The sequence below is a fragment of the Cebus imitator genome, unplaced genomic scaffold (genome assembly GCF_001604975.1).
Source record: "Cebus imitator isolate Cc_AM_T3 unplaced genomic scaffold, Cebus_imitator-1.0 Scaffold525, whole genome shotgun sequence".
NCBI lineage: Eukaryota > Metazoa > Chordata > Mammalia > Primates > Cebidae > Cebus > Cebus imitator.
The window spans coordinates 358508-409238 of record NW_016107840.1 but is presented as its reverse complement, the minus strand read 5'-3'; the positions used below and the strand labels follow the sequence as shown (position 1 = coordinate 409238).

Here is a 50731-nt window from a genome sequence, read left to right as displayed (position 1 = left end):
CTCACTCATAGGCAGGTGTTGAACAATGAGAACTCATGGACACAGGGAGGGGAGCACTACACACAGGGGTCAGTTGGGGGGAAATGGGGGAGGGACGGTGGGGGTTGGGGAGATGGGGAGAGATAGCAAGGGGAGAGATGCCAGATGTAGGTGATGGGGAGGAAGGCAGCAAATCACACTGCCGTGTGTGTACCTATGCAACAATCTTACATGTTCTTCACATGTACCCCAAAACCTAAAATGCAATAAAATAAATAAATGGGAAAAAAAAACTCTTGAGACTCTTGCTCAGCTGGACACAGTGCATATCTTCTATGGTTGGAAACTAGAGCAGTTATCTAATTTGGAGAATGTGACAATTTTTATACTCAAGTGTTTATAAACTAAAATCCATACCCACTAAAAACAAATTACCTGCCTTGGCTAAGAGAAGCTGAGTCACTTGACCAAGGTCATGCAGCTGGTAAATAGCTGAAACTGACCAGCCCACCCACCCTGCTTTTAACAATCACATGACATGATACTATGGGTGCCTATAGCTCAGGAAGAATGGCCCACTGACATTGGAAGCCACAAAGTGAACCTCAGGGGCTAAGGGCTGCAGAGCGGGTAGCCTGTGGGAAGTGCTGGCTGCCCATCTAGAAGAGCAGCGTCCAGGAGCAGGGCCTTCAGCTTCTGCACTGCGAAGCTTCTGCTGCTGCCTCACCTTCCTTCCCAGCCAGGGACCTGGAAGGCACATGTGGGCACTGTGTTGTCATACCTGTGTTAAAAACAAAAATTAATCTGGAGGCCATCAGGCCGAGGCAGCTCCAGTGCCCTTGACTCCTACGTTGGCAATCCACAAGCTGACTCAGCATATACAATCATATTCTAGGCCTATCAGAAATTGCCGACTAATCCCTAAGTAGCGACTTTCTACTAGTTAAGCTTAACCAATCAGAAACCGCCAACTACTCTCTAACTAGGGACTTTCCACCGGAATGATCCAAATGAAATTACTGCTTCGCTGTAACCCATCATGTATTTTCTTTGTCTTGCTCTCACCTTCGCCTTGTAAAAGCCTTCCTCTCATGCCTCCCTTTGTGTCCCTAACTGCTTTCTACCTGGCACTGCCCAATTCATGAGTTCCTCAAAAAAACTCTTTAATATTTTAGTATGTGCCTCAGTTTATCTTGGAACACCTGCCTGAGGAATGGTCTTTTCTTGACTTCTCTGTCCAGTTTTTCTCTGTTGGTTATACAGAACTGCAAGACCAAAAAGATAAAGTAGGAAAATCATTGTGTAAGCCATCAAAATATGTGTCCTAGATCTTTATTTTTAAAAAGTAGTCTCTGAAGCCAACCCAGAGCTCCACAGGCCTCTGGGGTGACTCTCAGGTCTCATTTGTGGGGCTCAAGTCTTCCTTCTGCCACAGGTTTCCTTGTCGCATACAAGTAAGTCAGTTTGCGGATGACGAAGGATGCAAAGGAACACTCACTGAGCACTGTCATGCCTTGGAGTTTAAAAATGACAATCCTACCCTAGAGATAGTGGGGCTGAGCCCGGGCACCTCACAGAGCCAGCAAGAGAAAGCACCACAGCCCAAGGTGCCAGTGTTTAACGCTGCTGTGCTTTCAGTACAATCACCTGGGGACTTTTACCACCTGCAACGCTCAGGCCCCTCCCCAGAGACTCTGGTTTATGGCACAGGGGCAGCCTGCTTTATCATTATTTTGTTAATGTTTCTCAGTTGATATTAATTTGTAGCCGGGACTAAGAGCCACTTTTAGACAGGCAGTTTTCAACTCAACATTGCCTGCACATAGTGTACACATTGAAATTACCTGGGGAGCCTTAGAAAAGGTACTAAGCCTGGGTCTCACCCCACTCATTCTGATGAAATTGGTCTGAGGTGTGACCTGAGCATCAGGACTTTCAAAAGCTCCCAGGTGATTCCTATGGACAGTGAAATGTGAGGCCCAATGTCTTAGGTGACACTTAGGTCAAGAATAAATCTGAGATTCTCACTAAAGTATTTTTGTTGTTGTTGTTGTTTTTTGCAACAGAGTCTCTCTCTGTCGCCCAGGCTGGGGTGCAATGGAGCAATCTCAGCTCACTACAACCTCTGCCTCCTGGGTTCAACCAATTCTCCTGCTTCAGCCTACCGAGTAGCTGGGACTACAGGCATGCATCACCACACCAGGCAAATTTTTGTATTTTTAGTAGAGACAGGGTTTCACCATGTTGGCCAGGCTGGTCTCGAACTCCTAACCTCAAGAGGTACACCCGCCTTGGCCTCACAAAGTGTTGGGATTACAGGGGTGAGCCATCACGCAAGTTGAAAGGTCCCACCACCTGGGTGCTGCTAACCCTAAGGAGTTCCGTGTATATCATCCTCCAAGGTCAAGATCTCTGGCCATGGAGACAGCCCCACATGCAGAGAAACCCTGCAGCTGGCACCACAGAACTCAGGCCACCCAGGTCCTGCATGAAGCTGTAGGCTCCTTCCCTGCAGTCCTGCCTTCCTGGATCCCTGTCTGAGCTAGGAGCCAGGCAGGCTTCCCTGGAGACCCTGCCAAAGGCTTTTTAGTTCCTCCTGGTCAATTTTCTGGGTCATGTTACCTTTTCAGGGCATTAGCAGCCTGGCTTCTGAGGATATTGAGCTCCCAGTCCTCCAGGGGTGGCGCAGAGTGGCTGGGAGGCACCAGCGGTCTGAAAAGAACTCCTTAGGCCAAGCACAATGCAGAGGCTCCCACCTGCACTTTCCATGATGGGCCCACCAGGATCAAAGCAAGAGAAGCAGGGATGGCTGTTCTGGAGCAAAGGGTCTCATCAGAGTCGCCGAGAGCGCTTGTGAAACCCAGGTGGCTGCGCCCCACCCCAGAGTTTGTGATTCTGTGGGTCTGGGTGGGGCCATAATTTGTCTGTCTAACAGGTTCCTGGCTGGGCTGATGCCACTGGTCCTGGGAGCCTCCTTGGAGAACCGCAGGTCTGGGCTGCTGCTTTCTACTTTCCCAGAACATAGCTTTTCTCTGACATAAGCATTCTTTGCAAGGCTAACTAAAGCACTCTGACTTCTTGTGCCAAAGTTCCCCACCCCAATCTTCATCAGAGGCAGAGTGTGTAGAGGAAGGACGGAGAGTGGGAAGGGCAGAATAATGTCCAGGTCCTAATCCCTGGCACCTGTGAGTGTTGTGTCGCTGGAGAAAGGGAATTCGGGCTGCAGACAGAATTAAGGCTGCTAACCAGCTGACCTAAAGATGTGGCGACTGACTAGCCTAGGTCATCCAGGTGGGCCCATTGTAATTACAATGGCACTCCCTTCCCAGCTGGAAGAAAGAGATGAGCAAAGAAGTAGAGACTCACAGGTAAGAGGATGGGGCCACATTTGCTGGCTTTGAAGACAGAGAAAGGAGGCTGCAAATGAAGGAATGTGGGTCCCTTTAGAAGCTGGGAACAGCCCTACCATGACAGCTAGCAAGAAGACAGGGACCTCAGTCCTATAGCCACAAGGAACTGACTCTACCTGCAGCCTGAATCAGCAAGGAAACAGGAAAAGAAAAAAGGCAAAGGAAAAGTGAGAGCCTGGCTTTTAAAGTTGGGAACATACAGACAAGACCTGACTCGGTAGAGTCAGAGCTGGGAGCATCAGCCCACATGGACGGTCATGGGTGCATGCCCTCCACCCCAAAATCAGAATTACTCACTAGCAGCTCAGAAAAGCAGCCTAGCCTCCCCCAAAATTTCCAGCAGCAGCAGGCTCACCATGCTCCAGGTCATCCAGTTCATAAGTTCCTTGCTCACACTGATGGAACTGCTGAAAACTTCTCAGCAGAGGAAGCTTTGTGTCTTCTGCTGCAAGGTACATAATTACTAACATGGGCCCATGTTTCCAGCAAGATTCAGACAAGTGCTTCAGTGGCTGTGGGAGGCACAGGCTGGCATGGTCCTGGGCCAATTCGTCTTTTTTTTTTTTTTTTTGAGATGGAGTTTCACTCTGTTACCCCAGGCTGGAGTGCAATGGTGCCATCTCGGCTCACCGCAACCTCCTCCTCCTCGGTTCAAGCAATTCTCCTGCCTCAGCCTCCCGAGTAGCTGGGACTACAGGCACGCACCACCATGCCCTAATTTTTGTATTTTTAGTAGAGACAGGATTTCACCATGTTGACCAGGATGGTCTCGATCTCTCAACCTCGTGATCTACCCGCCTCGGCCTCCCAAAGTACTGGGATTATAGACGTGAGTCACCGCGCCCGGCCCCAATTAGTCTTCTTGGGTACTGAGGCCTCCCATTTGTGAGTTGGTGTGCTTCCCAAAAACACGTCCTCTGAGAAGCCTCCCTGGGTCAGCTCAGCCTGCATATTTCTCCCTTGTGGCACTCAATTCACACAGCCTTTATTGCTGTGAACTGTACAGGGCCTCATTTTCTTCTACACTACCTGTAATGAGACATCCATGTATAAGCACTCTGAATATGTCTGTTGGCACATAGATGATTCCAGTATATTTTTAGGTTAAATAAATCATTATTTAGCAAAATGCATGTTAACTTTTTATGGTAAGAAAATGTTTTGCTGTATATGCATAGAAATATATCTAGAAGGATGTATTTTAGTATATTAAAATCTGGATGGGGAGGTAGTATTTTCTTAGTGTTTGTAACTGTTTTCTTTAAACGCCTTTTTACTTTTTAAAAGTATTGTATCACTGAGTTTAAGAAGTCAAGAAATAGTAAGTCTTAAAGAGACAAAGAAAAACAACAGTAACCCAAAGCAGTCCTGTTTCACCCATTCCACCTCCAGTTGTCCCCAAAGACAAACATTGTCATTAATACTTCCAGGAAATTATTCTCATCTTCAATTTCATATTTTTGGTACTATATTCATATTGCAATTTTTAATCAATTAGCTGTAGGCCTTAATCTGAATTCCCCATCAATACCCCTCTTCCCATCTTCCTAACACATAATCACATTGAAGACTCCTTTTCTTCAGTTTTGGGAAATTTTTTTGCATTACATCTTTGAAGTTTTCCTCCCTCTGTTCTGCTTGTGGAACTCTTGTAGGTCAGCAGACTGGCCTTGAGACTGAATCTTATCATTTTTTTATGCTTTCTCTTCTTTTTCCCTTTGTCTTTTTGTCCTACCTGATTTTAGCTTCTAACCATTCTGTTGTTATCTTGTTTTATTTTATTTGGGATTTTTTAATTTTTTGCCTGTCTTTAATTTTGAGATTTTTGTGGTCTGGTTACTTTCATGGTATTCTGTCCTTGTTTTACAGATGTAACATTGTCTCATATCACTCAGTATATTAACTGTTGGGAATATTATTTTTTAAAGTTTCCTGTATGTGCCCTACATTGGCTGCACTGCCTCTCTGACTCCCCTTTTTCTGTTTGTCCTGGTTTCTGTGCTTCATGTTGGATCCTTTCCTCAAATACCAGCTGACTTTGGGCTGTCCTCATACATAGGACAAGGCCCTGAAAAACTGATTGAAAGTATTACATGTGAGTGTTGAAGATTTCAAAGACTTGTTGGCTTCACCAGACTTTTTGGTCCCCAAAATGTTAGTGTCCCTGTATTAGTCCATTTTCACACTGCTGATAAAGACATATCCAAGACTGGGCAAGTTACAAAACAAAGAGGTTTACTGGACTTGTGGTTCCACATGGCTGAGGAGGCCTCAGAGTCATGGCAAAAGGCAAGGAGGGGCAAGTCACATTTTACGTGGATGGCGGCAGGCAATGAGAGAGAGCTTGTGCAGGGAAACTCCCCTTTTTAAAACCATCAGATCTCATGAGACTCATTCACTATCATGAGAACAGCACAGAAAATAATTGCCCCCATGATTCAATTACCTCCCACTGGGTTCCTCCCATGATACATGGGAACTGTGGGAGTTACAATTCAAGATGAGATTTGGGTGGGGACACAGCCAAACCATATCAATCCCTGTCTTTTCTGGGGTTATTGACACTCTCCAGAAAGAGTCCTCTAGCTGCCTGGGATAGAGGTGACCTGAGCTGTTCTAGGGGCAGGGACTGAGGAGCCACTGGTTGACACAAGTCTGGCTTCAATCCCTGCCTCCATCCTCTGTGTCACCCAGCCTGCCAAGGCCTGGCCCGTTACCACTCAGTTCATCTGGAGAATAAATCTCTGGTCTTCACTGGATGGGAAAGCAGGAGAAGGGCAGGGAGGAGAGGAAGGATGGGGGGGTCTCCAGATTGGGTGGGGTGGGAGAAGGAGATTGGGGTCCAACTGCTCTAGAGGTAGACTTTCAGCTATTCCCTCATTTTCAGTTCCAAGCCCAATCTCTGCTCCTTGATTCCTGGAGTCTCTGGGTGCAAAGCCCTTCAGGTGGGCTCAGGTGAAGCATTTATTGCTCACAGGAGCAGCCTACTGCAGGCAGAACTCTCCTGCGTTCCACAAGACCCGTTACCCCCAACCCTTCACCAGAATTCCTGTCTGCTTTTATCTGTGTCCTCAGAATGAATGTTTTTTAAATGCTCAAGTTCTCTTTTGGTGGGGAAGAGCCAAATGCCCATCACTAAGCAGCTATATGTATCTGGAAGTCCCTATGCTTTCAAAAATAAGCCTATTTTCTGTTTTGTGTTTCAGTTATGCCAGAAAGTGTGTATTTTTGCAATGTGGATTGGCAATTGTTTGAAGGCTGGCGAATGAACAAAGCAAAATGAATAAGACACAATTTTAACACTTAGGGAAGTTACAAATGACTTTGGCTGACATCACAAAATTTACTGACTAAATTCTCATTTTTCCTGATAGAACCTTAGCCAGCTTTTGAGAATCAATTTAAACTGAAAAAATCAAACATTCAAAGACATTATCATAAAAAGCACTGACACAGATGGGAGGTTGTAGCTGCCCCACTCCAAAGTCTACTCCAGCCTGACATCCCTGGGCGGCCAGGCTCCCCTTGAAGAGCACAGCCTCTTGGAGGATCCTCTGTGCTTTCTCCTGGGCCAGGCCCTTGCCCCTGGAGGCTCTGATTAATGAGGAAACCCCTTCCTCACAGCAACAGCGGAGGGGGACCCTGTCCACAGCCGCTCGGTGCCTTTGCCTGAAATATCACTTCCTCTGCATGTTGGAATCCATTCCTGGAGGCACTGGGGACTTAACCTCTTGAATGCTGGGTACTTAGTCTCCTGGGTCTCTGGAAGGATTGATGTCAGACACCAATTTACAGAAATCTGCCTTCATCTAGATGCCCCAGGAAGGTTCAGACTCTCCCATGGCCGGACACTGTAAATCTGCCTCGTGACAGCTCATCCCAGGAGACAGAGCTCCCCGGCAGGGCCGTCTGATGGACATGCTTGCTCAGCAAAGAGGCAATCCCTGGCCTGACCCCGGCTGGCACAGCAATCCCTCACTCAGTCAGTGCCCTCTTTCAAGGAGGCTTAGTTGAAATGGAGTTCATGGTGATAAAGACCTCAGCTTCAGTGACTCACGAGGATCTGAAGGGTTCAACTACCTCTTTGGGAAGAGAAAAACCAGTGCTCAAACAGTGTAGCTGCACAAGCTCACACTGACCTTTTGCTCCGGTCAGAATCCACCCCCAGGTAATCTGGCTGGAAAAACCACTGCACCATCTCCTCTACCAGAAGCAGGGTAGCAAATGACAGCTGCTAGGGCCCCCATATGAGCCGCAGGGGGAGCAGAGCCAGCTGTTCCGCAGCCGCATTGTGGAGCAGGTATCTCACCCCACCTCACACCGACCAATGCCCAGTGGACCTGGCAGTTCTAACGCCCTGGAAGCTAAAGACTGACTTGCCGGGCAATAGTCAGGATAATCATGCGCAAGAGCAGGGCCTTTCTGCCTTGCTGGGAACACAAACCCTGCGCGTATTCTAGATACTGCCCACAGTACAAGGCAGGAAATGGGATTGCATGTAACTCAGAGAAGGAGGGAGAGGTGATGGACAAATGTGAGTCAGCCTGAAAATGTATCCATTGCACCCTGTTCCACGGTTGGGTGTGTGGCTTTACCTATTTCCTGGATGTTGGCCAAATTGATCTTACAGAAATAAATCTAAATAAAAGGTCCCCCTTGGACAAGCCTCCCTCATTCATTCAAGGATCTACCACTTCTGAGTTTACAAATCTTCTCAACTGGTGGGAGGAGATGCCAGCATTAATTTAAGTAATTCAAATACAAAGGGGCTGGGCACAGTGGCTCATGCCTGTAATCCCAGAACTTTGGGAGGTTGAGGCAGGAGTATCGTTTGAGCCCAGGAGTTCAAGACCAGTCTGGGCAACATGGCAAAATCCCATCTCTACTAAAAATACAGAAAATATTAGCTGGGTGTGGAAAAGCACCTGTAGTCCCAGCTACTTAGGAAGCTGAGGTGGGAGAATCGCTTGAACTCAGGAGGAAGGGGTTGCAGTGAGCTGAAATCACACCACTGCACTTCAGCCTGGGTGGCAGAAGGAGACTCCATCTTAAAAAAATACGAAGGGATGAGTTCGGGGGGCTAGAGGACAGGTAGCTCACTCTGATTGTGGAGACCAACAACTGTCAGGTGGTGACTGATCTGGACTTTGAATAACATCTGTAATGATGAGAAGAAGAGAATGTTGAGGAAAAAAAGGAAGAAGGAGGAAACAAAAGAATATGGAATATTCTGACTCCCAGGCCATGTAGACAAATGCATTCCTGTGACCAAAGGTAATAGGAAAGCATTTGCCTGCGTGGCCTGGGAGTCAGACAATCTGGAGGAGAAGGAGAAAGAAGCAGATGGAAGATGGAAATAGAGAGGCAGCACAGGGAAGTTAGCAGAAAGCCAGGGATCTGGACGAAGGAACTCAGACTTTAAGCAATGGAGTCTTAAGCAGGGATGTGGCGTGTGAAGACCTGCTGTTTACAAAGCGAATTCCCGCAGTTGGAGGACAGATTGGAGAGGGATGATGCTGGAGGCTGGGAGGCTTATTAAGGGACTAGGGAAGCATCTGTACAAGAAATGAAAGGGATGGCAGCGGCAGATGAGAGATGGCAGATGTGGAGCAATGAGGGTGAGGACTGGCAGAAAGGAAGAGGAAGAGGTATTGTCAAACTTACTTTGTGTCCAGATTTGGTGACAAGGGTAATAATGAAACCAGTATCCAAGATGTAAAGTCCAGGAAGTGTAAAGGAATTGAAGTGGAAAGACAGTTTGATGGAATACATTGAATGTAAGGTGACCAATAGGCAGGTGGAAGTGGAGCTCACGGCTGAGGAGAAATGCTGGTGTCAATTCTTGCTAGGAATAGTCCTTGTGCTGATGGCACTCAGGCCACAGAGTCAGACAATAACCAAGAAAATAGCAGAGAGTGGATGCGAGAGAGGGGGTTGCAAATGATGCCTTGGTCTATTGCTGAGTAACATTACCCTGACATCTGGCAACTTGAAATCACAAACATCTATTATCTCACAGTTTCTGAGGGTACCTGGGAGCAGCTTAGCCAGGTGGCTCTGGCTCAAGACCTCCCATAAGGTTGTAGCCATGCTATCAGCTGGGGCTGCCATCATCTGAAGGCTCAAGTGGGGCTGTGCATCAGCCTTTAAGCTCCCTAACATGGCGGCTGCTGGCAAGAGCCCTCAGTTGCTCATTGCATGGGCCTCTCTGCAGGGCTCCCCATGGAGGCAACTGACTTCCTCCCAAGAGAAAACCATGAGTGACAGAGTCACTAAAGTCACACCTTTTATAACTCAGTATTGGGACTATTGCCTGCAGTGCTGAGTCCTGTAGGCAAACCCAGGTATAATGTGGGAGGGGACCACATAAGGATATGAATAGCAGGAGCAGGTTTTGTTGCAGGCTGCCAGCCACGGATCACAAACTCAGGAAACAGCAAAGAAAGAGGACTCTGTAAAGGATGCACAGAAAAAGGAAAGAATGCAAGCCCCAGTGCATGTAGGATGATTACCAGAGGATAATATATAAGGGAGATTGACCAGAAGGATGGGTTGGTTTCAAATGCTAAAAAAATCCAGACAGTGTGAACTGAAAAAGTATGGAACAACGCTATGGAAGCAGGTAAAAGCCACCTCTTAGCAGACGGAGAAGTGGGTGGAAAACAAAGACATAATGTCAGGTGGTGGTAAACACAGACCACTTTCCAGAGTTTTGGTGGTGATTGGAAAAGAGACTGAGAGTGGTTTGCAGGGGGAAGCTGTTCTGTTTATGAACACAAATGCTTTGGCTGGTGGGAAGAGATGGAAGGGAAAATTGGAAGCATGGGACAGACTGTAATGGATGATCTAGAGTCCCAGAGGACACATGAGGATAGTGACTGGAAGCATGAGCTGAGAGGATGAGCTCCCCCTCCTCTAGTGGAAGGAAAGGACAGGTGAGGGATGGTTGTGAGGGATGTGAGAGGTCTGCAGGGTGCTCGTCTGAGGGTCTCTATTTTCTTCTACTGACAGTGAGGGGAGGGATGAGGTGGTGGATGGGGGCTTGGAAGAGATCAAAGGCTTAGATCAGCTCTGCGGACTTTTCTCCAGGGACAGACACTGACATTGAGTTATGCCCATGATCTTCTTGCTGTGTTGTGGAAACTTCCTCACCCCACAGCTGAAGAATAGCACACACCCGTGTTTCATCCTCCCCTGACTTCTCACGCTCCCCAGAGCCACCCAGGCATCTGGAATTTGTACGCTGCTATCAGTGATGCACAATTTATGTCCATCCCCTATGGCTGGGGATGTCTACAAAGCATCCATTTATAGTAACAGAAGCTCCAGATGAGGCTGGGGGAGATGTGGCCTGACTGCTGGGGGTGTTCATTCTCCTGGACCACCTGGGAGGAAGATGGTGAGAGCCTTCCTCAAATCCACCATCAGCTCTGCAGATCCAGAAACCATGAGATCAGCACCTCTGCCTCTAGCCCTCCCAAATCATCTGCCCCAAGGCTGTGGAGACATTCTCTTCTCACTCAGCAGCTCTGTGTCTGGGGCTCCTATGAAACCAGAGTGGCAGCAGATGGGCCAATCACTGCGCAAGTCCACTGAACCTCACGTGACCCTGCTGCCTCATCTGTTAAATGGGAAGAAGAATAGGGTTGTTCATGTATCATTTAGCACAGTACCTGGAATGCATTGAATGTTAGGCAAACACTAGCTATTTTTCACAAGCCCTGGAGGCCAGACATTGACTGCCAAGGGACACAGTTATAGGTTTATTGAGTCAGTCTGTCTTCCTATTGTCCCCGCACACAGACACTCCGCTTAGTGTACAGTGACATGAAACAATATGGTAAATATGGGCTCTGGATGAGCCCGTCATTCCAAAGAAAAGCTACTCCTCTTACCCCAATTTTCTATGGTCGGGGGCCAGGCTGTGCCCCCAGTTTGGAGTGTTAGTTCAGTGGGTGGAATCCTATAACAAAGCTTGTGCAGGATTGGTTAAAGGGGCCAGTTTTCTTTGTTCCTTTTGATATTAGCTCCCATTTCCTGGCACCTTCTCTAGACACAGTACATCTGACCCAGTAAGACACCTTCTAGATCCATTTTACAGATGAGGAAATTAAGACTGAGAGAGTAAGGAATGTCCCAGTCCACACAGCTGCTAACTTCAGAGTGCGGAGCTGGGCTTTCCTCCCTTCCCTTCTCCCCGTCTCCCGCCTCTTCCTGCCTCTCCCCTTCAAACATGGCTGCTCTGCCTGCTCAGACACCCAAGGACCATGGACAGAGAAGAAACAGCAGGCGAGGAAGCCCCAGCTCTGTTCCTCTGTATACCAGGGTCCAGAAGAGATTCTCTTCCAGAAGTCCTTCTCAGCTTCTCAGAGCTCTTGTCCAGGTTCTTTCCGGAGTGTCAGATGCCCAGAATCACAGATTCTCAGGTCAGAATGGTCAAGTCAGTGTGTGAGAACTGTTCGGAGCACCCTCCCCGACCCCCGAACCCAAATGGGCTCCAAGGGGTCACTACCTTCTGCAGCTCAGCCTAACACTGGGCAGCCGGTTACTGGAGTGTCTTCCCTACTTTGAGCTAAAAGTTCCCCCACCCAGCTTCCCCTCACTAGCCCAGCTTTGGACTCCTTAGGATGGAATGACAATTGTGCTTTCTTTGTGTAATATCCACATTGCACCCCTTCCCCAGGCAGCCAGGCCCCTGTCCACTCTGCTTCATGAATGCTGTAACTTGAGCCTCCCTTCTCAGAGTACTTTTCCGCCTCCCTCCCTACCTCGTGGCTCTCTGTCCTTCCCCCTCCTCTGCCTCTCACAAGCCTGTTAGAAGCAGAGCTCCCCAGTGTGTGCTAATTTCTGCAGGAAATGCCCCTTCTCTTTCTCCTCGGCGTCCATTAGCGACTGCTGGGTCAGACATGGATGTCTGGGGCTTCACCACCTTCTCTTCCAAGTTCTATTTTCGAGCGTGGTCTTTGGTTCCTGGCAACCTCTTCTCTAATTCCAGAGAGGTCTAAGGAGCGTGCTGGCCCAGTCAGACCTCCCGCTCCCCCAGGGCTCCACAGATGAGCTTAGATGGTAGCAAAGGAGTCGGAAGCCCCGCCAGAGCCCTCTTTGCGGGTTCTTCAAGAGGGGCCCTCTCTGGGGTTCCTCCATATCTTGCTTTTTCCCACAGGCCCTACTTTCTTTTCACCATCACCCAACAACCCCCTCTTCCCTCCCTCTTATGGGGGCAGCCCCAGGATAACCTTCAGCCTCGTTAGTTCTCAGCTGTCCTAACTCAGTGCACTGAAAAAAGCCTCCTATGGAAAAGGCTGTGGGGAAAGCACAGCTCAGACACAGTCCACTGTCAGCAAAATGCCCTCAGCTCTAACTGGAAACCTATATCACCCACTTGACAATTAGGAACAGGTAAGTTTAGCAGATCCAAAACGTCCTCCAGTGCCTGGTGCCACTCCTGTCTCATGGGCTAGGCCCCAAGCTGCTGATGGCCTTGGCTGAGCCCCACCCACATCGGGAGACAGCTGGCCACCCTGAGCAGGTGCATCCAAAGGGAAGGAGTCCTCTCCCTCTTGTTAAAAGTGAGGGACACTTTCCCAGAAGTCCTCAGCACACACCCTGTCTGGGCTATCTGACCAGAACTGGGTCACACTCTCTAATTCCTAAAGCAGTCTCTAGGAACGGGAGACTATGGACTAACCTGTGGACTGAACAGATCCTGCTAAGCCAGGCCCAGAAGGAATTCGTATCTTCTGAGCAAGCAAGTGTCAGATACAAAACAAAAATCAGTGACTATTGGCCAGCAAGAAGCAGGTGGGTCCTGCAGGCAGCCAGGGCTTCCAGACCCACGCAGATCAAGGGTTCCTAAAGGACAGGGAACCGCCAGCGCTGCTGAAGCCCAGTCCCCGCAGCTCCATCTGTGCAATTCAGTGTGTGCCAGAGACCGGAACACCTGCATGCGGGGGAGTGGGTGTGCACGGGTGTCAAGATAGGTCAAAGTTTAAGAAGACTGAGGTTGAGTCTGCTAATAGACAACAACTAACTGAGGTAATAAATATGTAAATCGTACGCTTATAAACTTGACCTTGAAGACCGCATGAGGACAGAGATTCTTAAACTCATTCAAGGAGGAAAAATACCAAACAAAAAAAAGTAATCTTTATGGAATGCCATGATTCTTCATCAAATTAATCAATCAAATTAAAATAATTTTAATAGCAAAAAAATCTGTTCATTACATATGTTGAGGGTGTATCATCCTCAACAAAGCAAAATGCAAGCCAGGGGTGGTACACACCTGTGGTCCCAACTACTCGGGAGGCTGAGGTGGGAGGATGGCCTGAGCCTGGGAGGTTGAGGCCACAGTGAGTCGTAACTGCACCCCTGCACTCCAGCCTGGGTGGCAGAGCAAGACCTTTTCTCAAAAAAAAAAAAAAAAAAAAAAAAAAAAAAAAAAAAAAAAAAAAAAAAAAAAAAAAAAAAAAAAAAAAAAAAGATAAAAAGAAAAGAAAAAAGCCAAATGGACTGTGCCTGAGTTTTCTACTACTATTGGCAGATCCCAGCTGTTCGTGGTTCAACTTGGGATGGTATGAAAACAATGAACATTCAGTAGAAATTGTACTTCAAATTTTGGATTTTGATATTTTCCTGGGCTAGCAATATGCAGTACGATACTCTTACACAAGATATTCCACACTTTATTATGACATAAACCTTGTATTAGATGATTTTGCCCAACCATGAACAGCACATTTAAGTAGTCCAGGCTAAGCGCTGATATTCAGTGGATTGGGTGGATTCGGTGCATTTTTAACTTACAATATTTTCAATGTTTGATGGGGCTTTTGGGACGTAAACCTGTCATAAGTTGAAGAGCATGTATATTGGGTTTGCTTGGAGTTTGTGGGGTTTTTTTTTCCTTATTTGGTTGTTTTGTTTTCTATCTTATATGAGCAAAGGGGTTAAAAAATTTCAGAAAACACCTGAGAGGAAAACTAAATCTTCCTACCATTCAATCTAGCACATCCATTAGTAAATTAGAATGAGTGAAAGCCCCCACTGTCCAAGTGTAGAGGCTGGGCTCCTTGGAACAGCTCCAGGGACACTCCAAGTACTTTGAAAAACACCAATCCAGCCAAAACTTCCCATTCATTTTCTGCAAAAGTTGCCAAGGCTCACAGATGCCTTTGGGTTTCACCAAGGTCACCCAGTTAATTATTGACATAGCAACTCCCCTCGCAAAAAATCAAAATAATCTCCTACATCCCATGTTGGGATGCAGGGTGGGGCCTGAGCTAAGTATGTCTACCCAGAGTCCAAATCCGGGACAGACTTGAAAAGCTTTCTAATCCACCTATACACAGAAGAATGAAGCTTGGAACTCATTTCAAAGTTGTGTCTACTGGTGATTTAAAGACACACCCCTCTCTCCCACATGCACACAAGCACAGACCTGCATGTGCACTATCTCTTCCAGAGTCTGATGCTCCAGGCCCCCAGCACATGTGAAATCCAGGTGTGGCTTTCTAGGCATGGCCTCGTAAGGAAGGGCCTGGCTCACTCCTCGGCTCCCTCCTCCCAGCCAGAAGCAGTTAATTGCCAGCTCCAGGCTGCCTCCAGCCCAGCCCTAATCGCAGATCTCCGGCTGGGCTGTGCTGAGGCTGAGCTGGCCAGGCCAGGCTGGGGTTGTGTGAGCAGTGGGAGCATTCTTCCAAGGTAATGATTAAGCTGAGTGCCTGGTAGGGGCACGGGCTGAGAGCCGGGAAGGTGAGTCCTATTCACACCTCCGCCAGGCTGCGGTGGCCAGGACTGGTTAGGGAAGGCAGGGCCCCAATGTGCAGGGGCCTGAGCCAGCAGCCACAGCCTTCTACCTGCACAAGGGCGGCCTGGAGCATCTCAGGGTTGGGGCCTTTGCTGCCTGACCTGCCAGGACTTTGTCCTCACCTCCGGCGCCATGAAGCTCCAGGTGTTCTGGACTGGGCTGGAATACACCTGCCGGCTCCTGGGCATCACCACTGCTGCAGGTAAGACCCCGCCTACCGGCTGCTGTTCCTGCACACTGGCATGGCAGATAGGGCTGCCTGAGGGGTGAGAGGTGGCTGGGAGACAGCAGGCACATCTGGCCACTTCTGTGCTTCCAATTTTTCCCTAGACCCCCAGAAACACTGCTCTGCAGAGCAGCAGCAGGTGCAGTGGGACAACCTCAGGCCAGGGGCCAGAGGGCTGGGTGCTGGATCTCTGCTTGGCAACTCTTCCTCCCTGTGACCTTGGGAAGCCTCAAGATCCTCATCTGCAAAATGATTCCAGGGGTCCACCCCACCTCCTCAGAGAGTTGTCATGAGGTAGAGGTGGAGACAGAAGGTGAAGGTAGAAAGTTCTGGGCCTCACTGTGTAGCTACAAAAGGTCACCTGAGCTCATCCTGCTTTACTCAAACCGCAGCCCTGCCTCATGGAGAGAGAATTCCCAGTCATGAGCAGCTCTGCCCTGGGGGGACAAGCTGAGCTAGGCTGCACACAGAGATCACAGGCTTCCCTCAGTCCCATGCTAGAGCCTGTTAACAGAACATTCTGTAGGAACCCAGGCCCCCATCTGTAGTTTGCACTGTGGTCTTAGCAGCAGAGATGCTTCACTGTGCTGGGCTCCCCTCCCTCACCCAGTGGGATCACAGGGCTGCTCAACTGGCCAGGAGGGCAGACGGTTAGGGCAGAGCCCCCAGCCACCATCCTGAGCCCTGCCTGCTCACTTCCCCAGGGCAGGCCTGCCTCTTACTCCCAGACCCCCTAAGGGGCCAGGATCTGTATTTCAGAAGTGAAGAGGCAGCGTTCTGATCCCTTAACTCTGAGCCACATTGTCCCTTGGGGACAAAGAAAAGACACACCCCCTAACAAAGCCCTTCCCCACCACTGGGCAAAAGCTTACCCACAGGTCTTGCCAAATGGGAAACTTCTCCCAGGTCAAATTCAGGTAGTGCTGGTTCCCACCCCAGCCCAGTCACTTGCCTGATGTACGACCTTGAGGAGCCCCTGACCCCACTGGGACTGCACTTTCCAATCTGTACGATGGAGATGCTGGCCAGGTGTTTGGACAGATCAAGGATGCAGAAATTGAGCATGGCTAAGCGGAACTGAGGATGAAAACTTCTCAGCAGAAGCCCCCATGACACACTCCAGAGCTCAGTGGGAAGCTGGGTCATTTCTAGAGCACTGGGCTGGGTTCAGCTGTGAGCTGGCCAGTGGGCTCTTCCAGTATCTAGGCTGCGAGTTAGATCATGAAGGGCTGCTGAGTAGTTTAACCCTGCCCCTCCTGCTCCAAGATGGAGCACTTGAGCTCAAATGCAGGTGGTGACCTTGCCCAAGGTCATGCTGCATGTCAGAGGGACAGACAGCCCCGAGCCCTGGTCCTTCAAGTTTCACAAAGGCCAGGGCTCTGGCCAAAGCCTTCCCTGCCTTCCAGAGTAGGAAGCCCTGCCCAGCAGACAGTAAGAGAAGGTTCACAATTCCTCTGCTGAGGCTGTGAGTAGAGGCACTGATGAAGCAGCCAGATCCAACCCCTTTCAGAACCATGCCATCCACACATACAGCAATAATGCCCAAGGTCCCCAACAAGCCAACAAGCCATCCTGGGGAGAGGAAGGCCACCCTAAACAGGTTTCCAGATGTGTTGATCTGAGTCCACCCTGCTCCCTCTAGAATTTGGTTTCCAAATCTGTACAATGCCAGGAATCCCAGTTTTCCCAGGCACACTCCACCCCGATCTGAGCCCCACCTCCTGTTGAGAGGCTATTCTAAGATGTATGTACCTATCCTTCTAATGGATTCGCTAGAAACAGTTTAACATTCTGATTTATCTCAGTCAACGGAAGAGTCTACAGCCCGCTACACTCCCACCACGCGCGGCGCGCGCGCGCGCGCGCGCACAAACACACACACACACACACACACACACACACACTGTGCTCATCTTAACCACAACCTTTATCTCCGCACAGGGGACTGCTGTTAATGCTGAGAATGGGCCTCCCTCTTGGTTTTGAGATGAGATTCGGACTAAAAATAGCCCATGAGGTGCCTGCTAATGGCCAGGCTTTCAAATGATCTTGCTTGGGCTTTCTAGAATGCTGGGAGCGGGAGGGAGGCTAGGCGGAGGGGTTTGGTGTTCTTGGGCAAATCTCGAGTTTCTTCCAGCATCACTGAACTCCTGGCCTGTTTCCAGTACATAAGATTTGCAAATTCCTTATTCTCTTAAGCCTTTTTTTGTTGAAATCCCCTGTTGAAAAGTCCAGGCTTCAATTATAAGGGCACTGCTGCTGGAGACGAAATAGACTGGAAATAGAGGGCCTCACTTTGCAGAAATCCTAGGGAGGGACCTGAAGTGGCTCCTTGTCCCCTGCAGGTAAGCAGTGTGAATTTCTTAAAAGCTAGAAAGACATGTGACCCAAGGGCACTCAGAGTGTCGCCTGCAGGGACCAGGCAGCTGCTAAAAGGCTATAGCCTCTCATTAGCAGCCTCCTCCCTGCACCCCCTGAAGACAGGATTGGGGCTGTCACAAGCACTGACAGCACCTGGTAGGTGCCTCTGCCAGCATGTCAAGGCCCCATGACTGTGGGTGAAGCCACAGCCTTTGGACGAAGCCTCCTTAGGATTCCTCACACCCCCACCTGCCATTCTTGCCCCGCCTCAATGTCCAGCCTCACATCACAAGAGGTTCCAGAGCAAGCACAGACAAATCATTGTTGCCACCACACAGGGGTAAACAGGCCACGGGCAACTGCACCTGGGTGGAAGTGTTTCTAAAATTAGAAAATTCCCTCCCTTTGCAGCAGTCATGTGGTTTCCAGGCTGTCACAGACCACTCCTGCATTGTTTACACTGGGCTCATTCACATCACCTGCCTGGCCCGGAATGTGGGGGTCGGGGGGCGCACCTGGGTCCATGTGCATGCATACGCCTATGTGATGTCTAAGTGCCTCAGTTGCTGAGACGCAGCATCCATTACTGTCCACAGAAGCAGAAACAGCTGGGAAACCACACATAAGCTGTGAGCACCCCACCTCCCCCTGTGAGGATGCCGGGACTCCTACCTGTCCATCCCTCAAGGCAGGTTCTTCCCACGTCCACTGGAGACAGGGTAAAGATGTCCTGAGTGCGAGACTCAAGCCCCAGAGGAGGCTCAGCCCTGTGACAGGTTCTCAGCACAGACCAAATGGCAGGAAAGGGGGCCTGGGAAATGCCTTTAACTGAGCCTGGAGCACAGCAGGCCAGGGCACTCCTCGTCTATGACATGAGAAAGGGCCTGTCCCAAAGCATTGGTGCCTCAGTGGCTGGGGAAGAGAATGGGAAGAGCCCCCTGTGTGGACAGAGAATACACCTCTCAGGCCCTCCAGGCTGAGGGTGGAGGGAAGGGCAGACATGTCCCTGGGCCGTGCTCTGCAGAGAAAGCCTTCCCCTCCAGGCTGTGCCCTCACACACAGATGCGCATGGGCTTCCCCAAAAGAGACTTACTCAGAAAATGTCTCTGGGCACTTGAGCAAGGCCTCCTAATTTCCCTCAGAACAAAAAGGTTCCAGCTTGAGGCCCCACTGCCCCCGCTCCAGGGCTGTATTTCACTCTCCCAGCCTCTGCCCAGAGCAGGGGTAGCTGAGAATGAACATGATTATTTGAGTAAATACTGTGGCCCAAGCTTTGCACTATGTATTTTAAATGCTTCCAAGGACATTTGGAAGTATCTCATTTCATTACAGTATCTCATTTCATCCTCCTAACTGTCCTTGGAAGCATCATCATGTTCATCCTCATACCCACTGTACAGAAAGGGAAGCCAAGGCTTGGTGGGGTGAAGCACCTTGCTCAAGGTCTCACACCAGGGAGCAAGAAGGCAAAGTTCCACCTAATGGTGGTCTGGTCCTGAGACCCCACTCCTAACCGCTGTTTCTTCCACCTGAGTCAGGATTTAAAAGGATGTCTCTTCATATTTTAATGACCCAAGATGCAGGATGCGAAACACACAGAGGAGGGCAGGAGAGGCTTGATCAGAACTGCCCCCTCCTCTACCCTCTTGCTTCTGCCCGTGGTCAGTTCTGACCAGGCAGGTGGGGTCATGGTGAGCACACAGGTACACTAGAGCACACAGTCCAGTATCACCAAACACTTCCTAAATCTCAAGAGACCAATAGTCAGTGCAGCTGTCCATTCTCTGTCTCAAGATTGCCACATGTGCTTTAACCAGCACCACCATGACCTTCTCCAGCCAAACCTGCTTCGGGACCCCATCTGGGGACAGTCAAATCTGCACACGTTTCCAGAGGGAACTATCAAGGTAGGGCATGCTTTGATGGGTCCAGAGGTGCAGGGCTGACTGCACGCTTTATGTTCATAGTCTCACTCTAGCCCCGCAAATGCCTGTGAGGCTGTCCATCCCTCAAAGCAGGTTCTCCCCATGCTGAGTGCAGTCCCATTTTACAACTGAGGAAACTGAAGCTCAGAACGTTGAGGTAGCCTGGCAGAGGTCACATGGCCACGAGACAGAGGTCTGGTGTTGGAACTCCGCTCTGCCCAAACAGGGCTGTGCTGTGGCAGCTCCAAAGCAAAGGGCATAGCAGAGCCAGCAGGGACATGCGGGTTTGGAGGCAGAGCCGTTCTGAGCAAACTCTGCCTGTCAGGCTGACATGCTGTTTCTCACAAATCCAGTGCTTGGAATCAATGTGGGATCACTGAGGGGTTCTGTTTTGTTCCAGGTTTTGACCCATTAACCTGTTTCTCTATGTAATGGACAAGGCCACATTTTCAAATACTTCTGTGCTTCCCACGCAGTTAGAGCCTTGGTTTATTAATATAGATTAAGAGAAAAGAATTATTTAAAACCCAGCTGTTCTCATTATATTTTAAAGAATACACCAAATGCATAGTTTGACCTTAGCCCTGTTCAAAGCCTTCAGGAAAACAAATGCTTCCGAAGCAAACATCTTGGGCCCTCCATGCTAATTTCACCCCTTTTACATGTATATCCCCGTGACCACCTCCTGCTGTTTAAGAAAGCAGGAAGCATCATGCACTCCAAGGCCTCACAGGTGATTTCTCACCCAAGCCAGCCCACATTGTGTTTCAGACCTTCCAAGTGAATGTTGATTGTTTTCCTTTTCTGATACAATCGGCTCCATGAGTAAATGAAATCTGCCTCCCTTTGTTCCCCCCACCCCACCCCCCACCTGCTGCAGTGGCCAGTGGCCAGGGAAGAGAACGGAAGAGCGCCCTGTGTGAGGCAGAAGATGCACATCTCAGGCCCTCCAGGCTGGGCGTGGAGGGAAGGGCAGACATGTCCCTGGGCCCTGCTCTGCAGAGAAAGCCTTCCCCTCCAGGCTGTGCCCTCACACACAGATGCGCATGGGCTTCCCCAAAAGAGGCTTGCTCAGAAAATGTCTCTGGGCACTTGAGCAAGGCCTCCTAATTTTCCTCAGATCAAAGAGGTTCCAGCTTGAGGCCCCACTGCCGCCACTCCAGGGCTGTATTTCACTCTCCCAGCCTCTGCCCAGAGCAGGGGTAGCTGAGAATGAACATGATTTTTGAGTAAATACTGTGGCCCAAGCTTTGCACTAGGCAGACAGTAGGATTTGGTTCAAGCATTTCTTCCTTCACTACTTTGTGCCTGTGCCTTGTTTCTCGATTTAGAACAAGAAATCTGGAACTTCAGTTAGGTTTCATTTACTTGGCAAAGAGTTGCTGAGCTCCCAGTCATGCAGTGGAGACACACGGATTAGGATGGCAAGACCTTGCCCGGTGTGAGCACATGGGCCGAACAGAGAAGCAAACTAGTAAACGCACATCCAAGCACCAAGCACGGCAGCGCAGTGTTTGGGAGAAGGTCTGAAAACACAATGTGGGCTCGCTTGGGTGAGAAATCACCAGCGTCTGTGTCCTGCTCTACCTCTTACCAAGTGCATGACCTTAGGCACGTCACCTAACCTCTACAAACTTCAGTTTCCTCATCTACGAAATGGGGACAACCACTGTATCTACCCTCTGGAGTTGTGAAGACTCAATGAAACAATGGCTAAAGTAGCAAGCTGCCTGGCACACAGATTCTCACTCAGCGTGGGCTAATGTTAGAGGAACGTGCAGAGCACAGAGCTGCGTAGCATGAGTTATCGGTTCCTTTTGTAGGACAAAGAAGAAAGAAGATCCAAGGAAAGGAGCAAAGCAGCATGTGGCCCATAAGGCTGGAAGGAGGAAGGGGCTACACTGGAAAGGGCCTCATACTGGGAGACATTTCCCATCACATTCTGAGCTTGGGTTGTGAAGATCAGCCCACAGGAACTGGGCTATTGCTACACCACATAGAGTGAGGCAACCAGAGGAAAGATGGCAGCCCTGTTTTATTTTTCATGGAATGACAGCTCTTTCAAGATTGTCCTGAGTTCTGTTCAGTCTTCTGAAGACAGCTGCGAACAAAAATAAATGTTGTCCGATGTAAGTGGCTGACACTGTGGAGAAGGGTCTCAGGAAACCCCCCAGGAGGCCAGGAAATGGTCAGATGAAGAAGCCTGGTGTGTGTGGAATGGATGGAGAACAAGGAGGGCACAGACAATGCTATCTGGAAACCTGCCATGTGGATGAGTGAGCAGATGCATTCTCCTTGAACACTGAGAAAGAGTAGGAAGTGAATACTTCGGGTTTCCCTGACATTGAGATCTGGAAGAAATGTCTCCTGTGAGCCTGTATAAGTTTGTTTTCATGCCACTGATAAAGACATACCCCAGAGTGGGAAATTTACAAAAGAAATAGGTTTAATTGGACTTAGAATTCCACGTGGCCGGGGAAGCCTCACAATCATGGTGGAAAGCAAGGTGGAGCAAGTCACGTCTTACATGGACGGCAGCAGGCAAGGAGAGAGAGCTTGTGCAGGGAAGCTCCTCTTTTTAAAACCATCAGATCTCCTGAGACTTATTCGCTGTCATGAGAACAACACAGGGAAAAACTTGACCCCATGATTCAATTACCTCCCACCAGGTCCCTCCCACAACAGGTGGGAATTGAAGATGAGATTTGGGTGGGAACACAGCCAAACCGTATTAGGGTCCTTACAAGGAAGATGCTATTCTACACGGGAGACACTACCCTCAATAGTGCCAATGAACTATGTGAGTCTGCAGAGTCCTTCCTAATCACCAAAGAGAGGGGTGTTAGCCAGGGTGGCCTCACAGGTGAATTCTACCAACACTTAAGGAAGAAATAATATCTACTCCACACAAATTCTTCCAGAAATTTGAAAGGAGGGACTACTTCTCAACTCCTTCTATAAAATCAGTATTTACATGGATTCCAAAACTAGACAAAGATATCACAAAAAACTATAGACTAATATCCTTCATCAACATAGATGCAAAAATTCTAAGCAAAGTTTTAACAAATAAAAGTATATTGAAAGGATAATATAACCAAGTGGAGTTCATCTCAGAAATGCAAGGTTGTTTTAATATTTGAAAAATCAGTTAATGTAACTGATCATGTGTTATGGACTAAATGTTTGTGTCCACTCAGCCAAATTCATATGTGGAAATCCTAACACCCACGATGACTTTATTGGGAGGTAGGGCCTTCTCTGAATGGAATTAGTGTCCTTATAAAAGAGACCAGAGACAGTTCCCTGGGCCCTCTTACCATACCATGTGCAGTTACAGTGAGAAGACAGTTTTCTATAAGGAAAGGGGCCCCTCAAACACCAAATCTGCCAGCAGCTTGATCTTGCACTTCCCAGCCTCCAGAACTGTAGGAAATAAATTTCTGTTGTCTATAAGTCACCCAGTATATGGGATTTTGTTATAGCAGCTGAAATGAACTAAGACATCATGTTTAAAAACTAAAAAAGAAAAGCCATATTATCATCTAAACAGACACCAAGTTTTAAGTAAAATCCAATATTTCTTTATGATTAAAATAAAACTATCATCAGCAAACTAGTAACAGAAGGAAACTCCCTCAATCTTAAAAGGTCATTACAGAAAATATACATCTACTTAAATGTAAAAGATCAGGTGCTTCCTCCTAAATTAGGAACAAGGCAAGGGTGTCCCCTCTACCACTTCCAGTCAGCAACATACTGGAGTTTCTAGCCAGTGAAAGAAACAGAACAAAGTGCATACAGATTGTCAAGGAAAAGTAAAAACTTCATTCACAGATGACATTATCATCTATAGAAAATCTAATAGAATCTACCCCTAAAGCTACTAGAGCTCATGGAGGGAATAGCAAGATTGCAGAAGGCAAGCTCAATATATAATAATCAACTGTATTTCCATACATTAGCAACAAACAATTAGAAAATGAAATCTTTAAAAATACAATTGATAATAGCATCAACAATCGGAAATGCTTAGGGATAAATCTGACAAAAGATGTAAAATAAACTACGCTAGAAACTAGAAAACGCGGCTGAGAGATAATAAAGAAAATCTAAAAGAATGGAGATATATCTTGTTGATGGGTCAGAAGCCTGGCTCAATATTGTTAAGACATTAGCTCTCCCCCAAATTGCTATACAGCTTCAATACAAGATCAACCTGATGTCTCTTCCAAGTGAATGTCCATAAATGTCTACCATGAAATCCTTCCCTTTTCCCACACTGTCTCTGAACCCTGGCTCACGTGCGTCATCGGAACTGATCTCCACAGGCAGGTAAACCTCCCCACCATGCTTCCTGTTTGCACAACTTCTAAGCTAAGAATCCTGCAGCTACTATCTTACTGTCCCAGATAATTCACAGCAACTGGTTCCAGCATCTCCGTAGTCTTAGAAATGGTGCAAATCTAGCTTTTCACCTCTACCCTGGCGGTGACCACCTGTCCTGGACCATCCATGACCATTGTCATCAGCCTGGAGCATCTTCCCTGAGGTGTCCTTGGAGATCCTGAGTCCAGCAGGAGATGAGAATGAAGGAAAGCAATAAATATATATGGTGGGTTCTGAGGCTGCCCTCAGCAATGGTGAGTACAGAATTCTCATCCAATGCCCGGGCATCCAGTGCCAAGGTCACTGCCTGGCACAAAAATGCAGTTAGTGTGGCCTCTGGTGACTGTGAAGCATCCCATGTTGCCACCAAGGGCATCACAACAAATGCAAGACAGATGTCAAAATTCAACCCATGGAGTCAGAATGGATAAGCAACAGTGGACCGTGGGGTGAAGCCTATGGCAAAAGCCACAGCAGCCTGAGACCAGGGGGATATCTCCTTAGCAGGCAGCCTCACAGATGTCCCCAGCCCCAGGAACGTGCTGGCCTGAGCCCTGTGGGGTCCCTAGCAGGGTTACAGAGGGCTAACACAAGAGATGAGGAGACAGATGGGAGTTTGGGTCACTTATATCCCAACTGGGCTTTGAGAAGGGACCTCAAAGTAAATCAGTGAACAACAAACAACATTTGTGCATAGGGAAGAGCTTTTTGGCCACAAAAAAAAAAAACCACAACCGTGTTAATGGAAGCAAAGGATGAGAATAAGCCCTCTCCTTCCCCTGGAGAATACTGATGGAAACAACCTGCCTCTTATAATAGCTTTCCTAGCCATCGTCTGCATTTGTGCAGCACTCTCATTTACTTAGACCCAGCACTGGTGGGCACCGTTATGCATGGTTTTACTTTCCCCATTTTCCAGAAGAATATGCAGACCAAAGAGTTAATCAGCTTTGTGAGGACGCAGGACTCGGCTTTTCTGATGCAAGCCCCATGTTCTTTCTGCTCCAGGGCAGCCCCCTCCTAGCTTTCATCCACCCACGCTGAAACCCAGAGCTCCAGGATGAGAAGGATGCTCACAAGGTGACTGCCCGGCCCAGGCCTGCACCACAGGTCTTGGCCCAGGATCTCTGATCTCTGCTAAGCCTGAACTACAACGAACAGCTCAGTAAAGCAACACAGAAGCAAGCCCTGGTCCCTGAGAGAAGAACGTTCTTGTACTGAGGCTGGATGCGGCCCAGACAGGAAGGACAGAGACTGGAGGGAAGGAGCTAACGAGACGAGAGAGGCCAGGCTTGTCCTGGAATGGCTCCACTGAGGTGCAATCCACGGTGCCTCCTGGAATTGCGCAGGGAGTGAGACAGAGGCGTAGGGTGAGCTGTGCTGGGGTGGGCATATGATGCCTCTGTTAGGCTGGGGTGAGAGTAACTGGGGGGCCTGAGGTGGGGTAATAGGGAGGGATGGAGGGAGTCAAAGGCCACTAATGGCATGTCAAGCAGCACTGCCCAGCACCCCTGTGCCCCTTCACCTGAACGGGAAAGACAGACAGCCGGATTGAGGCAAGTCTCAGGGCATTTCTTTCTTGCAGAGAATTGGGTGTCATGAGGCTCTGATTCTGGGGGTAGTAGGGCCTTCGTCCCATTGTTTGTTTCCATTGATTAGCTCCTAATCATTGATAAGCTGATCCAAAGATCAGCTCTTCAATCCCTGGTCCCAGCTCAGGGCAATACCCCAGGGGTATCTGTGCCAGTGAGTTGCTGATTCAGGCCAACTGCTTCCACACTGGACTAGTACCCTGTGAAGGCAGAGTTTCCGAGATGCCAGCCCCACTGTCCTGCCAGGAGGATGGAAGGCCAGCGCTCAGGCAAATTCCACAAGGAGCTAGAAGCCCTCAGACCCTGGGCCACCCAAATCTCTGCATGCCAGGGCCACAGCTACCACTCTCAGGGCCAGGGAAGGGCATACACTGCCCCTGAGGGAGGAATTGCCACCTCGGGCTTAGAGTGAGGGCCACATTACATTACAATGAGGACCCCCTAAATGTTACTATAAGCACCCCCTAGATTTTAAGAGGAGCACCTCCTTCATTTTAGAACACCTTTTTATTTAACGGCAAATATCTCCTTAGTTTTAGGGAGAACACCTCCTTAATGAACAAGCACCTCCATGATGTTAGGAGGCATGCCTCCTTCATTTTGAGCCCTGGTGTCTTTCTGGGCCCACCCTGGTCCTGGTTCTCTGGGTGCCATAACTTCTCTGTGTTTAACAGAGAGCCCCGCCTAAATCTGAAAACCTGGCAGAAGCCTAAGGTCCAATTCCACAAAACAAGGAGAGGGCCACCCTCACCCATGGGTTGAAGTGAGGCTTCTGAGAGAGCAGGGGGCCCACCGTTCCATCTCCAGGAACAGACACTCAGAAGACAGGAGAGGAGCTTCTTCTTAACCTGTGCCAATCCCATTCCTCGTTCAAGCCACCACTAAATTTCAGGTGGCACTTCATGTTCACCTCCTGCCAATTCTGGAGATTAATCCCCTGGAAGAAAACACTTAGGAAACTCCAGGCTCTGGGTAAAAACATTTTGGGGTCCTGTATCTATATCATGCGGAACGGGGATGCCTTCCAGGGAGATTTTGTTCCCAGCACAGTCCAATCAGCACACCCGGCCAGGGCCTTCCACAGCCAGCCCAATGTGGCTGTGTGGGGTGAGTGTTCGAGACAGTTCACAAAATTCCTGCAGCAGGGAATCTCACTTTTTTCTTCCTTCACTTTTTCTACTGAGTATGTTTGCAAAATGCAGCTGTGGGAGGGACCTGCTTTGGATGATACAGTGTTCTCCTCCACAGATCCTCGATGAAGTCTTAAGATGTAAAACCACCAATAGGATTCCATGACTCAGTGGGAGTCCCCAGACACCACCCCTACTCCTAGGAGCCTGAATCTCCAAGGATATGGGGCAGATGCTACAGGACCCAGAAATGCTTACTCCCAAGGAGTCAGAATATAATGCTTACTCCTAAGGAGTCAGACCAGACACAGGGACTTCCATGCCAAAATCTCAGGTAGCTAGATGACAGAGTAAGCTGCTTTTCCAGTCACCTGTATGTGGCTGCATAACGGGCCACTCTAAAACGTAGTGACATAAGACTACAATCATGTGATTATGCCCAAAACGTTGTGGTTCAAGAATTTTGGCAGAAAGCAGCGGAAGCAGCTTACCTCTGCTCCAGGATGACTGGGGCCACAGGTAGGGTCACAGGTAGGGTGGCTGGCATGGCTCACAGGGCTGAGGTGGCTCATCTGATGCTTTAGTTCTGATTGTTGGTTGGGTCCATCACTTCCAGTCTATGTCACATCTGCTGGAGCTGGAATGTCAAAGATAACTTCTTCTGTCATTTGTCCTGTGCAAAGCTGAACCAGCTGGGACTGTTGTGCCCCCCCCCATTTCTCTCTCTCTCTCTCTCTCTCTCTCTCTCGCTCTCACTCATTTCTCTCTCTCTCTTTTTAGCAGTCTCTCTACAAGGCTGGCTTGGGCTTCCTCACAATATGTCGATCTCACTTCTCAGAGATTAGCAGGAGTGTCTTCACAACAAAGCTATTCTTAGCCAACTTTCCTGAGAGACAGAACCCAGCACATCGCTGAGAAAACTGGGAGACCTTAGGGTTGGCAGTTTCCACTTGGGAGGTGTGCAGATGAAACGAGATGTATGGAGAGGGCCTACTGTCTGCATGGCATGTAGTGGCACCTGGGTGACAGACAAAAAGGCTGACATACCCAGGAAGCTTCCAATCCCAGACACCTCCTGGCCAGTCCACATCTCTGCCTCCCACTGCTCAGATAAAGCCCAAACATCAACCTGCTATGGCAGGGCATGCCTTCTGCTTTATTCCTTGGAAGCCTCCTTCACTGGGTCCCCACACAGAACAGACCCTCCACTCTCCTGGCCCTGCTGTGCCACTGGACAACAAAGCCACCTGTGCCACACCATCGGGATCCAAGCCAGAACTGTGCTTCAAGTCCAAGTCAACAAAGAAACTGGCAGATACCCTGTGCTGGGAGAAGGGGTGGCCAGGAGCACCTGAAGCTGGTCTCTGTCCCCCAGCCACCACCAAATGTCACCAAAGTCTCTCACCATCTGCACAGGATCAGGGAGATTTCTGAAATACCAATCCAATCTAAAAACGAGCCCCTTCTGCTCACACTGTGGAACCCGATATTTAAGGACCCCACAGTCACCTCGATCCATGGGCACTGCCCATTGCCCCCCACTGTGCCCCTGCTCCTGCTGTTAGGGGCCCCCACCCCCCACAGTGCTTGGCCCCTCCATTGGCACAGGTTCATCCCTGCTGCTTTCCTAGTCCCCTCTGGCTTCCTCTTTATTCATCTTTCCTCATAGTCCCACAAGTGGTCCCTCCTCTCTGGCCCCAGAGCTCCTGGGTGACCTCATCCAGCCTGGGTCACTGCCCTCGCTGAATACACTTTTCTCAGTCCACATCACACCTCTCCTGCTGGACTAAGTATACCCCAGGAATAAGCCCGGTGCCTGGGCCAACCAGTAACCACCGAAGACCACATGGACCTAGAAGAAGCGGGCAGGAGCCACCTCCTCCCCGCCCCAGGAGGGTGGGCCTGCCGCTCCCAGCAGAGCTGCCTGGGCATCGAGACCAGAAGCAGACAGAGCAGAGGACAGAGGAGGGACTCAGTGTGGGTTCCTGTTGTCTCAACCTGGCATGCTCTGTGTCCAGGAACGCAAGCCCCAAAAGTGGGAGGATCAGGCAGGAAGCGATGACCCCTTGGCCTAGATGTCAAAGGGCTTTAGTATCTCTCGTGAGTGCCCCAATGATTCCCTTCCACCTTGTATGCATTGAGGACCCATACTCCTGGCTCCCCACTCTCTCTTCCTCCCGCCAAGGGGCATCCATCAGTCTTGGCATGCAGAATCAGGCCGGCTGTGGTTGGGAGGGAGCTTGTGGGAGAGTGGCCCCATGCCCCTCAGTGCAAAGTGGCTGGCTGGACACTGGGAAAGCTGCCAAGGCCGAGTTGGGGGAAGGAGTCACCTCTTTGCATTGATCACCTGACATCTATCAGGCACTAAGCCGTGCGTTCCAGACTCGTTTTCTCCAATCCAAGCAATGACCCTCTGAGTTATAACTTATTCTGCCCCTTCCACAGATGAGAAAACACAGCTTGGATGAGTTCAGTACTTACCATTTGTGTGTAATGACACACAGAACTGGGATGTCCATCCAGCTCTCATTTCTCTGTTGCCATTTTTTAATTTTTTTTAATGCAAACTAGCACTGTCTCTACAGTATTCCTTGAATGCCCCTCTGACTGCTGACCCTTTGTTTGTCTAAGGTATACAAAACAAAAGGTATCAAAATAGCTCTCCACATGCCAAACGGGTACAGGTCCAGGGAGGAAACTGAGTTCCCAAGGCCCTCTCCTGCCATCTGCTGGTCATCAGCCACAAGCCCCTGCAAATCAGCCAAGATGACCTGCCATGTAGGTGGAGCCCACGCCTGTCCTATGGAGTGCTCGCAGGCATCAGCCCTGACTCAAACACCCTTCCCTGGCCCAGGGCAGGAAGCACTCCTTCCCTAGCCAGTGATTCACTGAGCACCTGTGACATGCTTGGCATCAGTTAGCTCATTGCGGTCCTCATGACCACTGTGTGCAGGAGGCATCATGAGGAAACTGAGACTCAGAGAGACTGAGTGACTGTGCTATGAACTGGAAAATGAGAGACCAAAACTCCGGCTCTGACCTGGGCATGCATCTATAGTTGGGTGGTTGGTTTAACTTACATTCTGTGTGCCTCAGTTTCCTCTACGTAAAGTGGGGATAACAAGAGTACCTTCTCGTAGGACTGCTGCAATGATTAAATAAGTGAATGAATTCTGAGTGCTGAGAACAGGACATGGCGAAAACCAAATAAATGGCCATTTGCCTGCACAACACACACATACTCACATGCACTCACATATTCACACATGCACATTCACACACATACACTCCATACACACACATGCATTCATACACACTCACATAGACACACACACTTACACTCACATATACACTCACACTCACATATTTGCACATGCACACTCACATGCATACACTCACATACACATGTACACACGCTCTCTCACACATACACTCACACACACTCACATATACACTCACATATACTCACATTCACACATGCACATTCACACACATACACTCCATACATACATACATGCACTCACACACACACACACTCACATATATACATTCCCACACATGCACTCATATATACACATTCACATACACATTCACACGCTCACACATGCCACACATGCACACATATACTCACACATACATGCACTCACAAGCTTACCCACACTCACACACACACGTGTACACACGTGCACACATGCATCCCGGCAGGCAGTGGGAAGCAGGAAACACACACCACCTAGAGCTGGCGGCCTCCATCTGGTCTCTGGGCCCTTGCTTTCCAGCATGTGTCCTTGAGTGAACCACACAGGCCACTGAGCTTTGTCCTCCACTGGGAAATGTGGAGAGTGACACTCCTGTGCCACAGGCCTGCTGGAAGGGCCAGGACGTGTGCACCATGGTGTGGAAGCTCTGAAGTGCTCTGTAAGTTTGGACCCTTCAGTTAGGCTGACACTGCAGTGGCCTGTTAGCATCACCAGTGCTTGCCCCAGGTGAGCCAGCAGGGCAGCTGGAACCTGGAGAGGGTGGGAGACTTAGCTTCTCCCTTTTATGAACCGAGGGGCTGGTAGCACATTAGTGTGGGCAGTCGCCCATGAAGCACAGTGGAGCCCCAGAGCCCTCCATCCATCACTCAGAAAACAGAACCGCCTCTTCTCACCTGCCTAGATCCAAGTGCTTTGTCCCCTAATCCCCTGCCCCAGTATCTCTGTGATCACTCCCTTCTCCCGGAATCAAGGGGTGGAGTGCTGGTGGCTTCAGTGCAAGGCTCTTCCCTGCTCTCTAGGAGGGGTGTTTCAGCACTGGACGAAGGGCTCCCTTCAGCTTGGGACACCAGGGGATGGAAGCCCACACAATGTCCCTGCCAGGGAAGAGAGGAAGCACAAGAAGCCTGGAAGCAGCCCCATGAGCAGCAGGGATAGCCACAGCACAGCCCACCATCTTTGACTGGGAGGGAGAGAGGATGAAACCACCCTCCAGCACATAGCAGGGGTGTGATCAGAGCCCAGAGAGAAACAGGGTGCCCAGCAGTGTAATCAGTTAGGGGCAGAAAGACATCTGCTCAGCAGGCTAATGCACTGCCCCTGGAATATTTCTACTGGGGACTGCAAGAGTCAGTGCTGTGCTGGTTGCAGGAAGCCGTGAGAGCCAGCAAATCCCTGTGAGAGAGCACCCAGAGACAGCAAGTCTAGAAAGGCGGGTCCAAGATGAAATTCACCCAGGACAAATGGAAGCTCAGCACCAACTGCCAAGAAAGGGCAGGAGGAGAGCTGAGGCTGAGCAACATCTCCTTGTCAGAGCGAAAGCCCAGGGGTTTCATCAGCACTGGGTCCAAAGCAATGAACAATGAGTGTGACCTGCAGCCACCCCTCAGCAAGCAAGACCAAGACCATGCAACAGCAACCAGTGACCCGAGCAAGAGAACAGGGCTGGAGCACGGCCCATCCATGGCCAAGCCCTGAAGCCAGACACACAGCACACACTGGTGTGGGCCCCAGCACATGGCTGAGAACAGCTGAGAACCAAGGGGCTGGTGGCATGTTAGAGTGGGCAGTTGCTGGGGGCACTAAGGGTGGCTGCTCTGGGGAGGCTTAATCAGAAGTCGTCTGGGCTCTGCCTGGAGTTCCAGGGACCAATCCCAGAGGCTTCCAGCTCTCTTGCACCTTGCCAGTCACAGCTGCCTGTGCCATGAAGAGAAGAATCTACCTTGGCTATCAGTCCCCAGGGATGAGGCTCACTCCACAACCAAGGAACCCTTAACAGGGCAGTGCTGTGGTGTAGAGCACCAGGCCCACTCTTCCTTCTTCTCTTGCCCCTTAGTGTTGATCGGCGTGGGCACTGAGACCTTCCTCCGGGGGCAATTCAAAAGCCTGGCTTTCTATCTGCTGTAAGTATCTGTGCACACGCCACTTTTGACCTGCAAGTTCTGCTCAACTCACCCTACGTCTGTCAACTCAGAATAATGCAGAGCAGTGCCCTTCCCATGCTAGTTCCATCCTTATCTCAGGGGTGAAGGGAGTCAAGGGGGGCTCTAGAATAGTTCCTGGTTTGTGCAGACCATCCCGTAAATCAATGAATTATCCATTCTACCCACCTATCCATCCACCAATTCATCCAGCCAGCCACCCATCTATCCATTTATCTGCCCATCCATTCATCAACCCACCCATACATTCACTCACCCACCAATCTATTCACCCATTCACCCATCCACTCATCCATCTATCCATCCATCTACCCGTCCACCCACCTATCCATCTATTCATCCATCCACCCATATATACACACCCATTCACCCGTCCACCCACCCATTTATCCATCTATCATCCAGTTTATCCAGCCAGCCACTCATCTATCCATCCACCTGCCTATTCATCCATCTATCCACCTACACATCCATCCATCCATCCACCCAGCTACCCATTCACCCAACCATCCATCTATCCACCCTCCATCCATTTATTCACCCACCCATCTATTCATCCATTCACTCACCCATCCATCCATATACCCACCAATCTATCCATCTAACTATCTATCTATTCATTTACCCATCCATCCATCTATCCATCCATCCAGCCAGCCACCTACCCAACTATTAATCCATTCATCTATCTACTCATCCATACACCAACCCGTCCATGCATCTCATCAATCATTTCTTTTTTTAGCAAACATTAACTGAGCTCTTGTTTTAGAGAGAGAGGAATCAGGTCAAAGGAATACATATTTGACCTTCTCTACATGCTAAACACGGTTAAATGTCTTATTTGCATTATGTTATTTAACTTTCACAGCACTGTAGGAGCAGTGCATATTGGTCTAGTTTTACAGATGAGAAAATTCAGGAGTAAGCAGGTTAGCCCACATCACCAAACTCAAGAACAGCAGGACTTAGATTTGCATCCAAGACCCTTTTGCTCCCAAGATGATGTCCTTTCTTCTCCACTACCAGCTACCTCTGCAAATGTGCCCTGGCAGGAAGGTGATCACTGCACAGCGGTGACCCAGGGGGTGAGAAGAACCTGGGTCTCTACCCCAGCATCTCTGCAGCCCCATCCTAAGGGGCTTCCAGCAGTTTCTTCCTAATGATATAGGAATCCTGTGTGTTCTAGCCCCCCTAATCCTGAGGAGCTTACTGAGCTGAGAAGCAATAGGTAACAGTTTGCCTGGCTGCCCCACAAATGTCCTGTTCTGCCTGCAGGGTCACCAGGCTGTGACCTCCATTCCCCTCCCTCCTCAGGATCTGCCTCCACCTTCAGATGATAGAGGGCTGTGTGCCCATCGTTGATGGGGCAAACCTCTCTATGCCTTAGTTTCCTCATCCTTAAACTGACAGTAATTATAGTGTTTATTGTAAAATTATTGCAAGATATTTGCAAGGCCTTTAGAACTGTGCTTGGCCCACAGCAATCATTACATAAATGTTAGTTATTATCATTTTAAAACCAGGGAGTAAGAGTGAGGCTGACACTGAGCGGCATAGAGAGTGAGAAGAGTGGAGATCACCAAATGATCTAAATAATCACAGGGAGAGAGAAATGATAACTAGAATTGGTATAATCACAGTGTGCCAAGCATGGCCCCAACAGCTTTAAAAATGTCATTTAATTCTTAGAACAATTTTATTGTTGATGCACTGTAATAACCCACAGTTTACAGATGAGGACACTGGGGCACAGAAAAGTCACACCTCTAATCTGTGGTCACACAGCTGATTGGGAAAAACACCCATGGCGCTGAGGAAACCCTGGCCTAAGCCGCCTTCTGTACAACACTATCCACTTTCATTCATTCATTCATTCATTCATTCATTCATTCATTGCAATGCCCATTAATGGAGCCCAAGAATGCCCTCTGGCAGTTCACAGACTGGTGGCTCTGGTCATATGCTACCACATGGAGAAGCGGGAGGAGGTCACCAGACAGACTGGAGAGGGAAGGGGAAGGCTTTCCAGGAAGGACTCACTTGTGCAAAAGCTCTGTGGCACCTGATAGCTTTCTATGTTGTCAAGGGAACATGGAGAGTAGGCAGTGAGATCCTCCGTTAGTGCTTATTCCATTTCCAAGTATTCTGATGTGAGTCTAGGGGTGGCCAGGGAGCCATGAATTCAACACATTCCTCAGCAGAGGCTGATTGCAAGGTCCCTGGACCACACTGGGAGCATGAGGAGCCTTCGAGGCATTCTGTTTCAGGAGGAACATGATGAGATTCAGGTGTCAGGCAGCCCAGAGTGACAGAGTGGAGGAGCAGGAGACAGGCCGGGATAAGTGAGGAAGTGGAGCCAGGGAAGGGGTCCAGGGTGCAGGCCCTGAACCCAGGCAATGTCCAGGAGGTCAGAGAACAGCAGCCATTTGGAAGGTGTTGAAGGAATGTGATCAACAGCTCCTGGTGACTGTTTGGGCAATGAGAAAAGGAAGAAGGGAAGGGTCAGGAACTAGTCCATCTTTAAGGCTGGAACACAGGCAGTGGGTGTCCGTCCTGGTGACCAGCAGGTAGAAGGACATGCCTGCCAGTGTCACACAGGGTGCCAGGTGAAGGCCATCTCACCTGCTGGCCACGGTGCCCTCCCCACCCATCTCTGACCCCTGGCCCCACCCCTCCCCAACGTGGCCCAGTCGGGGACGGGCCCTGGTGACTGTTGTCTGGGTGAGTCTAGGTCAGTCCGCTGGCTGTAGATGTGATGTCCAGGAGGCCATGTGTGAGAAGTCAGCCTTCAGGAAGTGAAGGAGGACAGAGGTGCCAGCCTCCCTCACCTCTCTCCACCCACAGGTTTACAGGAGCCGCTGTCTCCATATGCGAAGGGGCCTACTTTGTGGCTCAGCTGCTGGCCATCTGCTTCCAGTAAGTAGTCTCCAAAGAGACCCCTTCACTGCCCACCCTAGCCCCAGACACCCCAGATGTCTCCACCCAAGAGCTCACATCCAGGGGATGTCCTGCTCCTGAAGCCACCATGGACAGGATCCCCCCACCCCCTGAGGTACAGCCAGCCTTGCCTGGAGGTGGGCACACATGCTCCATTGCCTTCTTTGCCTTGGCCCCAACCAAGAGAACCAACCAACACATTCATTTAGGCCCTGCCCCTGCCCGGAACCCCCAGAAAAGTCCAGCCGCCCCTCATTGGGCCCCGGTGTCTGAACCATCCTCCATGGGATAAGGACCCTGCCCCAAGCTGGGAGTGAGCAGAGCTGGTTTTGGGAACTGGCTCTGTCTCTTCCTAGGGTTGGGGGTGAAGTCAGGGGTGGTACGTCATAGGGCAAGAGGGCAGACCCTACAGGATCTCTTGAGGCCCCTGCTGCTGCCGAGCCTACACTCAGTAGGTGAAAGCTGTCTTCAGTGGGACCAAGGACTGGGGCCCTGGACCATGGCTCTCAGAACCTAAACACCGGTCCCTGGGTGGTCAGTGAAAGAGCTAGGCCTCAGATCCAGCTGTCCCAGCACCTTGCAAGGCCACTGGCCACCTCCCAGGCTCACCAGCCCTAAGGCAGAAAGCTTTCCCCCTTTCTGCTGAATTCCATTGCCAAGGTATGCTTGAAACTTCAGCTGGGAGGAAAGCTGGGGAGGAATCGGCCCTGGATGGACTCCACTGCACCCCGCCACCAGAAACACACAGGAATGGGCGCAAGGGGGCACCAGTGAACCATGGCAATCCTTCCTGCTGCGCTTAAGAGAGCAGTGCTTTGGGCCACCTACTCTGTGCACTCTCTCAAAGCTACAGGGGCAGGATGCGGCTGTGCAGAGCCCCAGCTCTAGGCCAATTCAGAGGATGAAGGTGCTGGGTCTAAAGGCAGGCACTTGCCCTCTATAAAACCTGAAGGCAGTGCCCCTGAAGGAAGCTGCTAAGCCTCAGGCTTCTGCCAGGGATGTGCATGGTCCTGTGCAGTTAGGAAAGAAGCCCTTCTAGGCCAACACTGTCCTGTGCTTAGGCGAGGCTGGGCGAACAGGGCACAGCTGGATTCCAGCATGTCCACCCACCTGGCCAGGCCTCCTGTGCAATACACTACAAGCACAGCTGCCCCGGCCCAGGGCTCCTGAACTGCACACTTTCTCTGCACTGTGAGCCCTGAGCCTCCCACTCTCTTCCTCCCTGACCCAGGCAGCATCCTAAGAGCATTAACCTGATTCCCCCTTGACCAGAAAGATGGGGCTTGGCAGCCTTTCAAAAAATTGTGGACCCTCTAGAGGGACTCAGGCAAGCCCACTCATTGTGGAACCCACAGCAAGGACCACAGGGTCTCCTGTTCAGCCACGGCCCACTGCAGAGCCTGCCCACAGTAGGGACAGGCTCAGACCATGGCGTCCTGTCTTGCTGGGGTTTTCCTGGGGCACATTCTCCTAACCTGGTCTCCCTTCCCCTAGGTGTCAACCAGGGTCCCTAGCAGACAGAGCAAGGGAGAAGGCCTATTGGCTGGGCTGCTTCCAGAAGTTTCTGGCCTACCTGCTGCTGTCGGTAGCCTGCTTCCTGCACCCGGTCCTGGTCTGGCACGTGACCATCCCAGGTAAGAGCATGGGGATAGAAGTTTGCAGCCCCAGCACAGGGGGGCTCTGAGCAGGAGGGGCTACCCCTCAAAGTCCAGCTCCAGTGGTAGCTCCAGGGTCCATACCTGCCCCACTGTCCTCTCTGACCTAGAGGGTGGGCATGAGGAATCACAGGAATGCCAGACATCCTCCATGCTGACCAAATGGCAGGAATGTCCCAAGAAGTGCATCCTTCCTGCATAGAGCCATCCAGAAGTGGAACTACGAAGGGGAGCTCACCTTTCTTCCCACTGACCGTGTGCACTGAGCTTCCCAATGGTGCGACATGACCACTTCCCTGCCCAGACCCTTCCGTATCTCCTCAGTGTCTACCCGTCAGGTCCAAACTGCTCAGCCTGGGTTGAAAGGCACTTTGGCTTGGCACCACGGAAAACCTGCACAGCCTCATCTACTTCCACTTCACTGGGTGCACACCACTGACCAGCCTGGTTTCTGATGGCAGAACCCAGGATTTCTTGCTCCCACCTCTTCAGCTTCATCCATGACCTTTTCTGCTAATGTCCTTCTCCTCTCTGCTCCCTGTCTGTGAAAACTGTGCCCTCTCCTCATGAACCCATCTACAATACGGGGAAGCCAGCCCTTCAGGGAGACCAAGCTGAAAAGCAAAGCCCCCATCTTTCGCATCCCCATCCCAGCCTCCAGATGGACCCCCCAAATCTGATGTGGGGTATGAAAACAAGCCAGGCAAGAGGGCCAGAGCCACAGGGGACTGTGCATGGCCCCACAGCGCATGCAAGGCCTCTGGATTTTCTCCGTGACTCATGTAGTGTCCTGACCTCCGGCTCTTTTCCAGGCTCCATGCTCATCATCACCGGCCTGGCCTACTTCCTTCTGAGCAAGAGGAAGAAGAGGAAAGCTGCCCCCGAGGTGCTGGCCTCCCCAGAGCAGTACACAGACCCCTCCAGCAGCGCCGTGAGCACCACCGGCTCTGGGGACACAGAGCAAACCTACACCTTCCATGGAGCCCTCAAGGAGGGGCCCAGCTCCCTCTTCATCCACATGAAGAGCATCCTGAAGGGGACCAAGAAGTCCAGTGCCCTCCAGCCTCCCAACACACTGATGGAGCTGAGCCTGGAGCCAGCCAACTCCCTGGCCAAGAAGAAGCAGGTACACTTTGAAGACAATGTGGTCCGCATCGTCCCCTCCCTCGCCGAAGGTCTGGATGATGAGGACAGCGAGCCAGAGGAGACCACCTCAGACACGACACCCATCATCCCCCCTCCCCAGGCCCCACTCTTCCTGTCATCTCTTACAGCCACCGGCCTGTTCTGAGTGCTTGCTCCAGCCTGGAGGACGCTCAGTGAGGGGTCTACCTAGCTCAATGGCCCCCACTGCAGTTTCAGTGTCTTCTGAGGTCAGCTTCTCAAGGGGAACCAGACACCCCCATGCTGGCTGAGCCCCTGCGGTCATCAGGAGGTGTGACAGGCCAGCATTTCTGCAGAAGCCTCAAGGGAGGCACGAACAAGGCTCACGCCACCTCAAGCCAGCAGAAGCTCCTTCCTCCTGGCCACAGGTGGGGAAACCCTTGTGATTCCCCAGTGAGACCATCACTCCCACTGCACACGAGGCTGCAGGTGCTACTGCCTCAGCCCAGAAGGGACAGAGGATGTCTGCCCAGGAAACGCCTCTGGGCTTTCCTTACTCCTGACCCAGGGATCAGAACTCCATGAGGAACCTACGGTCCACCCATCTCTGAAGGCCCAGGGAAGCACCAGCAACTTAAGCGTCTCTAAGGCAGGAGAAGGTGGCCATGGGTCTTGACCATTCGAGACTGCTCAGGGCCAGGAAGAGAGGCTGCAGGCCTCTGGTGGGAGGAGCCGGCCATTGGCCTCATTCTCTGCATGCTCTAGGGCTGGGGCTGAGCCGCTCAGGGAAACAATACCACTCTGTGCTCACTGTGGGAACGCCAGGCCAGATGAGCAAAGCTCATTCCAGAAGCATGGCTGGGGACTCCCTGCCTCCCCACCACATGGCCTTTCCAAGATTCCAAGTAGATGATGCAAACCGAAAGCCACTAAAAGCCTATGGCAGTTTCCAGCAGTGAATGCCATGGCCCAGGAGGCAGTGCCCGCTGTGTGCAGGACCACAGAGGCTGCCCAGAGGTCACACAGCATAGAGAAGTGGCATCCTTAAGTGCCTGGCAGCAGAGTAGGTGATAAATATAAACATCTTCAAAATGGAAGGAAGGTGGGGGAGGAAGAGGAGGGAAAACGGGAGGATAGGGGGAAGGTGGGCAGGCAGGCAAGTTCTCTGCCGTGGAGCCACGGAAGTGACAGTTAACCCAGAAGAAACAAAGACATTGAATCAAATGTTCCTTTGTAAACTATAAAGGATTTGCAGTATAGATTTTCCTTCTAAAAATTGCTGTTGGGTCCATGAGGTTGTTGCCAGGAAGAGCAGACACACCACGCTTCATGGCAACTGCAGTGAGAGAACAGTCAGAAGGAGAGTCCTGTGGCTTCCCAGTCCCCGTCGGGGCTGACGCCAGGCTCTATAAAATGAGCCTTAGAGCGCACGCTCCACAGTCTAATGAGAAACCTGTGTTTGTGCTTGCACACTTTTCAACGTTCCCTACAAGTTATTTTTACAAAGGTATGAAAATAATGGCCAACCAGAAGCTAGTATCAGTTTGGTGCCTAAATGCAGCAGGTGTTCCAGATAAGCAGATAAGCAGAGTGCTTCCTGTGGTAGCCCAGGTCTCTCCAATCAGATGACAAATGGCTAATCAAGACATTCCTGCAAGCCCTCGATGGCGAGAGTAGCAGAGCGCTTCTACAGCTGCCATCAAGGCAGGACCTCAGGATCTGACCATCCATAGTCAGGGAAGAGTGAACAATATGGGACATGGGTATGGGTAGGCGGTAGGCAAGGATGGTGCCCCGTGGCTGATGGGCCAGGTGTCCCAGGCAGGCCCCTGTGCACAGAAAGAGTCTAAGCAGAGTGGAGCCAGACGTCTTCCCCCTGTCGTGTGTGGAAGGGGAATGCAATGGCCACTGACACCCTCCCAGCACAGGCATGGCCAGCCTCTGACGTTCCTGTGCATCAGAGCACTCTTTCCTCAGAGCCCCAGCCAGCAGAGCTGGATGGCCAGGTCGCAAGAAGCAAACCAGAAAGTGTGATGTCAGAGCTGTCAGATCCCGTTTAATAAACACTTCTGTAAACCCAAGTGCAGAGTGTTGTTTGGGGTGTGTGTTAGAGGTGGGATGTGTGTTGGGAGCACGGTTTGGGAGGTGTCTTAGAGTGTGCGCTGGGAGTTCCAACCATGATATGATGGAATTCTGAGGCACCTAGGCTTCCTGGAGATTGTCATCAGTGAAGGGAGAGTCTGCTGGCGTGCAGTGTTAGAGGACAGTTATGATCTTACCTAGGTTAATAAAGTTCTCAAACACTCTTATGGCTACCAAAAAAAAAAACCCGAAAAGCTGGAGGGAGATCATTAAGCAGGCCAGAACTCTCACCCATCAGTGGACCAGGCAAGAAAGTGGCATCTTCCTCACTTCCTCATAAGCAGATGAGCACCACATACCTCCATTGATTCTCAGCCTGAGAACTCTGTGACCACATCCTTGTCCAGTGGGATCCCTGCAAAGCAGATGTTGTAATAATCTGCACCCTTGCCAAGAAGCAAAGTCTAGTAGGGCTGGCCCTGCTGTGATCCGCCTCCCTGTCCCAGCAGAGAGGGGAGCAATTTGTAGATGAAGAACAGAGTGACAGGAAGAAGAAAGCACACCAGGCTGAGGACCATTTGACCTCCACTAATACCCAACTGACCTTGCTCAAGCCCCTTCTCATCACTGGCTCAGGTTTCCCTATTAAGTGGGACTCACAGCAGTAACTCCACAAGACAGGGGCAAGTGCTTTTCAGAGAACTGCAAATCACAAGTCACTGTGATTGCACCACATCCCTAACCCTATGGAGGCCTCGCCGTCAGGGGCACTGAGGACGCACCACCCTGACTTGTGTCTGTGGCAAGGCCAGTTCAGGTCCAAGAGCACCTGTCTCCACTCGTGTCCAGTGCTAGAGCCTGGAGAGGGTACAACCACCAACCCTTACCTCAGAGGAAAGCTGCAGTGTGGACCCCACATTTGTGAGCAGCTGCACCCTAGGAGTCACACTGTGGGTCCTCTGTCTCCCTCTCCCATCAGCCCTAAGGTGGCTTTTTGGTTTTAGTTTCCTGAAATATCTTTATTGAGATATAATTCATATAACATAAAGTTCACCAATTTAATGTGTACAGCTAGGCCAGGTGCAGTGGCTCATGCCTGTAATCCAAGCACCTTGGGAGGCCAAGGCAGGTGGATCACTTGAGCCCAGGAATGTGAGACCAGCCTGGGGAACATAGCAAATCCTCGTTCCTACCAAAAATACAAAACATCAGCCAGGCATGCTGGCACACACCTGTAGTTCCAGCTACTCAGGAGGCAAAGATGGAAGAATGGCTTGAGCCCAGGAGGTCAAGGCTGCCGTGAGCTGAGATCGCTCCACTGCACTCCAACCTGGGCAACTGAGTGTGACCCTGTCTCAAAACCATCTTTTAAAAAATGTTAAATTTAAAAAAAGTGTACAGCTAAACACTTTCTAGTAGACTCTTAAACTATGTTCGTCAAATGTAAATTCACAACATTTCCATCATCCCCAAAAGGAAACACAACCCAGCACCCATTTGCAGTCACTCCCTACCTCTCATCACCTGCTTTAAGCAACCATTAATCTACTTTTTGTCATATAAATTGAATCGTATAATAATGATTTTTTGTGATTTTGTTTACTTAGCATGTTTCTGAGGTTCATCCATGTTGTAGCATGTATCTTCATTTCTTTTCATGGCTGCATAATACTCCATTGTATGGATATACCATCTTCTGTTTATCCACTCCTCTGTTAATGGACACTGGGGTTGTTTCCATTTTGTATCTATAATGAATAACACTGCTATGAACATTCATGTACACATTTTTGTTTGAACATCTTCTTTCATTTCTCTTGGGTATAAATCTAGGTGTGGAATTGCTGAGTCCTGTGGTAACTCTAACTTCCTGAGGAAATGCCAAACTGTTTTCCAGAGGGGCTGTACCGTTTTACTTTCCCACCTGCAGTGTATGAGGGTTCTGATTTCTCCGAGCCAACACGTGTCATCATCTTTTTTATTACAGTCAGGCATGCACTTAATGACCAATAGTGTTGAGCATCTTTCATGTAATTACTGGCCTTTGAATATCTTCTTTAAGCAGTGTCTATTCAAATGCTTTGACTGTTTTTTAATTGGGCCGTCTTTTTATTTTGGTTATAAGAGTTTCTAATATACTCTGGATACTGTACCCTTTACAGATATATGATTGGCAAATATTTTCACCCATTATTTTCAATTATTTTCACCCATCCATTCTGTAGGTTGTCTTTTTCCTTTCTTTTTCTTTTCTTTTCTCTTTTTTTTTTTTTTTTTTTTTTTTTTTTTTTTTTTTTTTTTTTTTTTTTGAGACTGGGTCTCACTCTCTCCCCCAGACAGGAGAGCAGTGGTGCCATCTCAGCTCACTGCAACCTCCATATCCCAGGCTCAAGCGATTTTCCTGCCTCCGCCTCCTGAATAGCTGGGATTACAGGTGTGCACCACTGCTGCCTGGCTAGTTTTTGTATTTTTAGTGGAGACAAGGTTTCACCATGTTGGCCAAGCTGGTCTTGAACTCCTGACCTCAAATGATCACCCGCCTCAGCCTCCCAAGGTGCTGGGATTACAGGCGTGAGCCACCATGCCAGCCCTTTTTACTTTCTTGATGGTGTCCTTTGAGGAAGAAACAATTTAATTTCAGTGAAATTCAGTTTATCTTTTTTTCTTTGTTGTTTATTCTTTTGTGGTCAAATCTGAGAAACCATTGCCTAACCAAAGGTTATGAAGATTTACTTCTGTATTTTCTTCTGAGACTTTTATAGTTTTAGTTCTTACATTTAGATTTATGATCAATTTTGAGGTAGTTGTTGTACATGGTATGAGGTAGGATCTAACTTAATTTTTTTATATCTGAATACCCAATTGTTACGGCATCATTTGTTGACTTGAACTGCCTTGGTCACTTTGTTAAACATTAATAGTCTGTAAATGTAAGCATTTATTTCTGAACTTGCAGCTCTAGCTCGCTGATCTGTATGTCAATCCTGATGCCATTGCCACATCATTTATTACCGTAGATTTGTGGTACATTTTGAAACCAGGAAGTCTGAGCCCCCTCCACATTTGTTCTTATTTTTAAAAATAGTTTTGGCTATTTGGGGTCCCTTGAACTTCCATACGAATTTTAGGATTGTTTGAGCCTGGCTTGTTGCTTGCCAACTTTCCCAAAAATTGAGATGGAATTTTGATAGGGATTTCTTGGACTCTGTAGATAAATCTGGAGAGCATTCTATTCCTTCTGAACAATATTAAATCTTCTGATCCAGGAATATAGGGTTTCTTTCCATGTATTTAGATCTTTAATTTTTCAACAATGTTTTGTAGTTTCCAATGTGCAAGTCTCACACTTCTTTTCTTAAAATTATCCCTGTTTTATTCTTTTCCATGCTTTTGTAAATGGGATTGTTTTCTTAATTTCATTTTCAGATACTAGAATGTAGAAATATGATTGGTTTGTGTATGGATTTTGCATTTTGCAAACTTGTTGAACAAATTTATTGGTTACAATCTTTTGGTTTTGTATTTTGTTTCTAAGATAGGGCCCTGCTCTGTCACCCAGGCTGGAATGCAGTGGCACAATCACAGCTCACTGCAGCCTTCACCTCCCAGGCTCAAGCGATCCTCCTACCTCAGCCTCAAAAGTAGCTGGAACTACAGTCACATACCACCATGCCTAATTTTTTACTTTTTATAGAGACAGAGTCTCACTATGTTACCCAGGCTGATCTCAAACTCCTGGACTCAAGCAATCCTCCTGCCTCAGCCTCCCAATGTGCCAGGATTACAGGAGTTAGCCATCATGCGGGATTGAACAATCTGTGTGTGTGTGTGTGTGTGTGTGTGTGTGTGTGTGTGTGTGTGTGTGTGTGACAGAGTCTTGTTCTATCACCAGGCTGGAGTGCAGTGGTGCAATGCCAGCTCACTAACTTTCGTTTTCCGGTTTCAAGCAATTCTCCTGCCTCAGCCTCCCAAATAGCTGGGACTACAGGCGCGCACCACCACACCCAGCTAATTTTTTTATATTTTTAGTAGAAACGGGGTTTCACCATGTTGGCCAGGATGGCCTCAATCTCTTGACCTCGTGATCCACCCGCCTTGGCTTCCCAAACTGCTGGAATTACAGGCATGAGCCACTGTGCCCAGCCTACAATCTTTTTTTTAATGGATACATTATTATTATCTGCATACAATACCATGTCATCTGCAAATATAGAGAGTTTTACTTCTTCCAATTTGGAAGACTTTTCTTTCTTTTTCTTGCCTAATTTATCTAGCTAGAATAGCTAGTACAATATTGAATTGAAGCAGCAAGAGCCAAAATCCTTGTCTTGCTCTTGATGGTTGGGGAAAGCATTTCATCTTTCACCACTGAGTAACATGTTAGTGGTAGATTTTTCTCAGATGCCCTGTATTGGCTTGAGGAAATTTCCTTCTACTTCCAGTTCGTTGAGTGTTTTTATCATGAATTGGTATTAGATCTGTCAAATGCCTTTTCTGAACCTATTAAATTGATTATGTGGTTTTTGTCCTTTACCGATAAGGTTCATTATATTTATTTGCTTTCAGATATTTAATCAACCTTGTATTCATGTAATGCATCCCATTTGCTCATAGTATGTTATCCTTTTACATGTTGTCAGGTTAAATTTTCTGTGTTGATGTACTTTGTTGACGATTTTTGTGTTTCTCTATAAGGGATACTGGTCCATAGTTTTCTATTCTTGTGATGTCTTTGTCTTATTTTGGAATCAGGGCAATACTGCTCTCATAGAATCAAAAAGTGTCCCTTTCTCTATTTTTTGAGAGTTTGTGAGAGACTGATACCAATTTTTTGTCATATTTTGGTAGAATTCTCCAGCGAAGGCATTTGGGCTTTGGCCTAATTCACACTCTTCACTTGATATAGAGCTTCAGATTTTTTTTTAATTTCACCTTTAAATCAGTTTCTGTAGTTTGTGTCTTCCTAGGGTTTTGTCCATTTTAGCTAAGTTATCTGATTTGTTGGCATAGTATTCCCTTATAATCTCTTTTATTTCCATAAAATCAATGATGCCCCCTCTTTTTATACCCCATTTTAATCATTTGAGGCTTCTCTTTTTTTCTTGGTCAATTTAGCTAAAATTTTGTCCATTTTGTCAATCTTTTCAAAGAAACAACTTGTTTTCATTGATTTTCTGTTTTGTTGTTTTATTCTGTTTCATTTATTTCTTTTCTAATATTTATTTTTTTCCTTCCTTCTATTTACTTTGCACTTAGTTTACTCTTATTTTTCTAGTTTCTTAAGGTGAAAAGTTAAGTTATTAGTATGACATATCTGTTGTTTTTGGTTTGGTTTTTTTTGAGACAGAGTTTCCCTCTTGTCGCCCAGGCTGGAGTGCAATGACACGATCTCAGCTCATTGCAACCTCTGCCTCCCGGGTTCAAGCGATTCTTGAGCCTCAACCTCTCATGTAGCTGGGATTACAGGCCACAACGCCAAACTAATTTTTGTATTATTAATAGAAATAGGGTTTCACCACGATGGCCAGGCTGGTCTTGAACTCCTGACCTCAGGTGATCGAACCTGCCTTGCGCTCCCAAAGTGCTCAGATTACAGGTGTGACCCACCACACCCGGCCATGTATTTGTTAATATAGACATGTACAGCTATAAATTTCTCTCTGGGCACTGCTGTAACTGCATTTCATATGTTTTAGTATATATTGTGTTTTTGTTTTCATTCACCTCTAAGTATTTTCTAGTTTACCTTGTGATTTCTTATTTTTATCTGTTGGCTATTTAGGAGTGTGTTACTTAATTTATACCTATTCTAATTCAGTCCATTGTGGTTGGCAAACACACTTGGTATGATTTCAATTCTTTTAAATATATTGGATTTGTGTTATGGCCTACCATACTGTCTACCTTGAAGAGTGTTCTACACGCTCTTAAGTAGAATGTGTGTTCTCCTATTGGATGGTGTGCTCTGTGGAGGTCTGTTAAGTCTAAGTGGTTTGTAGCGTTGTTCAAGTCTTCTATATCCTTGTTGGTCATCTGATTCATTCCCTTCATTATGCAAAGTGGGGTATTGAAGTTTTTATTATTGTTATTGTGCCTGTTTCTCCCTTCAGTTCTATTAGGTTTTGCTTAATGTGTTCAGGGCTCCAATGTTAGATGCATGTAAGTTAGTAATTTTTTATCCTTTTATGCATTGACTTTTTATTATTATGGAATGTCTCTCTTTATCTTGAGTAACTTTTTTTGTATTAGAGTCAATTTTGTTCTGGCATTACTGTAGCCCCTCCAGTTCTATTATGATTGCCATAATCATAATAGATTGCACAGTAAATATTTTTCATTGTTTACTTTCAACCTGTTAGTGTCTTTGAAACTAAAATGTGTATCCTGTAGACAACATATAGTTAAATCTTGTTTTGTTATTCAATCCAGTAACTACCACCTTTTTATTTGATCATTGAATTCATTTACATTTTATGTTATTTATGCGATAGGATTTATATATCCCATTTTGCTTTTTTATATTGATACATAATATTTTACATATTTATGGGATACATGAGAGTATTTGTTACATGCATAGAATGTGTAATGATCAAGTCAGGGTGCTTGGGTTATCCATCACCTTAGGTATTTATCATTTCTATATGTTGGGAGCATTTCAGTTTCTCTCTGCTAGCAATGTTGAAATATACAATACATTGCTGCTAACTGCAGCCACCCTGCTCAGCTGTCAAACATTAGAGCTGATATATATTCTATCTAGCGATATATGTGTACCTAGTAACCAACTTCTCTTCATCCTCTCTGCCACTTTGCTTCTATTTTTCTATATTTCTTATGTATTTTTTGTTTCTGTGTTCCCTTTGCTGCCTTCTTTTGTATAAATAAAAATTTTCTAGTGCAAAGTTGAGTTCCTTTTATGATTTTTTAAATTATATTTTTGAATTATTTTCTTGGGGATTACTCTAGTGATTACAACACATGCCATAACATATCAAAATCTACTTTAGATTTACACTAACTTAATTCTATTGAGATATAAAAACTTTACTCCTGTATAGCTCCGTTCTGTCCTCCACTTTCTATACTATTACTAGCATATATTAGATCTGTAAGTATCACAAACTCAGCAACACATTGTTGTAACTATTACTTTTTACAATCAAGTCTTATAAGGAAGCTGAAAGAAGAAAGGAGCATAAATTTATCACTTCTTATATTAACCTTTTCATTAATCATCTAGTTCCCTTCATTTGCTTCTTTGACTTCAAGTTACCATCTGGTTTCATTTCATCTCTGCAATGTAACTTTGTTTCCACCTGCCTCCTGTGCTGCTATTGTCACTGTCAGAAGCGCTTTCTTTAGTATTTCCTATTAGGTGGATAGTCTACTAGCAACAAACTCTCTCAGCTTTTGTTTGCCTGGGAATATCTTTAGTTCACCTTTGTTTCTGAAAGAGTTTTGCTAGATATACTATTCTTGATCAATAGTTTTTGTTTTTGTTTTTTGTTTTTACTTTCTGCACTTTGCATGTCCTCACACTGCCTTCTGGTTTCCATTGTTTTTGATGAAAAGTCAGCTATTATTCTCACTGGTGTTCCCTAACAAATGATGAGTCATTTTTCTCTTACAGATTTCAAGATTTTCTCTTTGTCTTTGTCTTCAACATTTTGATGATAATGTGTCTGAATGTAGGTCTCTGCATTTATTCTTGAAATTCATTGAGTTTATTTGATATTCATGTTATTGTTTTTTATCAAACAGGAATTTTTCAACCATTATTTCTTAGAATATTTATTGTGTTCATTTTTTTCCTCCTCTCTTTCTAATACTTCCATTATGGATATGTTGCTGTGCTTGATAGTGTCCCACATTATTCTGATGTGTTCCTTTTTCTTCATCCTTATTAACATCAATCAGGTCACATAATCTGTCAATTTATCTTCAAGTTTGCTAATTCTTTCATCTACTATCTCAAATCCACTGTTGAGTCTCTTTAGTGAAATTTTAATTTCATTTATTATAATTTTCAAATCTAGAACTTCCACTTGATCTGTTTTAAAAATAATTTATATCTCCTTATTGATATTCTTTATTTGGTAAGACATCATCATACTTTTCTTTCATTCTTTAAATGTGGTTTTCTTTAGTTCACTGAACATGCTTATAACAGCTACTTTCATGTCTTTATCAGCTAAGTTCCACATCTGGGCTCCCTCAAAAGTTGTCTCTATTGCTTGCTATTTTCCCTAGGTATCACACTCTCTTATTTAAACATTTTAGAACATAACTGGTATCAATTCTGGATACTGATTCTCCTTCCTCTTTTACCTGGCCTCTTGCTATTGTTTGTTTATTCATTTGTTTGTTTATTGATTGGTATGGACTAATTCTATGAAGTCAGTCACTTTTTCCCGAATATTCAGCTTCCAGTGTTCCTGCTCAGAATTTTTTCTTTGTTTTTAATCTTTTAAACTGATTACCTCAGGATTTCTCCTGGGTCAGCATAAGCCAAAAGTTGTGATTAAGGCCCCTTAACCAGGTAGATGCTTACCCCTTAAGTCAGTATCTAACTAGGGGCATAGGGTTTAGAGGCCTCTACCAAAATTCAAGGAGTTTACATTTATTTCTATATTCACCCAGTGACTGGTAGTTAGGATGTCTCTTCTCTGATCATTTCTAAGAGGGCACAATCTTGAGCCTAGAATACTGTGTTCCAGACGGCCAGAAAGGTATGTGATTTTATTTTGTTTTATTTTTTTGGCCTAGCTTTCTAGGAGTTGCTCCAGTCTAGTGTTTGGTCAGAAGGTGTGTTTAAGGTCCTTGTGCCAGTGAGGCACCTACCACACTCCCCCCCCCCTTTTTTTGATGGATTTGTGGCATTCGGCTCTGATTCGCTGTGATGCCAAGAGGGCTCTTGGGATCTTGGCCGTCTCTTTTCCCAGTTATCTGTTAAATTTCTGGTTGTCCTGCCCTTTGCTTATTGCTACCAGTGTCACAGAGTTATGAGCACACTTTTAGTTGCTCTCCACCAAGATATTCATTGTTTTCAATAACAGTCTGATGCACAGAATTATCCACATCCTGTTCTGAACAAAATCCTTCCTCTCAGGCAGTGCTGTATGTTCTTTATTCTTACGTCTGCTTTCTCCCTGGGTAGAACGTCTGAAGCACTGCAAAGGAGCTGGGAGTGGGAACAGCTACCTGCTCTGCTGGAGTGACACCTCTGCTCTACAAGTAATAAGCAGGCACTAAGGGGAATGGCCCCTGGTATTCTCAGCTTGCTCCTTTCAGTGTGGAACATCTGCCCTAGGAGTGAGTTGGGGTGGAGTAATCAAGGCTCCAGTATTCTCAGTCTGTTGCTCCTGCAATAGAGCTTCTGCTAAATGACTCGGTGCTCAGAAGAGGAAGTAAACCTCAGTCATCTTGGCCATGCCTTTCTAGAATAGAGTTTCTGCAGCACAGGGCCAAGAGGGATGAGAAACAGCATCTTACCCCTCCCAGAGTGAAATCATAGCCTAGCCTGATAGCTATTCAGAGAGGAAGCCCTGTGTTCTTGACCACACCCACCCAGAGTAAACCCCCTAGAGCAGAGTTTCCATAAGGCAAAACTGAGAGATTGTAGGGAAGTGGGTCATGTTCAAATGCCATGGACCTTCCCTCACTGTTTTTACCAAAATTTATTAGATTTTCTTAAATGAGTGTTTCTCCATTTGTTGTGTGCCCCTAGGACAATTTCCAGATATTTAAATGAATTAATATTTATCATTTTCTCCAGTAAAATAGTTGTTTTTCTAGCAAATGGGGCATCTGAGCTACTGAGTCCTAAAGTACTGCTCCAAATTTTTACTTTTTTACCGTGACCATGAGAAGATGGAGTGCACTGATGAGAACTCTGACCATCAGGTGCACGAGACCTAGGCTTGAGCCCTGTATCTGTCCTTCACCAGCTGTGTGGCTAGAGCTTATGGAACTCCTCTGAGCCTTTGTTTCTCCATTTATAAAGAACCAATAATAATAGTGCTGGTCTCCAAAAATGGCTGAGAATTAAATATGAAGATATAAGTGAAGTATGGACAGGATCCTCCTGGCCCCTAAATGCTCGTTTCCTGGGACATGGGTGCCTAGAGCTGCTCTGGGGCCATTTGCTCCCTTCTTGCTGGGCTGCAGCTCTCTCTGCAGGCTGGAAGTCATGCTCATCAAGCCCTATCTGCTGCTGCCAGCTCAGCCTAGAGCCCATACCTTGCCAATGGCGTGTTTGTGTGAGAAACAAACTTGACCCTCTTTGTCTGGAATGCTACCCCATCTCACTCCTCACCAATCTCTCAAAGAGAACATACTCTTGATATGTCCACATGGGAAAATCTCTTGCTCCATTCCCTGTGTGCCCAAGATTTCAAGCTTTCTCTGTAAGCTGGTCAGCCCTCCAGCTATCATCAGTCCCTCAAAGCCCTGGGCTCAGCGGCTAACCTGCTGGTGGACAGTCAGCTGTTGACCACCTGGAAAGGGGAGCAAAAGCACAGTGTTCACATTAGATAAAGAGGAACTGTCTCTATTGGCCGAAGTGGAATTTCCCATGGTACTTGCTTAACAGGCTGAATGTCTTGTCACTGTCCAGAGAAGAAGGAAGAATTGAGTCATGTCATGATCTTTGCACAGAAAAGAAGAGGTATTTCAAGAAGCCAAGTTGCTGCTAAGTGGAATGTTATG

The 50731-nt window shown here is 48.0% G+C and overlaps 1 protein-coding gene and 1 long non-coding RNA gene across 5 annotated transcripts; one reads left to right on the top strand and one right to left on the bottom strand.

Annotated features, from left to right (window-relative positions):
* Positions 1-14812: 14812 nt before the first annotated feature.
* On the top strand, positions 14813-40276 carry TMEM72 (transmembrane protein 72). Of its 3 annotated transcripts, none has more exons than XM_017514529.2 (5): positions 14813-15400; positions 32135-32201; positions 35088-35159; positions 36675-36814; positions 37648-40276. In XM_017514529.2, the coding sequence occupies exons 1-5, from the start codon at positions 15331-15333 to the stop codon at positions 38124-38126; spliced, it is 828 nt and encodes a 275-aa protein (XP_017370018.1). In that variant the 5' UTR covers positions 14813-15330; the 3' UTR covers positions 38127-40276. The 3 variants fall into 3 exon arrangements, with proteins under 3 accessions (XP_017370018.1, XP_017370017.1, XP_017370016.1); XM_017514527.2 differs by having other exon boundaries at positions 15233-15400; positions 35007-35159; XM_017514528.2 differs by lacking the exon at positions 32135-32201.
* On the bottom strand, positions 26194-41652 carry LOC108293222. Of its 2 annotated transcripts, XR_005197699.1 has the most exons (4): positions 41625-41652; positions 40313-40436; positions 27313-27458; positions 26194-26628 (listed from the first exon to the last, which is right to left on the bottom strand). It is a non-coding gene; the product is annotated as an uncharacterized LOC108293222 (long non-coding RNA). The 2 variants fall into 2 exon arrangements; XR_001820595.2 differs by lacking the exon at positions 41625-41652 and having other exon boundaries at positions 40313-41101.
* Between the last annotated feature and the right edge of the window lie 9079 nt (positions 41653-50731).

Coding starts and splice junctions, on each gene's coding strand:
- TMEM72 (XM_017514527.2), top strand. CDS start 15,331: ATGAAGCTCCAGGTGTTCTGGACTGGGCTGGAATACACCTGCCGGCTC. Junction 15,401..32,134: donor GGGCATCACCACTGCTGCAG/GTAAGACCCCGC, acceptor CTTGCCCCTTAG/TGTTGATCGGCGTGGGCACT. Junction 32,202..35,006: donor AGCCTGGCTTTCTATCTGCT/GTAAGTATCTGT, acceptor TGTGATGTCCAG/GAGGCCATGTGTGAGAAGTC.